This window comes from Erpetoichthys calabaricus, chromosome 4 (assembly GCF_900747795.2).
Source record: "Erpetoichthys calabaricus chromosome 4, fErpCal1.3, whole genome shotgun sequence".
NCBI classification, from domain to species: Eukaryota; Metazoa; Chordata; class Cladistia; order Polypteriformes; family Polypteridae; genus Erpetoichthys; species Erpetoichthys calabaricus.
This window is the reverse complement of record NC_041397.2, coordinates 107,812,831-107,884,919: the sequence shown is the minus strand read 5'-3', so window position 1 is coordinate 107,884,919 and position 72,089 is coordinate 107,812,831. Positions and strand designations below refer to the sequence as shown.

The window sequence follows — 72,089 nt, the reverse complement described above, 5'->3', positions numbered from 1 at the left end:
GCTATGTACAGTCATTAAGAACAGTGTATTTTACTTAGGCTCAGAGTCTGTCACTGACCATTACAATGTCAGTGTGAGAGAGCCACCGAGTGCAATGTGGTCTTCCTTTCCTCTTATGTGTAGTGTTCCAGCGTTTGCCACCGGGCTCAGGATCAAACTGCTCAAGTGAGGGGTCTTCTGTGCTGGTCCCGACTAAATCCTCCCAAGGATGAGAAACGGAGGATGTTTTGAACTTTTGATTTTATTCTGCTCTGGACCACGTTCATCTGAACTACTGAAATAGGCAGAGCAAGCATGATATCAGCAAGATGATGAATATAGTGAAAAACTGTCCAGTAAGACTTCCCAGAAACTGTTGTATGTCTGAACTGGCCTTTAATCAGGTTTTTTTTAGCAATCTCCATTCCGTTTCTACAGTCTTGACATCAACAAGACTTATTGATACTACTTAATTAAAGTGTTAATCTCATTTTCTCCAAAAGTGTTTAAATCATCTGGCCATAAATCATGATAGAAAATTGGGAAGCAATGCATGACCTCAGACGCATGTGAGCTTCCTTGCTGTATATTATCCCACATATTTTCAAACCGGCTTTCTTCTTCCTTGACTGTAACCTCCACTGTTTGCTTGACATGTAATTGAAAGTCATCTCTAAAGTTGGCAAGACTTCTGAAAGGTATTGTCTGTATTAGTACTACTCACTGATTTTCCCTGCATTTTAGTTTTCAGTCTGTCTGAGATCTGTGTATTATCCTGGGGCTCCACATTTTTACTATGAACAAGTATTTCGAGCACATTGTGCTGCAGAAAGTCCTGCATCTTTCCTTTCTTAGTAGTCTGTCTAACATCCCGTTGCTTGTGAGAACACAGCTGTCAACAGTTGCTACAGTTTAAGGCAAAAATCAAAGAATTCTTCTTACATGTAACACTTTCATGAAACACTGACTTTATGCGACCGGCCATACGAGTCATTACTGAAATTCGGGCAGCCACCAAAAACGTTTGACAACCCTTGACACAGATTGATTTGATCGATGGTCGAAGGGAAATACTCTAAATGTCACTTCCATTTTCTTTTCTTTATATTGGCACTTTTGGTTCTTTTCTGCCTTGGAAATATATGCACTTTCATTTCCACTGTGTAGCAGCTACCAGCTTAGTGCACATGTCATGTGAGTTGTTTTTAATCACAAAGTAATCTACCTATTTTCTAAGATGAATAAAGTAATTAGTTTGTGCTGGTAATCAACAAGAGAAAACATGAGGATGAATAATCATCATCTGTTCCTGCAGAAAAATCAAGAAATTAAACCAACATTGCCAGTACTGATAATGTAGATAAAGTGGAAAACAGTTCCTGGGCCTGATTGTTGGACAGCAACTCAGAAAAATAATTTCTTCCAGAGAAATGAGTGGCCTTACAAGAAAGATAAAATGTTAGGTTAAAACACACCTTTAACACCATTGATATATCACCAGTGAATGTGAAAGAGGATTTTCTCTTGATAGTCCTCCATTAAGATCATCTTTGTTAATACAGACAACGTCTGCCCTGATGTTCCTGAAAATTGTAGGACCTCCACTTCAAGTCCAACTCAGATAGATATGTGGATCTATGCCTGCTGCGAGGACATGACTCTGCAGTGGATACTAAGAGAGCAAGCAGTGATCAAGAGAAGCAGAACGAGCCTTGAAAGACATGTAGAAAGTATAAAAGTTCATGTGTTAGTACCGCCACCTTTTTTCTTAGGAAAAAAAGGACTGATCAGCAATGTCTATTATTGGTCACATTTGTGACCATTTAAGTTGCAGTCTGGAGCCCTGTGTTAGCTTTTCCAATTATTTTTGGAGAAAGAGGCTTTACCATATTCACATTCTTTTTCCCTGATATTTTGGGAATTAATTAACTTGTACTTTCAACAGTTTGTATGTCACAACTTTGTGTCACATTACTTTAGTGATATTTTACCCTTTTCACTTTTTTTTTAGTATAAAAGTTTTGGGTTTTTTTGCTTACTTTGGTACAAGTTTTTGTAGGCAGCAAACAAAACAAGTCATTGAGGGTTGTACAACTTAACAAGGCATGTTAATTATTGGCTATCTAAGCCAATGATTTCCAAACATTAGGCCCATGGCCCCATCAAGGCTGACATTATTAAAAACAAACTATTACAATTTTTACCATTGTCTTTAAATTGGTTAATTTTGACATATAGGTAACTGAAATGTTCTTCAATAGTTACATAAAGTAATCACCTACCATTGTTATTATACACAAGAGAAGCAGTCTTCAACCTGAGCTGTAGGCAAACAGCGGTCAGGTGGTACACAATGAAACTAATAAGCAAAAAAGGGTAAAAAGTGGGACTTTTGGTAACATTCATCCTTCCATTAAATAGCTGAACATAGGCTGAAGTTTGAAGCAGGACTGTGCCTAAAGTTATCAAAATTAGAACCTGACATTGGCTACCCATAGTTACCCAGTAAAACACAAAGTGACTCAATCTTCAATTGAATTAGAATTTTTGTCTCTCAGTATTTCCATCAGAAGTCATATGTACAGTGCAAGTTATATGACAGCTTGCGGTATAAGGTTGAGTTAGTTAGCATTCTCATACTGACAATATCGGTTTCTTTGCTTGCATTGCAATAACTTTTCCATCCACATGATGGAGTAGGGAGCTATGTGACAAGTGTGACTTACATCACCTATTTGAGTGCATCTATAAAAATATGGAGTAATATACAGTATGGAGTAGTATGTGGAAGCAACCTGCTTTGTCTGTTTTTTTGCAGTGTTATAATAAAACATTATAACAAAATAGTTGTCAGATTAAGAAAAAGCAGAAAAAGGAAATATTTTCATAGTCAGGCTAAGATAAATTATATGGAAGCCCAGAGCCTAAAAATATTGGGGATTCCTTACTGTACATACATGAAACTCTCTTATATGTACAAGATAATGGTCTAGTGTCTAGAATGTATTTTACCAGAAAGAAGGAAGGGACACCAATGAAAAGAGTTTGCAAGGCTCTTCCCAGCTTTCTTGAAATGAGTGACATTTGCGAATGTGCATGAGAATCGTTGTATTGTCTCACTGCCTCAGGAAATGGCAAGTACCTTTAGAGAGGTTGACTCTGTACAGTCCTCAGTGTGTTGGAAAACTACAATTTTGCTACTAGCCATCTGCTCAAGACATCAAAATATCAAACAAAGACACACCACAAATGCGAATGAAAGGCAAAGAACTATTTAAAATATATTTACAAGTACGAACAAAGAAAATAGTAAAGGTTAATTTAAAAAAAAAAAGACATGCACATACCAACCTTCTTCTAAAAAGGTAAACCAGTCAGCAGTCCACCCTGTCCCATTCTTTTTACTGTATGATAGAAGATACACAAGGAATGAGTACTTTATGTAAGTCGCTCAGTTGTCAGTCTTTGCAGTGCCCCAACAGTCAAAGAACAATAGTGTAGACTCATACTTTACTGAAAAAGTATTAATTCAAATAATTTATGCAGTGATTAAACATTAGCAGGTTTAATATTTGAATGATCTTTATATTTTAAGGTTGCACCCAGCTTTTCCTTAACAGTGGTGTATTCCAAATTGTGCTAAACTGTGTGAGGGATGTATGAGGATAGAGGAGATAGAAAATGAAAAAAAGAGCTTTTTTTGGGTTGTAAGGCTAATATGTGGTTGCAATAATAAACTGCTAAAATGACTTTTAGCTCGCTTTTTTCTGTACTTACAACCTGAATCAAACAGTATATATAACTATATAAAACATGGCCCTCTGTCAAAGAATGTTTTCATAAAGAGTAAAACAGTGTTAAAACAATTTATGTGTAAATATGGGTCAGCTCTTAAAACAGTTACTTTAACACTATGAGTTAATTTAACCTTCTGACTGAGGCTAAAATGAGAAACGCTGGTGATTCAGTCATGCTCAGTCATTTGTGCATTTCTCATTTAATAAATTCCAAAGTGTTACATATTTTTTGTTATTTTCAGCACAAATTCAACTACAACCATATGCAAACAATAAGTGGGTCAGGATCATATTCAGCTTCAAAACTCCTCCCAAAGTACAAAAACAGTAAACAGTGGTTTGCAACATGTACAGGAATTTTGTGAAAACACATACCACACTACTGTTGAAAAGCTTTTTAGTTACTGAAGTGTAGAGCTGCACAAAATATCTTTTCAGCATCATCTTCTCAGTGTGTGCAAGCACAATAGTCACAGCACAGGACGTGCAATGTTATTTATTTTTTGCAAAGTCAGATCGCAGGAATAACTTGTACAAACAAGTGACACAAATACAAAACATTTGGTGGATTAGATATATGAAGGAATAAAAAGCAAGCCACATACAGATACTTATATCAGGATGTGTGTGGTCAAGTAAAGCAAATTAAAAGAAAAAAAAAAGCTCAGGTCATGCCACAACCTTTTTGCTCCTGGATAGAACTGTTCTCATTTCCCAACTTATCAACAAGACAAGTTTGTGTGATGTCACGCACATGCACATGGGAGATGGCTAAAAGGACCAAAAGATGGTAATTCCACGCAAAGCCACAGGGTGGCCGGGTGCAGTAAACCGATTTTTTTTATTCCTGTAGACCAAACATGGGAAGTTCTGCCTGGACCCAATGACGTCATATTCAGCTCTGGCCCCGAAAACGTTGCATCCAGTTCCGGCCCGATGACATCACTTCCGCTAACCTGCCTTAAATGCCAGTCAGCTTCCACTTGTGCACTCAGTTCTGTTTTGGACTCAACCTGTACACAACAGTACTACCAATTTTCAATTCTTTGTAGCCTTATACAAGTATACAGGGTGACTGCCCCAAACCTCTTCCTGTGTCAAGGCGTTTCCCTTCACAGTGATATACCATAACTTACTATGATTATGGGTTTTTTTGCATACATGGAGCTAGGTAATGAGTGTCATGCAGGTTGTGCATGAACAGAGAACCAACCACCACTCACAAAAGTTACTGAATAAAAAAGCAGGCCCCGCTAGTTGTCAATCACAATGGACCTGAAAATGAGCAACGAACAAGAGAAAAAATACCAGAAAGGAAGATTTGGTTGCAAAAGGAAATGCATTGTTAGTCATAAAGAATTATTTTGGCTACAGAAAGGATGATGTAGACCAAAAACAGGTACTTTTTCAATAATGTCTTACAATTGTTGCCAGAACACGAGGCAACACAAACTAAATTGTTTGATCATATAAATCAGCACCACAAAACCCTGTATCATGAGTACAAAGCCAGATCTGAATGCTGTCCAAAGCAAAAAATTATTCTGGACACGTTTGCCAGTGTTACACCATATAATAGGGGTTCCAAATCATTGATGCAGTAACATTTCACCTCACAAAAAGACATGTTAACAATTAGCACAATTAACAAAAGAGGTTTTTAAAAAGACGATCTAGTCGCTTGACAAGCGGTATGTAATCATTTTTTCTCATGTCGCCATCTCAGAGCTGTATGAGAAATGCAAGATGCAAGGCACACGTTCATTCAGAGATATCAAAAGTGGAATATTTTTCAACAACAGATTGGTGGGCCCACCAAACAATGGAGCCCTACATTAAGTCTGACCGTGCACTTTATTAATGAGGACTTCCAAATAAAAAGTTGCAGTTTGCAAACAGCATTTTTTGTACAGGATTATACAACTGAGAACATCACAACAGGTTTGAGAGAAGCATTGGCTGCTTGGGGTATAACAGACAACACAGCGAACATGGTGAAAGTTGCATCGCTTAATATGTGGGCCAGGGTGCAGCGCTTTAGCCATAGAATGCATCTCACAGTTGGTAAGTTTGGTATATTTACTAAGCTGTTTTACTAAACAACTTGTTCTAAAATTAAACATAATAAAATTGTTGTATCGGATTCAAACCACCATTGTTTATGTATGTGCAGTATTACACTTCTACTACTGCAAATTGCACATACTCAAACCACCTACACCTGAACACCAGCAAAACCAAGGAGCTGGTGGTGGATTTTAGGAGACCCAGGCCCCTCCTGGACCCCATGATCATCAGAGGTGACTGTGTGCAGAGGGTGCAGACTTCTAAATACCTGGGAGTGCAGCTGGATGATAAATTAGACTGGACTGCCAATACTGATGCTCTGTGTAAGAAAGGACAAAGGCTACTATACTTCCTTAGAAGGCTGGCATCCTTCAACATCTGCAATAAGATGCTGCAGATGTTCTATCAGATGGTTGTCGCGAGTGCCCTCTTCTATGCAGTGGTGTGCTGGGGAGTCAGCATAAAGAAGAAGGACGCCTCACGCCTGGACAAACTGGATGAGGAAGGCAGGCTCTATTGTTGGCACGGAGCTGGACAGTTTGACATCCGTGGCAGAGCGACAGGCGCTGGGCAGGCTCCTATCAATCATGGAGAATCCACTGCATCCACTAAAGACTATCATCTCCAGACAGAGGAGCAGCTTCAGCGACAGACTGCTGTCACTGTCCTGCTCCACTGACAGACTGAGGAGATCGTTCCTCCCCCACACTATGCGACTCTTCAATTCCACCCGGGAGGGGGGGGGGGGGGGGGTAAACGTTAACATTATACAAAGTTACTGTCTGTTATACCTGCATTTTTATCACTCTTTAATTTAATATTGTTATTTATCAATATGCTGCTGCTGGAGTATATGAATTTCCCCTTGGGATTAATAAAGTATCTATCTATCTATTATCTTAGCCATGCTGTGAAAAAGAAAAAAATACGTTTTCATAATGGCAATCTTCTAGCTTACTATTTACTAGCTAAATTTTAATATAACTCCCTTTATTGTTTCTCCTCTCTTAATTAGCGCAATCTGGAACAAAAATGAAAACCACACAAAACCCATATTTCATCACTTAATAAAATCTCCCAGTGCTATATAAGGGGGATGAGTAGGTGTTAAGAAAATAACTGAGGATAACAATGCTGAAAGCCATCATTTAGAAAGGTCTGGCAATTCTTACACATTACCTTGTAATTGAACAATTGTGTCATGAATCAAGGATTTATATAAAAAGACACAAGCCTTCGCAGTTTGATCAGCTATGGAGCTACAGAAGAGTCACATTCAAGTGACATTTTGAGATTGATCGCAAAACAAAATATTCATTTGACAGCCCTATTAAGTCAGTTATTCATTTTTAATAGCTACGTGCAAAAGGTTTATGACAAGATAATTTTGAAAATTGATTCAAGAATCTATAATACCTTATGGGAAAAAATTAATTTTATGCTTAAGTATTAGAAAATGTTCATAGCTGTGATTTTGAGACTGGTTGCTTTCTGTTTTGAGTTGTTAATATTCTTCCTCAATCCTTTTTTTTGTTTCAAAATTGAGTTTGTGTAGTAGAAAGTTTATATCAGGTGATTACATTATGCACGGTTTATGTACCTTTTATTACTTATGTTCTTAGATAATTTTAGTTTATATTGCTTGATTCGAGATCTTACAATGAGTCAGGCATTTAATGCTAGTGAGTTTTGCACATTTTGCACATTTCTTTCCATGTTTGACCTTGTTTACTTAGAAGCATGTTTATTTTTTAAATTATTTATTTTATTTAGTTATGCAAGCTGTCATTGTGGGTAGCAAATATTTATACTGCCCGCAGCCTTAAAAACCTATATAAACTATCTTCAGTCACTTGTTCTGACCCTGGGATATCCCACAACTTACAGTTTTGTTTCTCTACTTGTTCAGATAGTTCAACCTTAGCAACCGATGATGGTTTTAACCTACGGATATGATTAATGAATAGTCTAATTCAGGCTTTTCCCTTTAAGATGCAAAAATTTACATTGGGTGTTAAGGTGCTAAGATTTGCATTGGGTGTGACGAGGATGGATAGGATTAGGAACAAGTACATTAGAGTGTCAGCTCAGGTTGGACAGTTTGGACACAGTCAGAGAGGCAAGATTGCATTGGTCTGGACATTTGCAGAGGAGAGATGCTGGATATATTAGGAAAAGGATGCTAAGGATAGAGCTGCCAGGCAAGAGGAAAAGAGGAAGGCCTAAGAGAAGGTTTATGGATGGACACAGTATGCTTTGGGCATGGTGCATGTTACAAACAGGTTAGCAATATTTGAGCATTGAATCTCTTATGCCTATAAAGAAAATAAAAATAAGTTTTCTTTCTATTTTTCCTCCAAGTCCAGAGAAAAGCCAAGCAAAATGACACCTTTTATTGGCTAACTAGAAAGATTACAATATGCAAGCTTTCGAGGCAACTCAGGCCCCTTCTTCAGGCAAGAAGTACACCAAGACATGAAAGCACAAAATTCAGTCCTATCCAAAAGAAACATAATGAAACAAACTAAGGCTTTTAAATAAAATAAAAAACATATCAAAAAACACAAAATCAAAGTTGTACTGTCTAAAACAAAACAAGATTTCTGGCTAGAACTATACAAAACATTCTCACAGTTTATCATTTGCTATAGTTTATACAAAAACTTTAAAGAAGGTTGCTTTGTGTCAATATACTAAATGTGACTTACTTTTTACTTGATGGCTAACCAAAAACCTACATAGTCAACTCCTTGAGATAGCATCACAAACTGATGATGAAGCAGCAAATAAAAGGCAGCATAAGAATAAAACAAAACACAATACATTTATTAATTAACTCATAAACAAAATATCTACAGAAGCCAAAAATAACTTCTAGTAAGGGAGCAATGAGAAATTAGGACACTGATTAGCTTTTGTGCTTTAAACACTATTGTTGTGGTCCAGCACACACACAAATGTGATTTTTAAGGAAAGCCACCTGAACTTAGCATCTGGGAATTCAGGAGTAAAACCCTGAAAAAAATGTAGGAATCTTAAAGTAAGAGAAACCTGAACATAAACTCAAAGAAAACGCAAGGGCTACAAACAAAACATCTTGAACAGAAGAATGAAAATCACCATTATACTCAAAAAATCAAACTGGAGAAAAAAAAAAAAAAAAAAACGCAAGGCAGCTCACACTTAGCGACAAGAAAGAAATACAACCAGTTGCACAGATGAGCTGAGAATGAATCAACTGTTGCGTACTATTTAGTTGTTAATTATTGTAACACCACTAAAATGGGAATATTTTTAATAAATCACACTTTCAAAGGTCTCTTTCTTCAACATTGGCTCTCAAATTCAGAATAAATTATTAAAAATGATATTTTCAGGACTACAGTTTAACTTTTGATTCTTTTCAATACACTGCCTTTTTCCCCTAAGTACAGTAAATAATGTAACAACTTTCATAACATATTATTCATTTCACATTTTCTGTAATTTAGCTTCACCACGTTTTCATATTGTAAAGTTATGTTGTCACTTAAGGATTAAATTTGAGGGGGAAATGTTCGTTATCTTAGAATGGGGATGGAAATATACCTACATTTAGACTTGCACTGTTCATTTCCCTGACAAGTTGTAATGTGTTAGAAAGTAGTGTTTATAAAGTTTAGTATTCAAGATATGGGAGGATATGCCAGAGGTGGCAAGGTTATTATTGTTTTGATTTGGCCCTGCCATGTGCTAGCAGCTGCAGAGAATAGTTTGGGGTTTTTTTTGAAACCGTAATCTGCCTCCATCCAGTTCTTTTTGTTCCTAAAAAGGAAACCATCTGTCTTAGAAAAGAAGCCTTGTTACATTTGGTGACCAGCCGTGTGGCAATTTTTCTTCTTCTCTTTTTTTGGTGGATGATTTGCACCTAGGGATTAGTTTCTCTACAAACTAACATCTCTTGCAGATTGCATTCCTACCGAGTCCTGTGATTTGTGAAGACTGGTAAGAAGCAATATGATTTTCTTTTCTATTCTATTACCTGCCACTTATGGACTTTCAAAATTGTTTTTTTTCCCCTGCTTTGTGAAGCTTTGTTTAGATACCTTGTGCTCGTTAAGATGTCTATAAGAGCTGATTCATTAAACAGGGGATATTTTAAGCGACTTCTGGAGAATGACAAGAGGCTCAGCCACCAAACAGTTCCCATTTGTTTCCTATTACTTTGCCTCCTGTTTTTAAAGGTGATGGGTCTGAATCTTTTTCAAGTTGGGCACAATGGTTTAAATTGGCTGTTGCAGCACTCCACCCTTTACCTGCATCCGAGTTACAACCAGTGTTAGCAGCTCTGCTTCCCACACATTTATCAGAAACATCATTTTTGAATTGGGATAGTCTCCCCAAAGCTTTACAAAAAGATTACCCTACAGTTTCATCTAAGCTCTGTTTCGACTATAGAGGACTATCATCAATATCCACTGCATTGTTTACCTGAAGGACAGCACCAACACTGCTCTAGGAGTCCACAACGTTACCATACCGTCTCTTTACAATTATATACAGGTTATGATAATGAGGAATTTTCAATTAGTCCCTACGCTTGCTTTGTATCACCAAAATAAAAACAGTGGCTTGAAGAGCTAAACGGTCAAGCCATGGTGATAATAGGTACTGTATTCCTAGCCCAGTGATGGGAAGGCGTAGGGGAGTTACTCCTATAAGACCCCAGTCACGTTCTGTTCATTTTTTTATCTCCCACACAAAGATTACCTTCCCCTACTTCTCATTCTCCGAGGCTGGGAAACGATCAGTAGCTAGTGTTGAGAGGCACACATTAGCTTTGACAGTAGCAGCCACGCATATTGCACACAAGCCATATAGCAGTAATAATAATATACATGAAGCTATGACACTATCCCTCACAGCTAATGTGCTGACTGAAATGGAAGGACTTGAAGTGTTGGATCTAGAGGACACTGCTTCATCAATTTCTTAATTTGTGAGGATTTTTGCATGTCTCACACATCTATGAAATAGCAACCTTTAAAATCATCTTTTATGCTAGCTCAAGCTATTAATGGACAAAGTTTGGACATTTTGTGAAGTCTGCTGCTTGCCATTTGCGTTGGAAAAGAACTTTTACAGCATGACTTCCATTTAGTATGAGGCAGCCACCAGCCACTTATTATAAGTTGGAACTTTCTACAAAGGCATCATATTGTTGTGGACCTTGCAGAGGGTAAATTGCCACTGTGGAACTGGTAAGTTCAATTTTGTCAAAAACAACAGGAAGTCGTTACTTGCTGCAATGTTTCAGTACTCAATACAATGGTTGTTCCAGCAGGGAGTAAAATTATGACTGCCAGAGTGAGCACACCCATATTACGTTCTTCAGTTCCTGACAATTACTTTGGTGTGCTGGAATCCCAGACTAATTGAGATGTTGTTGTAGCTTGCACTTTCAGTCAGGTACAGAATGGACTTACTATTGTACAAGCGCTTAACCCCTGAAATGAAGACTTGGAATTACATGCAGGTCAACATTTACAAGAATTCTTATCTGTGCCTGCTACAGAACCGTTACCACTGATGTCTTCCTGTTGCACCACTTTGCTTGCTCCTGAAATACAGCAGCAGGTTAACAAAATATTAGAGAAGGATGTTATTGAAGAAAGTTTCAGGCCATGGACTGCACCAGTGTTACTCGTGTGGAAAAAAGATGGGTCATGGCGTTTCTGCCTTGATTGCCCACACACAATTAAGGACACAATTAAGGTATTATTAATGAAGATGGCGCCAACTGGTGTGGCTGGCCGTCTGCTCGTCTCTCTAGTCTATGTTTTAACTTTGTTTTTATGTTTTAGTTTATCCCAACGGCCGCTGTCCTATGATCGTGAGTCTTTACTAAACATATTTTCTGGCTTGCTTTCCTATCAATTTTCATCTCCGGATTGGATTTTTTGTGAACCTCCACCTTTGTTTTATCCATCTCCTGACTTCTTCACCTGGACGCCGGTGTTCACCTGTATCAGTGAGTTGAATGCCCCGCCATCGTGGGAAAAGAGCCAGAATTGCTGTTAAACAACGCCGACTCAAGTCCCAGAGCTTTGATTCCTGATGCCTGCGAGTTGTCTATGACCCATCTTCTCCTGCTCAGGACTCCATCACTGGTTCATGGGCGCTGGACACTGGATTTAATTTCTCCATTTCAAGACAGCATCACTCTTCCTCAGCCTGCAATCGAGTAGTAAACACTGCTAATCTTCGCACGCTCACCCATGCTCATCCTGCAACGAGCTCTTCTACCTCTATCAAGGCTGCTCTCTTGAACGTGAGATCAGTGTCTAATAAAACTTTTATTCTGCAAGACTTTATTACCTCAAATAATCTGGATTTCTTCTTCATCACTGAGACTTGGATTTTAAGTGGTGACTCTTCTTGTTTTACTGACATGACTCCACCAGGTTATTCATTTTTAAACTCTTCTCGCCTGACTCGTCGGGGGGGAGGCATTGCCACTATTTTTAAAAGTATGTTCTTGTGTCGGAGCCTTACAAGGGGTCCGTTTAGAAGCTTTGAACTTCAACTTTTCAAAGTGTGCAGCTCCCCTTCTCTGCTGTTTGCCATGGTTTATAGACCTCCTGTAATTAATGATACTTTCATCTCTGAATTCTCTGATCTCTTGGCTGATATCACCCTCTCTCATGACAAAGTATTTATTGTTGGTGATTTCAACATTCACGTTTGTTGTCAATCGAAACCTCTGGTCAATGACTTTTTATCACTATTGAACTCATTTGATTTTATACAGCCTATTAATACGCCAACCCACTCTCTCGGTCACACCCTTGATCTCGTTCTTACTCGTGATATTTCAGTGAATAATATTGATTTATGTGATGTTTCTTTTACTGATCACTTTTCTGTAATGATGGATCTGAATATTACTGCTGATGTCCCAACTAATAGCTGTCCCCCATGCTGCTCGCACTTTTTAAATTCTTCTATTATATCTGATTTTAAAACCATTTTTCTCTAGTCTTTATGTGCATGACCAAAATAATGGTATCGAAGATTCTGTCGTAAAATTTAATTCTTCCTGTAAACTGGCTTTAGACTCAATTGCTCCGCCCAAGGTACGCAGTAATAAGGGTAGACCTGGGGCCTCATGTATAAACGGTGCGTACACACAGAAATGTTGCGTACGAACGTTTCCACGCTCAAATCGAGATGTATAAAACCTAAACTTGGCGTAAAGCCACGCACATTTCCACGGTACCTCATACCCTGGCGTACGCAATTTCTCCACTCGGTTTTGCAGACTGGCAGCACCCAGCGTCAAAGCAGTGCTACTGTTCCTATGTGATCACCCTTTCTTTCTTAGATCCACATTCCTGACGCGGCTTTATAAATACACTGAAACTAACTGCATATTGTTTATTAGTGTAATTCATCTGATTGTAATTAACCTGCTGCAATATAATGGTCCAGGGAATAGCCATAGTATTCCAAATACCATAACTGCTTTAGCGTTGTTACTCTCAATGCATCTTCTTCTTCTTTCAGCTGCTCCCGTTAAGGGTTGCCACAGCAGATCATCTTTTTCCATATTACTCTCACTGCACCACTCGGAGTATTTATATCACTGTATCTGAGTGGGGAATCACAGCAGCAGCTGATCGGAAAGAGAAATATCGGTATACAGCATGATGCACACACTGCCTGAGCCACGGCAAAACGTTTCAGAGACTTTCCTGTACGGACTTCGCGGTTTAGAAAAAATTTCATCCCAAGAACTATAAACGCACTCAATCAGTCCATCAAGTGCTCCTTGTAGAACTGTCTGTACAATTACCTCACTGTAAACTTGCACTACAGTTATAATACTGCACAACCTGTGCCACTTTATAAAGCACATATTTACATATGATGATGATATCATTTTTAAGATGAAATGCAGCAAAATATGTTGATTATATTATACAGATAAAACTTTAACTTCATTTAAATAATCTGTATTGTTAATAATTAAACATGTGAGGACACGGTGCCGCAGCGCTAGCTAGTTCAGGGATTGTTCCTGCATTGCGTTGTATTCTTGCTGGTGCTGACACGACACTGGAAGGGTGGACAGATAGAATAATTAAACATGTACTACGAAGATATTTCAATGTTCCTTAAAAGTTTTGGAGAATCTGCGTTCTAAGCTTACAAATGGCTTCACGTCTATTACAGAGCTGATTGTGTGACAATTGGGTATTTGGAGAAAGAAAAGTAAGGACAGGAATTGGAGGTTAGTACTTTTGAAAAGAGATAGTACTTCTGTAATAAATTATTTCATCGAAGGTCGCGCATGGTGCAGCAAGCCTCTTGCGTGAGACATGAACAAGCACTGCGCCACCGTGTTCCCATGTTTAATAGCAAGCTTTCATTCCTATCATCATGAAAAAGATATCACATATACATCTCAGTATTTTAGTTATTCAGAGAGCTGTAATATCACGAATGTAATGGATTATGTGTCCTGTCGGAGAAAGAGAAAGCCCATTTAAGAAGCAGTTAGTGATTCACACACAGAGCACAAAGAAGATCAAATACAGAACAAAGCATTTAACGTCCTACTTTAGTTACAATGGGATTTGAGAAACTAGTAAATTAAACGGTTTTAAGATGAAGTTTATGATGTTCTACTTTAATGGCAAAATAAACTACGTGATTAAAGTGGAAATTGAGATTAAAGTTGACATTTCGTACTTTTTTCCCCACTGTGTGCCTATTTTTTTGTCTGTACCCTAATAAGCTTTCATATGACACTCAGACGGTGGGCTACAACTCGCCTTTTCACGGCGACTTTGATATGTGATTTCTTTTTTATTTCGGGCACTGTGCGACTTTGTGAACTTGAGTTTGAGTTTCTCCGACACTCTGTCACTCGATCAACTTCCTTTTGTTGATTATACCACTGTTTAAACCAACAAATAGTACGTTTTTCCTTTGCCTCCACTTGGTATTTGCTGAAATTCTTATATTTTCCCCCGTGCTTTTCCCATTGTCTTTTCACAGAAGGCTATTTATATTAATTTGCATATTCAAAGAGGCATAATTCTGGGAGGAGTTGGGGCGGGACAGAAGGCGCGTGCACGTGCGTTACTTTTCATGCTGATCGGGATTTATGTAGCGGAAGAACGTGAAAGTTTGCGTACGTACAGATTCCTGCATCTGGATTTTTCTGTGCGTACGCACATTCCCGCTTTTGTGCTTACGCCATGTTATAGTGTGAGTTCTACGCACGGCGTTATACATGAGGCCCCTGCTCCCTGGCTAAATGAACATACACGATCACTGCGCCGCACCTGTCAAACTGCTGAACGGCATTGGAAAAAAGATGGACTGATTGTCTCCAAACAGATTTTTAGGACTTTTCAATTTCCAGGCTGAAGTTAAGATAATGAAACAAAACTTCTTTGCCGATTTAGTATCCCGTCACTCAAAGAATCCTAGGGTCTTATTTAATTCAATTAATGCGGCCATTTACCCTCACTCTGCGATGGGATTAAATAGCATTGTTCATTCATGTGACCAGTTTCTATCATTCTTTGTCAGCAAAATCGATACTATCCGCCGTGGCATTGTTCAAACGGGCTATGAACTTCTTACTGTTAATCATGACATTGTCTTAGAATCCTTTGAACTAGTCTCACTTTCACAGCTAAAAAGAACTATTGACACCCTTAAACCAGCCCCCAGTCCTCTGGATATTGTACCACCATGTCTCTTAGTGGAAGCCTTTGATGTGTTGGGCCCACCCTTACTAGCCATTATCAATGATTCTATTAGTTCGGGGGTTGTGCCCTCATTTTTTAAACATGCTGCAGTCCGTCCCCATCTAAAAAAGGCAGAATTAGATCCTGGAGTTTTAGCCAATTTTTCGTCCAATTTCCCAACTGCCATTTCTGGCTAAAATTCTAGAAGGAATTATTTATAATCAATTGGTTGATCACCTTAACTCCAATAATTTATTTGCGATCTACCAATCTGGCTTTAGGTGTTATCATAGTGTTGAAACGGCACTCCTCAAAGTGTTCAATGACATCTCTCTTATTACTGACTAAGGTGATGCGGCAGTCCTTCTCTTCCTTGACCTGTCCGCTGCCTTTGACACTATTGACCATGAGATATTGCTGTTGCGGCTTGAACATCTTGTTGGGCTTAAAGGGGCTGCTCTTAACTGGTTCAAGTCATATTTAACTGGTAGACACTTTTCAGTGACTTAATTCCTCTTCTTCATCTACTGCTTCTCTTAAATATGGTGTTCCTCAGGGATCCATTTTGGGTCCTATTTTATTCTCTATATACCTTCACCCTATTGGAGCGATTTTTAGGAAATTTAACATTTCTTTTCACTGCTATGCTGATGATACTCAGGTTTATATTCCTGTCTGCAACTCTACAACAAATCAACTCCACAACTGTCTGTCTGAACTAAGATCCCGGATGGCTAATAATTTTCTTGATCTAAATCAAAATAAAATGGAGGTGCTTATAGTGGATCCATCAGCTAAAGCCCAAATTGGTCTTGGACTTCTTGGCTCTTTCTCTTTCTTTTCCAAACTTCAAGTCCGCAGTCTTGGTGTTACCTTTGATAGTAATATAAATAAAATGTATTATTATTTTTATTATTATTATTATTACCTCTCTTTTGAGAAACAAGTAAATTCTGTAGTCAAGAGTTGCTTTTTCCAATTTGTCTATTAGGTAAGATAAAGCCTTTTTATCTTCTAGGGATCTTGAGATAGCTACACATGCGTTTATTTTTTCTTGCCTCGATTACTGCAACTCGCTGTATTCTGGGATTAACAAATCCCTGATACACAGGTGTTGTGATGTGAGATTTTACAAATAACTTGATGAATATTTTGTATGTCTTTATTTGTAATTTAGGCATAGCAATGTAATTTAGTGTTTAGCCCCCCCCCCCCCTCCCTTAGGAATGGGTCTGTTTGAATTTTATGACAGGATTTGGGGGATGTGTCTTAAATCAGTTTGCCGAGTTATGTACTTTAACATATGGTTTGGGGGCAGGTATTAAGATGTTCTATTCCCCCATTGGTCTGAAGTATGGCTGTTTGGAATTGGCTTGGTTCAGAAGCCTTTAAGTACTACGACACCCTATTGGCTGTAGGGGTTGGACAGAAAATCTATATATTTACTTGTTTAACCTCACAGTCTCTCTCTTACTAACCAACATCTGAAAAAAGCATCTCTCTTGTTAACCTGTGATGATGAAGACAACACAATGAAGAGCACAGCTCAGCAGCCATTTTGAACAGACATGTGGCTGAAAGCTGAGCACCAATGATGCCTTAACTAGAGACATTTAAGTAACCACAAGTCTGTGTGCCGCCTGAACTACATATCACCATTTAATCAGGTTGTATGGTTGCCAATATTCAAATGTACTTTGCATTTTGTTATTATTTCTGAATATTATCAATATTATTTTATGTGTAACTTAACTTCTGCTTGTCTTTTTACTACATCTAATTGCCTGAGGTTATAGATATAGAAGGGAAAGTGGGGATAAGTTATATTCAATAATACCTTATAAACAGTGGTAAGTCTGTGAGATTAAGCATTCTAAGACTACATATTAATAATACAATAGGGGAAAGTAGAGCAATATATATTACTCTACTGAGACAAAACAACAGGTTACAGTTGGTCCAAAATGCTGCCGCTCGCTTTCTGGTTGGGGCAAGAAAGTATGACTATGTTTCAAAACTATGTTTCTCCTATTTCAGCTTCTTTACACTGGCTGCCTGTCAGTTTTCGAATTGATTTTAAAATCTTGCTGCTAGTTTTTAAATCTTTACATGGGCTTGCTCCTGCCTATTTATCTGAATTGTGTGTTTTACACCAGCCATCTAGAGTGCTTAGATCTTCTGGTCAGCTGTCTCTGGTTGTCCCTCATACCAAGTGTAAAACTAAGGGGGACAGGGCTTTTGCAGCTGCTGCTCCTCGCCTGTGGAACTCTTTACCTCATCACATAAAGGAGTCGTCTACAATTGAACTGTTCAAAACAAGACTAAAGACTCATTTCTATTCACTTGCATTCCATGACCTTCAGTAATACTGATGGTTTCCTCTTTGTGATTATATAACATTACTTCTATTTTTTATGTATATAACATTACTTCTATTTATTATGTATTTTATTTTATGTTCATATATTTTATTTCTATTTATGTTTTATGTTAATTGTTTTGTTTTTCTTTTATTCTATTATTGTAAAGCACTTTGGCCACAGCATTACTATGTTGTTTTAAATGTGCTATATAAATAAATTGACATTGACATTGACTCCCATCCTTTACCCAGAGTTGATGATGCTTAAGATGCCTTAGAAGGTTTAGCATGGTTCTCCATCCAGGACATACAGAAATGTTATTGGCAGGTAAAAGTGGAGGAATTTGACCAGGACAAAACTGCATTTACAACATGATGTGGGCTATATCATATGAAAGAGATGTCCATGGGAATGACCAATGCTTCTGCAACATTTCAGAGGTTGATGGAGATGGTGCTGTGTGGTCTTCCATAAGAGACCTACTTAGTGTACTTGGATGATGTTTTATTTTTCAATCGTTCCTTTGACGACCACCTGAAACACTTGGAGATCCTATCTCAATTCTACAAGAGTGGTCTTAAGTTAAACCCTTCCAAATGCAATTTTGCTAGAGATCAAGTTGCATTTTTGGGCCATGCTATATACCGACAGGGCATTGAGCCTGACCCAAGAAACATCCAGAGTGTAAGAGGCTAGCCTACTCCTGGTTCACAGACTGAGGTACGTGCATTTCTTGGGCTCTATTCCTATTATAAGAAGTTTATACAAAACTTTGCATACCACGCAGCACCTCTCCATGCTCTTACTGAAAAACATGCCGTGTTCGCATGGACACCTGCCTGTGAGGAAGCTTTTTGTTATTTGAAGAATACCTTGTCTAATCCTCCTGTTATTGCATTCCCAGATTTTTCAGACCCTTTTCTGCTTTACACAGACACCTCTGGGACTGCACTTGGTGCAGTGCTAGCACAGGTCAGTAATAAGCAAGAGCCTGTTTTGGCCTATGCCGGCCATGTGTTAGCAAAAACTGAGGAAAAAGTGGTCTGCTTATGACAGAGGGCGAAGGCATTGTCTGGGCTGTACGACAGTTCCATCACTACCTTTACAAACTGCCATTTATCATCATAACAGACCACGAACCTCTACTTGGCTTGAGGCAAATACCCATTGATAGGGATAGAACAGGCCAGCATGCTCAATGGGCTCTTGAACTTGACACTTTTAACTGGTGTCACACAAGTGCGCATGGGAGGCAGGTAAAGGGCCTGAATGAGAGTAATTCCATGCCAGACCGGGGGGTTGGCGGCGAGCACTGACTCTTTGTCTCACTTCTCTGCAGGCCAGTTACAGGAAATTCTGCCTGGCTCTGATGATGTTACTGTCCATTTCTGGCCCTGATGAAGTCACTTCTGGCCCCGCCCCCTTGATGATGTTGTTTCCTCTGTTTGCCTTTAAAACTGCCATTTTGACCATCTATAATCAATTCTGTTCAGGACCCCAATCTGTACCATTCATCCAATTTTGCTGACAGGAAATAATATAAGGTTGGCTGCCCCAAACCTTTCTGTGGCTTTTGTCTAGTTTGTGACATTGGCGTAGTGGCAGGATTATGGACTTCCTGAAGAATCAGTACCTGGACCTAACACATGTAACCGTGGCCGAGTTTCCGAATGGGGATTGTGTCCAGTGGTTTGGAAAGACCCAGTGCAGGCTCCACTCCCAGTACACTTAACCGGGCAAACTGAGCAAAACAGGAAGTGTGCGGGAGGTGTTTACAAGATTGGGCTGGTCCAGACAGGGGAGGCAAAAGGGGTTTATTATGCTCTCTCAGAGGATAGTACCCTCCTCCCCACTAAGGCAGAGCCCTTAGATAAAAATGGGGGTGCCCCAGACTGGCAGGTAAGAAAAGTAAGACCGTGGAAATTTGACCCAGAGTGACCAACCCACAAACAGGGTTTATCCCTGTGGACAAAAATAGGGCAATGGCTACGGCCAAATGAATAAACAGTGCCCTACAAATAGTGGAGCAGGTGGCCTGCTGCCTCCTCCTAAATAGCCTACCTGACAGCTTCACCCAGCCGGTCTAGGAACAACAATTCAAAAATATGAAAGAGCTCATAGAGCTTGTGGAAACACATAGGATGACCTTGCAATCTGGGAAGGCATCACTGTCCCTTAGTCAAACCCAAACAGATTACGTCCCAAAAATTAGGCCCACTCCCCCCTCCCACTACAATCCGGCGCCTGTATCAACATCCCTGGATTTGCAGGCGTGCAATCTGCTTGGGGACGAGGAGGAATGCAGATAGAGGGGGAACGGTGGTGTGCTCCAACAAATCCTCTGGTGATTCCACAATACAGGAGTGGTGATTATAAATGGATTTAAAACTGAGGCCTTCTTCAATTCCGGCAGCAGCATTTCCATTGCTGCCCACCGATATGTGCTACCGCAACAGTGGCTAAAAAGTAAGACCAGTATAACCTGCATCCACGGGGAAACCCGCTGGTACAGATCCACCGCATGTGTCATCAACTGCAAAAGACTGAAAAAAAAAATTAGCTGTAGCGGTCCTTCCGAATCCACCATTCCCGGTGATACTGGGGTGGGACTGGTCTAAAATTAAAAGCAGTTTGGCATTTCCCACTCATTAGTCAAAATTGGCCCTAGTTATAGACGGAGATAATATGGCTCCAGCTGCCTCCATGCCGTTTAACCACCCAGCGCAGAGAGACAATATGTCCATTCAATGTGACGTAGCAGTTCCCAGGCCATCACGGGCCAAAATATCATCAACCAACACTGCAATGGAACAGGAGGAAACCACCCTTGAGGTCAGTCCTGACCCGCTCTCCATCTTACAGTATCAGTTTAGAGAAACACCAGCTTCTTTTAAAAGGGAACAGTGGAATGGTGATTCCCTTAAATATGCAAAAAACGCAGTTCTTGTCATTGGCCAGGGCACTCAGACTATGCCACAGGGTCCTCACTTTGTTTTAGAGAATGATCTTTTGTATCAGGTAGTGGAACATGAGGGGGAAGTTGCGTAAGCTGCTGATAATCTCACAGACCTTCCAGCGGCAGGTTTGTGAATTAGCACATGGCCACGTCCTAGGAGGTCATTTGGGCACTGAAAAAATCTTTGGAACGGATTAAGCTTCGCTTTTATTGGCTGGGAATCAATGAGGAGGTTTGTTGCTTTTGCACTTCCTGCCCGGAGTGTCAATTGTGACAAATTTCCTAAGAGGGACTGTGCTCCTCTCATTCCCATTCCCCTGATTGATATCCCATTTAAAATAATTGGAGTTGACTTAGTAGGACCCCTGGAACCCTTAGTTAAAGGACAGAAATATATTTTAGTCCTTGTAGATCATGCTACCCGATATCCTGAACCTGATCCATTGTGCTCAGCTATTTCTAAAGCCATCACATGGGAATTGGTAGAGGTCTTTGCACAAGTTGGCATCCCTAAGGAAGTCCTGACGGACAAAGGGATGCCTTTCACCTCAGAGATGTTCAGGGAAATGGCCAAGTTACTTAAAATAAAGCATTTAAAGACCACAGTGTATCATCCTCAAACCGATGGTCTAGTAGAGAGATTTAATCAGACCCTCAAACAAATGCTTCGCAAGGTAGTCAGCGAGGATGGAAGGAACTTGGATCAGCTCCTCCCCCACGTCCTTTTTGTAAATCGGGAAGTCCCACAAACCTCTATTGGGTTCTCACCTTTTGCATTATTGTACGGACAACAACCCTGGGGCATACTGGATATTTTAAAAGAAGAGTGGGAAGAAGAGGCTCTTCCCTATACAAACATATTAGAATATATTACGCAATTACAACAGATTTGGGATAAGTTAAGGAGAGAAAAGGACTCACCGACTATTTGGTGAAACTACCCAATCGTCAACTGAGTGAGCGGGTCTATCATGTAAATCTGCTGAAGCCGTGGAAGGACAGGGATCCTCATCCCTCCTCCGGTCAGCACTGCTCACTCTTTGCTCTCAAGAATAACCTTAACTTTGGTGTGGATTTAAGTCCCAGACAGCGACAGGAGGAAAAAACAGTTGTCCTGTCTGTCCCGGAAGTAGTGAGTGAAAAACTCGGGAGGACCTCTCTGATTGCACACAATATTGTGAAAGAACCTGGAGTTATAGTTTGAGAACGCCAATATCGTCTTTCCGACACAAAAAGAACTGAAGTGGAACTTGAGAATTTGAGCGCATGCTGGAACTAGGAGTAATAGAGGAAAGTCATAGTCCCTGGTCCTGTTCCATCGTCTTCATCAGTAAGCCTGATGGGAGTTGGAAGTTTTGCAATGACTTCCATCGACTTAATCAAGTCTCCCCATTTGATGCCTATCCCATGCCACGAGTGGACGACCTCGAGAGGATAGGACAGGCTAAATACTTGACCACACTTGACATGAGAAAGGGGTATTGGCAGGTTCCTTTAATGGACTTCGCAAAGGTTAAGACTGCGTTTAGTACCAAGAGAGGTCAATGGCAGTATCGTGTCCCTCCACTTGGGTTACACAGGGCTCCTGCGACTTTCCAGCGCCTGGTGGATAAAGTGCTCCGGCCTCATAACTCATAAAGTGCTGCCTACCTGGATGAAGTGGTCATCTATTCCAGCAAGTGGAAAGAACTCCTACAGCAGGTCCGAAAAGGTATTACAGACACTTGGTGAGGCCAGACTTCAGATTAATCCCAAGAAATGCTTCTATGGATTAAACAAAGCCAAATATTTATGCTACATGGTGAGTCGGGGTATCGTAAAGCCACAGTGCTCCAAAGTAGATGCCATATTAAAATGGCCCTGTCCGCAACCCAAGTGGCAGGTCCAAGCCTTTCTCTGCTTAGCAGGGTTCTACCACTGATTTGTGCCCCGATTCTCAGAGAGAGAGGCTTCCTTGACTGATTTGACAAATAAGATGGCCCCGAACAATATCGTATGGACTAATAAGACAGATGCTGCATTTAGTGACTTGAAGCAGGCCCTTACGTCAGCACCAGTTTTGAAAGCACCTAACTTTTCTCTACCTTTCATTCTCCAGATGGACACTTCGGACACAGACCTGGATGCCGTGCTGAGCCAGAGCGTTGATGGTATTGAACACCTCATCATTTTCCTGAGTCAGAAACTGTTAGAGCGACAGACCAGGTATGTTGTGGTGGAGCAGGAGTCCATGGCAATCAAATGGGAAGTTACGCAGCAGAGGTACTAACTTTTGGGCCGGGAATTCACCCATGTCATGGGTCATGCACCTTTACAGTGGATGGCCCTACACAAGGAGTCAAATTCGTGGGTCACCAGATGGTTTCTTGACCTACAGCCTTACAAGTTTTTGCTCGTTCATTGTCAAGGTTTTCTTCACCCTAACACCGATGCTCTTTCTCGGGTTCACGACCTCTTGGTCAGGAACACCCGACCAGGTGGGTCGGGTTCTAATGACATTATTTCCAGTTCCGGGCCCATTGATGACGTGACTTCCTCTGTTTGCCTTTAAAACCGTCATTTTGACCATCTCTAATCAGTTCTGTTATGGACTCCAGTCTGTACACATCAGTAGAATAATTCTTCCAATTTTGCAGCCAGAAAATATACGGGTGGCTTCCCCAAACCTGTGTGGCTTTTGTAGAGTTTGTGACACTGGGTTGTAATACACAGAGAGGGTAACACTCATAAGAATGCTGGTGCACTTTCTCAGTGGCCAGTCACTTGTATATCTACAGATATGGAGAATTTAGGTGCCTTGCCATCATCTGCTATTGACCCCTCTCACCATAATACAGAGAATGTCTTACATCATTCAATTTGTGGATGTAGTTACCATCTTCCTTTGACGAATCCTGGCCCTTCTACAACTCTGTCACCTGGGTTACAGTCTGACTCATTTTCAAAGTTTTCTTTTACTCTCGCCAGTAAGGAGCACACTATTTATGGACATCAGCAAAGTGACTCTATGCTATCAGAGGTTATTAAATGTATAACTGTTGGTCATCAGCCTCCTTACTGTCAAATCAAATAAGCTATACCTGTACTAAAGAAACTGTGGCAAGAATTTCAATGCCTCACTATACATAACAACCTGTAAAGAACACATTTCTCTCCCCTCACTGGAACGGACCATTTGAAATTGTGCAGCACATGGATTCTTCTTGGGATGGCTTGGGTGTCACTTATCATATAAGGTGTCCTGTTCAACATACCAAGTTACAACTTGTCCATTATAACCGTCTGAAGAGATGCACTGCTTCGCTCCCCAATATCTTACCCAGGGCCGGATTAAGAGCTTTGGGGGCCCGTAGCACATTTCAAATTTGGGGGCCCTTTTGGTCTGCATCATCTGAAGTTTAGATTCTGAACAGTTCAAACCGGACTAAATAATTATTTTACTCTCGATTATAATAAGAATCTTATAATGTTTATGTGAATTTTATGTGTTGGGCCCCTAAAGTTTTGTTGTGTAAGAAATTTACAGGTTAAAAACGTAAAGATAATATTTTTAAAGACCAGTTTTTCAATGCTACACTTTTTCATTAAATATTGGGTCCACCATTTGGGGGCCCCCGAAATTGCGGGGCCCGTAGCATATGCTACATGTGCCTATTGGTTAATCCAGCACTGATCTTACCCACAATGCCACTCATTCCAAGATCTCCTAATGGAATGTTACCTGAGCTGACTGCGCTATCTGGCTCACACCCCTTTGTGCCAGCCACTCAGATGCAACAAGAAACTGAGGTTCATTTGGGTAAAGAGAACTTGACTCGGTTTGGGCAAAACTCAAACACCAATCCTGTTGTTCAGTCAGAATCTGGGACAAATCAGGAAGCACTTTATCCTGTTCAAGATGTTCCACATGTGGCAACTCAGCAACGACTTCGTCATTCTACTACCCTACCAAAGCATTTTGAAGATTTTGTAAAGGGTTACAAAATCTTGCCTGAAGAAGGGGCCCCGAGTTGCCTCGAAAGCTTGCATATTTTAATCTTTTTAGTTAGCCAATAAAAGGTGTCATTGTGCTTGGCTTTTCTCTACATTCACAATGGCTAACACGGTACAACACCCTAGTATTAAAGTCTGAAGGAGTGAGTAATGTAAAGTTATGTTTTCACTTAAGGATTAAATTAGAAGAGTAAGTGTTCATCATATTAGAATGGGGAAACGCACTACATTTACACTTGCAATTGTTACCGGCCTCATGGTCTAGGGGAACCTGGGCCAGGTACAAGCAACTGTTGCTACAGGGTGTAGCCACAGCGATATGGTGAAAAGCATAAAACAGGCAGCAGTCCCGAGTCTCAGACCATACATTTCTCTCTCTTTTTTTCTCCTTTTCCCAGAAATATATATGCTTCAATTTCTGCATAGATCAACATGGCAATCAGTGAAAACAATGGTGCAAGCCAATTTCATCTGCATAACAAATAGTGTAAACACATTTATTTTGAGTACTTGATTAGAAACCAATGTCCCCAGAACTCCTTAATTTTCCAAGGAAGCAGACAGTTCTGTATCCCCACATTGTGTTTAGATGAGATACTAAATCAAAGCAGTCTGACTATTCAAAGCAGGTGACTCTTTAGCATGATAGGTAAATATCTATGTCCTGTAGATAGGCATCAGAAATAACCTGTAGCAGATTTTTCCAGAAATTCTGCCTTTTCTTTAAAACATTGGTTTATAGCCCATTACACTAAGCAACACACCGAAATGTCATTTTCTTTAGAATACTGAATTCTAGCCCGTTACACAATGTTCCTTTCCTGTAAAGTTGTAATGTGTTAAGAAAATAGTATTTATAAATTTAAGTGTTCAGAATCTGTGAGGATATATGAGAGGAAGCAAGGTTGTTATAGTTTTGATTTCGCCCTGCCATGTGCTAGCAGCTGCAAAGAATACAGCTTTTTTTTATCAGAAATCTGCCTACATTCAGTTCTTTTTGTTCCTAAAAAGGATTGCATCCAACTTTGAAAAGAAACCATTGCTTTTCCACTTCTAATATTTCCTTTTTTCAAATAAACTACATCAACTTACTTGTCAATATTCAAATGGAAAGCAGTGCCCATAACAGAATACTGCATTTCTTATTTTGTTTAACATGTTTTCCTATAAAATGAATACAGGAAAACTTCATTAACATGAAATATGAAATAGCAGTGAGCCAAGAAAAAATGTAAAATACCTAATACAATAAAGTCACAATGCGTGCTAGTGTAAAACTCCCAAAACAATAAAACTACATAAGCACCAGTATAAAAGTGCCTGAAACTATAAACTTCAAGAGAGCTTTGCCAACAGATATCGCGTGCTAACAGGCTAGGAACAGAGAAAGCATTACCCAATGGCATCTACCAGACATTACGAATCAAATACCTGGGGCCTCATGCATAACACTGTGCGTAGAATTCACACTAAAACATGGCATAAGAACAAAAGCGGAAATGTGCGTATGCACAAAAAAAAAAAATCGAGATGCATAAATCTGTGCGTTTGCCAACTTCCACATTCTTCCGCTCCATAAATCCTGGTCAGCGTAAAAAGTAACGCATGTGCACGCGTCTGCTGCCCCACCCCAACTCCTCCCAGAATTACGCCTCTTTGAATATGCAAATCAATATAAATAGCCCTTAAGCTCAGATTATTTAAATGATGTTAACATTTTATCTGTATAATGTAATAAACATATTTTGCTGCATTTCATCTTAAAAATGATATCGTCATCATATGTAAATACATGCTTTATAAAGTGGCTCAGGTTGTGCAGTATTATAATTGTATCGCAAGTGTACAGTGAGGTGATTGTACTTATAATGTACAAACAGTTCTACAAGGAGCACTTGATGAACTGATTGAATGTGTTTATAGTTCTTGGGATGAAACTATTTCTGAACCACAATGTCCCTACAGGAAAGGCTCCGAAACGTTTGCCGTATGAGAGCAGTTCAAATAGGCAGAATGGCTGAGGCAGCATGTGCTTGATACTGTATACAGATAATTCTCTTTCCAATCAGCTGCTGTAGAGCTGTGATTCCACACATTCCAGATACAGTGATATAAATGCTGTACAGTGATCCCTCGCTATATCGCGCTTCGCCTTTCGCGGCTTCACTCCATCGCGGATTTTATATGTAAGCATATTTAAATATATATTGCGGATTTTTCACTGCTTCGCGGGTTTCTGCGGACAATGGGTCTTTTAATTTCTGGTACATGCTTCCTCAGTTGGTTTGCCCAGTTGATTTCATACAAGGGACGCTATTGGCAGATGGCTGAGAAACTACCCAACTTACTTTCTCTCTCTCTCTCTCTCTTGCGCTGACGTAGAGGGGTGTGAGCAGGGGGCTGTTCGCACACCTAGACGATACGGACGCTCGTCTAAAAATGCTGAAAGATTATCTTCACGTTGCTATCTTTTGTGCAGCTGCAGCTGCTTCCTGAAACGACATGCTGAACGGTGCTTCGCATACTTAAAAGCACGAAGGGCACGTATTGATTTTTTTATCTGTCTCTCTCTATCTCTTTCTCTCTCTCTCTGCTCCTGACGGAGGGGGTGTGAGCTGCCGCCTTCAACAGCTTTGTGCCGCGGTGCTTCGCATACTTAAAAGCCAAACAGCCCTATTGATTTGTTTGCTCCTTTGAAGAGGAAGATATGTTTGCATTCTTTTAATTGTGAGAAGGAACTGTCATCTCTGTCTTGTCATGGAGCACAGTTTAAACTTTTGAAAAAGAGACAAATGTTTGTTTGCAGTGTTTGAATAACGTTCCTGTCTCTCTACAACCTCCTGTGTTTCTGCGCAAATCTGTGACCCAAGCATGACAATATAAAAATAACCATATAAACATATGGTTTCTACTTCGCGGATTTTCTTATTTCGCGGGTGGCTCTGGAACGCAACCCCCGCGATGGAGGAGGGATTACTGTACTCCAAGTGGTGCAGTGAGAGTAATATGGAAAAAGACGATCCGCTGTGGCAACCCCTAACAGAGGCAGCTGAAAGAAGAAGAAGGTGCAGTGAGAGGAATAACGCTAAAGCAGCTATGGTATTTGGAATAGTTTGGCCATTCCGTGGACCATTATATTATTACAGGTCAATTACAATCAGATGCCTTAAACTAATAAAACAATATGCGGTTAATTTCAGTGTATTTATAAAGCCGCATCAGGGATGTGCATCTAAAAAAGAAAGGGAAACCACACTTGAACAAAAGCACTGCTTTGATAGCACATATCTGTCTGTCTGCAACTCAACCTCCCGAGGACCGATTTTGTTGAGATAGAGCACACTTTGTCTTAAAATAAATTTCTCGATCCCATTCCGTTTTCATTCAGATATTTCGAACAGATCGCACTATAGGATGTTTTAAAATCTCTCATGGAAAAGCACGGGCGAATTTGCGAACTTGTCCATCTGAAAACGGAGAAACATTCCATGCGACTTCAACTAGGAAATACGTTAAGGTTTCAATTTTACCTTAAAAGCATTTGCTTGAACTTGAGTATTTTTTATGTTTTTCTCTTATTCGTCTGACATGCATTCAGATGCCCCGAGTCAAACGCCGGGCAGAGTGCTGCCGATTTTTTATTATTGTAAAGAATCGATGTTATCAATCAGCTACTAAATGGTTGTTTGAACTAAGCAGTAACACAGGAAATGTGCAGCTGCCCTAACAAATACAAACATTGGATGTGTGTAGAAATGGATGGTGGAGTCAAGAGGTGGGGGGCTTCAGTGGCTTAAGCCTCTGATCTTAGCGTGGCCAGCCCCATCTTTCGGTCCCAACGATCAATCGCAGCTGGAATAGGTGTTTTTCTTGCCCGTCATATACCATTCTTATTCTCGTTTTACAATAAATCTGTTCACTTCCAAGTTCTTATTTAAATAATATTATCAAATTATTGCGTATTAACTAACATTACTAGCTGTATGGGGAACTTCTTTCAATTCCTTTTGATACTGATTTTATGCTAGTTTTGGTAATTTTGTATTAGATATTTTTCAATTGATTATTATTGGGTATGTTTTCAAAAATGTTATGTGTAAGAAAGTTGAACAAAAATTAGTCACAGACCCTCCATCACTACATACATCAATCAATGCCATTTTCACATCACTGATTGCAGCCTGCTGTGTATGAAAGCTATTGAGCCACCACAAGCCTATTTGTGCTCCGTTTTTAACTCCACTGTAAAGTGTTGCTAAAAAGTACATACTGTATTTAATACACTCTACTAACACATGTAATTGCATTCTATTATTGCTTCTATTTTTCAATATGAGTCATTGCTAGAAAACTGTTTCATGAAAAAAAATGTAATACTGTAACTGCCTCTTTGATAAGTTAATAAAAGATGTGAAATTCTCTATCATAATCAGCTATGTCACTGAACGCACCTGAATGTTATGCCTTACGTAAATTGTCTACCTTGTTTTTACTTGGGTCAAGCATTTTGTTATCTCAGTTCTCTATAAAACACGAGGTACTCGGCCATTACTACAAACAAAGTAAGTATAAAAAATATAATTTTTGGGTGAAGTATTATTTTAACCTCTCCTTTCACTTGCAGTTTCTTTTCTCCTAGTCATGTTCACCTTCACCTTTTGCTGAGCATCACTCATTGGGCTGTAGATCATGGAAGAATCACGAGCAATAACAGGTCAGGTTAGAACGTTTTCACTGGAACGTTATGTATTTATGGCCAGTGCGGGAACCACTAGTTGAGTACTGTACTTCCAAATTTTTTATTTATGTGTTTAGTGTTTGATCTACTGTACTACCCAATTGTTATGTTTTTATTCTGTGTGTGCCTCTAACCTTGGACATCTATGCTTGATTTTGTTCCCTGTGTAGCACAAGTCCAGCATTTAAGATAAATGCTCATGACTTTATAGAGTCATATAAATAATATGTATTACAAACAACAGGTAATTAAATGCAATACAACTCATTAAAGCTTCCATTAGACCGTGAATAAAGATGAACTTCGTAATGTGCAATAAAACCCCACAAACCTCCCAAAAGCTAGTGAAATAATAATAAACAAACAAAAGAAGTCTATAAACAAACAGTGCAGCAACAATACATGGCAAATTAATCTAATAATACAATATTGTGAAAAGAGTAAAGAAAAATGTACAGGCCACATTGTATCTAAAAATTAAAAGTTACAATTAATTAAAACACATTGACTCTTAAAAATATACATATATATATAAATACTTAAAATTCCCACAAAAATCCCTTTAAAATAATTAAAACCTACCACATAAAAGTGAACATTTGAGGCTCAGATTTCACTTCTTACTGCAACACCCAGTTAGCTATTGCTCTCCTCACACACCTAGCTTGTGACCGTTTAGGCCAATTTATACAGGTGGGTGAAATAGTCTCTTAAAGAGACAACACCCACCTTATTCACAAACCACATGTACTGTTTAGGCCATCCATATTATCAATCCTTCACCTGCTTTGTGAGTTAGCCACCTATCTTTTTTGGAATCAGGCATTTTGGATTATTGTTTGCAATAAAATATAAAATTTCTTTTCTTATGTTCAACCATGATTCATTCATTGCCTCCTTGACTGAATCAATTGCACATGCTTTCTGCTAAGTATGACTGTGCTCTATGATCCTACAGATCCTCTTAATTTTGGCTCTGAGTGAGTAACCACCTCTGAAGGTTAAGGTGGAGAGCATGCATATGACATTTTGTACCCAACCACCTAGACAAACGCAATATAATTATGACTATGCTGTCAGACCTTCTTAAAGGTAAAGAGCAGACACTGTTTGGATACACTAAGGGTTTTTACAAGTCAGAAAGCCACTATTCAGGTTCTCAGGACAAATAGAAGAAGTCTTTGAGAAATTGGCTACTTTTTTAAACAAAACATCAGTAAGAGTGCTGTGTTTCTGAAATGGCCCCAAACATGTTATGCACAAGCATTTTAAAATTAAAATGGTATGTTCTGATTAATTTACGGATATACTGCATAAATTCCAAAATGCAAACAAATAAGAGAAAAATTATAAAAAAGAAAATATTCTAAAAATGATGGAAAGTTTCAACTCATTTCATCTTCTCAATCGCCTTCTTCTTCATGTCTACAAGCAGGCCAAGCAGGTCAATCTAGTCTTCCCTGACCCCAAATCTCCACCTCTTCCTGAGGAATTTCCAGGCATTCCCAAGCCAGCTGAGGGATTTAATCCCCATAGTTTGTCTTATATCTGCTACAGGGTCTCTTCCTAGTGGGATGTGTCTGGAGCAGATTTAGGGGGCATCCTTACAACATTCTCCAACGACCTTAACTGGCTTCTCTCGATTTAGAGGAGCAGCAACTCTACTCTGAAGCTCTCCCAAATCTCTGAGCTGCTCACTCTATCACAGAGTGTCAACCCAGCCACCCTGCAAATGAACCTCATTTCTGCTATTGCACTCGCTATCTCATTTTTTCAGTCATTACCAAAGCTCATGACCATAGGTGAGGACATGAGTTTTGTCTTCAGGTCTTCAGGTTTTTGTCTCCCATTTCACCACAAAGTCATACAACACTTGCAGAACATGTCAGTCCTTTTTCCGTCAGTTAAGAACAAGATCCTGAGATTCTTTAACTGCTCCACTAAGGGCAGTTGCCCACCACCCAACCCCCCTATCGTGTTGATCCTCTCCCAGCATCTTTCACACTTGGCAGTGCATGGCAAAGGTAACAGTCAGATGAGGAAAAGAGAACAACATCATCTGCGTAAAGCAGCAATGCTATCCTTAGTTGATTGACAGGTTGATTTAAAACAAATAATACAAACAATAATTGAGCAAAATCAAACCTATACAACACAGGGTGGAAAAATGCAATAGTTTAATGGTACAGATTTAAATATTCAGTTCAGGGTGAACTTTATTATACCTACATTGAAATTTCAATTGGTCAAAACTAAAAAGTCAGAGACAAAATTAAACAGTAAAATGAAAAGTGTAATATCAATTCAGATCTTTCAATAAAATTAAAGCAATCTATTTGGCAAAATGTATTTCAAGTGGCTGATATTTCCTTTGGGGTCAATGGTAAAAAACAGGGTCACATGAAGTGCAGTTTGTTTCACAGGAGAGTCAAAAACAGGTGTTGAAACTATACTAAACTGTTGGAATGGGTTGGAAAGTCAAAACCTGGAAGTCTCTTAAATTAAATTGTTCATAATTATGTTGTTTAGGGTAAAAATCTTTGATTTATTTATAAACAAAGAATTCTGTCTAATGTATAGTGTGACCTTGGGATATGCATCTGGAAATGATGTAGCAGCATAGCACAGAAGGGAGAAGCCAGAGCTGTCATTAGAAAACAACCCTTGGCAAGATGTTGTAATAATAATAAAAATACTTTTTAAGCACAAAACGACAACAAACAATATTTTGTACTCAGATTCTGACAAACAGAAATGTCAACATAAACATAATTCTTTGTAAAGTACTTTTTTATTATTGAACAGCCTAACTCCTGAAGGAAGCAATGGTCTCTCACACCCCATTGTTTTTATCCTATGCTACAATATTGTATGTTAAACTGCTAAAACAAAATGAGTGATTATATTTAGTGATAAGGATACATTGATATTTTTACGTTTTGATTTAAAAATGCCAATTTTAAATGAAAACGATCTTGGTCCACACTAGAGTTTTTACACTGTTTATGAAAGTCTCTTTGCCCGCAGTAAAATGATGACAATGCACATAACATAAGTATTCTCCTGCATTGACCATGCCCGCATCATTGACCATGCCCGCATCAGCGGAAACAGGAAGAGGAAGTGTATTCAATGCTAGACATTTATTTGCAGCTTGCATTCACATACAGAGAACAGAGGTTATGAATGCAAAAAAACATTTTTTTGTTTGATTTGATGATGTGATTGAGTTGTTATTGAGAGTAACACACAAGTGTATGGCAAGCAAAGTGGCTGAGAATACAGATTGGGAGTCATGTTAGTGCAAGTACAATGATTTTACTGCACTACAGAGAGCACCCTCCATCACTTTCGAATCAGAGAAGGAGGAACCAATCATAGCACGATAAGTGTCTGCATTTTGAAAACTCTTTGCTTCCCTCCATCCATGTCACAACACTGAGCTGGCATTTTTAGAAATTAACAAGTTTGGAGAGCATTTTCAAATGTCTACATTTCTGGATTTAAAAATGCAGAGGTAAAGGCAAGACTAATCTCGGTATGTTTAAATAAAAATGCAATAGTATATACGTAGCCTAAGGATTTGACTAATCCTTTTATAAGGCAAAGTCTGGATACAGCTGTTCCAAAGATATTTGAGCACTGTGAACAACAGTCACAGACCCTTCACCACTACATACTGTGTATGCATTGCAGCTTAACTATATCTTGTGCATTAATGTTCCTAAAATAAAAACTTTTGTGATTTTGTGAGGACTCATGAAACACAAAGAAAGCCTGGCAAGGAGCAGGCTTGGACCTGCAACCTCAATAAGTCAGGCCTATAGATCTTAAGACAGGGAGAGGGGATCTGTCGAAACACCTGCATTAAACATAAAAGCATTAGTAATAATGATAAAGATTACTAACCTCCCTCCCAATTCTATTCCTGAAGAAATATTAATCAGTCTTGAAGACTCAGAAAACATCCAGAGTACAGGGGGTGTGGGGGGTGGATCTTTCACTTGAAATCTCAGAAAAGGAGTGTAAAGCAGCCAAGCATAGAATACATTCTAGCTCCATATGCGCAAAGCATTCAATCATTTGATTTAAAGTCTTCTTTTGAGTGCATTTATCTCGGTTAAAATTGTCCAAAATGTATCCAGACCAAGATTCAATCTGCGAACATTGCAATCAAGCTCCAGCTTCACTGGGCCACATGTTTTGGGTGTGCACCAGATTAACATCATTCCGAACAAAAATCTAAGTTTGACTCGATTGTATGTAATGTTATTTTCTTTGTTGTTAAAGTTAGTCTTGATTGTATGGAATGCTATCTTCCTTATATAAAATCTATAAAAAAAGATGATTTACAATAGATTAAAAAGGAGCAACTCAGAAAATAACAAAGTTCAAGTAACAAAACTTTAAGCAAGAGCAGAAGATGCAGAAACAGAAAAATCAAATAAAAATCCAAGAATGCGAGTCAAACACTATTTGACCATTGTTTTTTCAATGACTATCTCCTTTTCACTTTCTCATATACGAATCATCCAAAGATTCGATGTTGAGATTTTGATGAATCTTGATGATTTAGACCTCCTTGACTTTCTCTTATACAAAATGTAGAGAAAGTATTGTAATCCTCCAAACATTCCATTTCAAGATTTTGATGAATCTCGACATTTTAGAGTTCCCTCAGTCCGAAAATACCATTTTTGGAATTATGTCTGTGTGTGTGTATGTAAACACGATAATTTGAGTATGCTTTCACTTAGGTCAACCAAATTTTGCATACAAGTATTTGGTACAAAAGATAGATTTCTATCAACTTTTGGGCTATTTCCATACCAGAAGTGGTTCTTTACCTTTTATTTTGCTCATATTCATCTCGTGAAAGTTACCAAAGAATTATAAAAAAATGATGTCTAATTGTTAAAAAACCCACCAATTAACCCAAATTAATATCATCAGCATATTTGAAAAATATATAAGTTGAGGATGACCGTCGTCACTTTTTTATTTACAAAAAATACAAAGTAAAACTGGGGAGAGAATACAACCTCACAGTGTGTCTGCTTTTTTTTAAATAATAGATTAGAACCTAATTTCACTTGTTTTCTGTGATTCAAAGGCACATTATTAAACTGCAAAATTAGTTTTGAATGAACCCAAACTTCTCTCAACTTTTTTTGTAAGTGGCTATTACAGAGTACTGATAAAATCTATAGACAAATCCTGGGCTGATTTTGAGGTTGACTCAGATTCAAAGACATACTTATAAGTCATCCTCAGCACCATGTGCTTCTCAATATACTGTATTTATATTGCTTGAGACCTAAGAAGACTAACATCTTGGTGAAGGTGTAGTAAGACAATCTGCTCAAAACACTTAATTGATACTAAAGTTAGAGAAAGTTTAATGAGATCATTCATTTTCTTCAGTTTATTATTCCTGGACACTGAGGGAATACATTACTGGTATTTTCCAAAAGTCAATGAATACTTCTTAATCTATTGATTTTTGAAACAGATTCTAACTGCATTTTACATACTCATCAAAAATTGAGTTGTTTTTAGCTATTGCTGAAACCATGGCAATGTGAAAAGAAAACAGAATTTGTGAAGATCTTTTTCCTGTCCACTGGCTCCAAAGTAAATACCATTTAAAGCAAATGCATGCTTAGAATAAAGCAACCAGACACACAATATTTGCAGATTAATTTATGATTTCTGTTAAAAGTTTTGAAATTACTTCATGAAAATGAGAAGGAGATAACTGGAAACATTTAAAAACACAAAATAAGCAATTCCAACAGGTAGAATATAAGAAGCATGGGGTACATAGAAGGAAACAATATCTTTGAAGACCCATGAAAACATTCAAACTCCACACAGAATGCAACCCAGTCAGAAAACTAACCAGCATCAATCCGCTGCACCATGTCTCACTCCTCTTATGTGGTACAGAGGACAAAATGCTTACATATTCAAGATGCTACTTTACCCATGAATAAATGAGGATTTTTTAATCTCAGATAGTAACTTTGCATTAGCTTTAAGACCATGGAAAATCAGGGCAGACTAAACGTTTTTTTTCACTTAAAGTGCTGGTACAAATAGGTTAAGTAATTTATAATGAAGTTTAATGCCCAATGCCCTAGTGGCTACAACACAATGTTTGTTAAAAATGTTGTCATGTGAAGACTGAAAGAATGTGGCAGTTAACCTTTTTTTACCCTGCATTTTTAACACCAATACATGCAGATGAGATTTTCTTTTTACATACCAATGATATGTGCATTTGTACAAATGACAAATAAGACTATAGTGATTTATTCAATTTCATTTAATTGCAAAAAATAAATAACAATTTTAAAAGGCAAAATAACATAACAGTCAACATAATGGCAGAAGCATGAAATTCAAGCAGCCAGAAAGTTTTCTTACTCTATGGAAGTCACTCAACTTTATCAGCTGCAGTATTTGTCTTAACAAGCCACCCACTTAAGTTCAGCTGTTATTAATTAATTCATATTTTTATACTTTTATCAATCTTTGTAATACCTTATAATAAATAAATTACAAAACAATATTTAATAAGCTGCAGTTATGAAAGACAATCAAACCATTTTGTCAAAATTCTAAGGAGGAAACGATGATCAGTACCAGGCCTTCGCTAAAAATACTGCGCCAGACAGTCAAAAGAATTTCAAGGTCATGCCATTCCAGTTTACAGTTCAAAAACTGGAAAAGCATTTTTGTAATTTACATTGTCAATCAAATCAGTGCAAGTATAAAACGCAGTAGAAAGAGCATTACAATTATATCCTCCATATAAATTACATTTGATATGAACAGGGTATTTACAATTTTTAAAACATGTTTTCAGCATTTAACCATGATGACGGTAGGTAATGACTGTCTGACTTTCCAGTTGTGTCAGTCACTTAAAACTTTAACTAAGAAAGCTTAGAAGTTTTGGTTTCTCATAACAGACATAACACCAGATCAGGATATTCTAAAGATAGGAGGTGAATTTAGCAGCAAGATGAACTAGCCACACATATTTTGATGTAAAGTAAACTCCACCATATATCATTTTTACTGCCTATATTTCTCAGCTTTTCAATTTCCACCTGCATATTTAAATTTGGTAAAGAGCACACATGTATAAATACAGTCATTTCTCAAAATGGCTTTTACTCAGTTATAATAAAGAGAGATAGTTAATCCAAAACCCATTTTTAACATGGATGTATTTTCCTTTATCTTTGAAAGTGCCCTTTACCAGAAATATAAATATTTGGACTATATGAATATCAATAACATAATTAATTATGCACTTGCATAACCATGTACCCAAATAAATATATGTGTATGTTAGAGTATCTCACACCCTGTACATACATTATCTTTCATCCTTAGAAAAGCTGTAAATATTCATCTACTAAAGCCACTCATTCAAGCAGAGGGCTGTGGGGAGCTCAAACCTATCCTTGCAGCACTTGGCAAGACCCAAGACTGGATGGCACATCTGTCCATTGCAGGCCATTCAAGCACACAAGCAAATCTTATTTTAAGCTGTCAGTTAACCTAACGTGTGTGCTTGAATGCGGGTGTTGAACCAGAGTGCCTGAGGAAAATTCCAAACAAGACATAGGAGGAAGGTGTAAACTCCACAGAGGGTTGTTGGAAGCTGTGAGGCAGCACCACTAACTACTGCACCATCGTACCAAATGCTATAAACAAATTGCATACATTTGCTTTGTTTTTAATTATTTTATATAATTATTTAAGATTACTTTAAGGCAATTTGTATCATATTTGAAACTTAAGCAAACACTATAAGAAACCATATTTAATTGTAATTTTACATTACAAGACAAAAATGTGCTCTTTATCAAGTTCTTATAAAAAGCAGTCTATTTATCAATAGATGGAAAATGCAGAAAACACTTGTTGTTTTTTTAATTTTTCCTGATGCACTATATTTGGTTCTTTTTCTTTGCCAGTTACAAGATACACATTAAAAATAAGACAAAACTATTTATTTGCATGTTAAACTTTCTGAATTGGAAAGCAGTAACCAGCTGCAAATCCACTTCAGAGGTAAAATCAGTGCTTCATCTAGATATTTATCAAGTACATTATTCTATCTGTAAAAGAAAAAAAAAACTACCATAAAAAGGCAATACCCTTGCCATTGTTATATTTCTGTTTTTGCAAAAAGAAAAATCTTAAGATGAGGACCAGCAGTATAGAAGTAGAATATAGTTTAACACCTACATAATTAAAGAAAAAGGGTAATGAGATTAACTGGACTTTCTTACTAATCATAGCATGCCCTGTTATTTGTATGTTTAGATATAGTTAATTGTTCACTGTTCATTTTTAAGAAATGCAGAAAAAATAGTATGCTTGGTGATTTAAATGGGACTTAAATGTAAACATATACCCAGCTACGTATTGTATTTGTCAGAAATTAGAAAACCATTTTAAGGGACATTTGGAGAGTGCATGTCACTATGTTTGCATTTTATTTTGTAAAGTGCCTTACAAAGTGTGAGGCTAAAATAAGACATGACAGAAAAACTATTGACATGCTTTCAGTATCAGTTTTATATTAAAAGAGCCTTACAAATCACATAAACAGCATTTCAGAAACATTTCACACTGCATCATGAATGGATTATTATTGTACTATGGAGAGTACAGCAAAATTATAGCACCCCAAACAGTGCATTGTACATAGGAGTTTTGTTATCTAGAGTGATGATGCATGGAGTTTTCAAACCATTGTTAAATGGTACAGATGAAAGGCTGTAGGGGAATAGCTGATGGACAGGTTATAATGTGCTAAGCAGGTACTAGAGATTAGATGTCAGAAAAATTATGAAGTGTGATGGTGGTTGGGGGTGTATGTTGGTTCTGGAAAACTAAAAAATTAAAACGTAAGATCCACAAACAGAAAGAACTGGTAATTAAGCCAAAGAAAGAGGTAGTGATCAGGACTAGGGGAAAGATGATGGAAGAGCTCATATATTATATTAGCTTAGAAAAAGATCAAATACAAATAACAATAAATAAATAAATAAACCTAACAAAGAAAAAGGTAGGGAAAAATAACTCTAAATTTCCAGAATGTGTGTAACCTTGAGAACAAAATGCTAGAGAGGTGGAAAAGAAGGCTAATGCTTTAACCTAGACTAGCCGAAAAGCTTTAGTAAATGGCTAGTACAGTGCCAATTCTGGAAGAAGCTGTATTTGTTTGCTTTGGTTATTCATGTAACAAAAGAGTAATTAAAGAAGCAGTCTATTTTAAAGACTCTTCAAGAAACAATTCCTGGCTTATCAATTAATAGGACTGATTCTACAAGAGCTCCTAATGTGCTAATAATGCACCCTTTTGAAAATCTGGCTTATAGACTTTTAGCTGAGTTAACAAATCTGGAAACTCCAAATGAGCCTCCAATTTTTAAAAAATTCACACAATTAAGATAATAAACAATAATTATTGTTTGTTTTATCAAATATATAAACCTAAAATAGCACATTAAAAAACATGAAACATCTTTTGTAAAAATTGTAACCAATACAATGTAATAAACAATCAAATACACAGCATTTTATTGTGAGCAATGATCACTTTGAAAATGTTCATTTCATTAAGGCAAAATTTCTTACACCAAATGTTCTCTTCTATATAACTTACTCTAAATCCCTAAGTTTAAATGCTCCAAAATAACTGGCCTCTGGGGCTTTATCCAGTAATGAAGCATAATTAACTTCCACAAACAGTTCATCGTGTTGGTGTAAGTGGAAGAGCCCTCCTTGCTGGATGCAGAAAAAACGAAAATGTATTTCTTTATTCCAGTGCTTCACACTGCCACTTTTCATGATTAAAGTTTTCATTTGCCGTGCGTACTTGAAGTGGTGAATATTCTGTAGGAGCACTATCCCATCGTCTATTTTCTCCAGTTCATCAGATACCTGAAGGTTGTGCCTGAAGCATGTCTTTGCATACACGTAGTATAATCCCTTTTGGATGACTTTTATTTTTCCATCCAGGTACGTCAAGTTATGTATGTGTGCTACACCAAACTTACTCATCCAATGCAGCCGAGTCATTGTCTCATCATCAACTAAATTAGAAAATGAAAAAGTAAGATAGCATTAGGTGTCATCTAAAGCACATGTAAATAATCATTATAGTAGACCAGATACAGTATGTTATTAATGCATTCATTTATCTATCTTCTTTTTCATACATCCATCCCATTTGTTTATGATAAAGTTGTAATCTCTAAACCGAATGCCATCATCATGGAAATCTTTGGGATGTAAAGGGAAATCTGAATATTCATGTTGACAGTGAGAAGATCAGACTGTGAGGAAGAATTGCTAATTATTGCACCACCATACCGACTGTACTTCAGCAGTGTATGTACTGAAGTTGAATGAGTACAGTATTACAGTACTGAATATATGGATCTGTAAGAGATTAAGCCTTTTCCTTCATTTTTTACATTTGTTAGAAACTTCATCCACAACCTTCTAAGGACAGACTGTGGTTCCTAGTGTTGACTAGAAGAACAGCAGGCATTTTGGAAGGTATGTTGCCACTGGCTAATATTTAGACTAGGGCATACAAATAGGGTGAAACAAGGAGCACAATGAAGATGATGGGGATCAGCTAATCAAATTAAATTGTCATTTGCCAACATAATGATCTTCTTATAATGCAGCAGACCTAGAACATTGGAATTTGAACATCTTGAATGTACTGTATGTATATAATATATATGTAATTTTGTATATATGTTTATGTTTTAACTTTATATTTTCTACTTATTTTGCATTTCATTTTTTTACACTATATTTGTAATTACCAAATAGCATATTAGACTCACAACAGGAAGTTCACTTAATTAAAATAACCTGAATTCAATTAAATTTCAAATCATTACACAAAAGACTATTCAAGGTAAATATGAAGAAATGTAATGCACTACAGTCAAAATGCTTACTAACCTTTTGTAGAATTTTTCTCAATTAGGATTGGCAGGTGGGCAGACGGTAGCTCCACTTTGTTTTTGCATTCACATTTTGGCCTTTGTGGTGGTTTTTTGGTATAAGTTCGAGCACGTGCAATATAATTTTCAGACTTTATTTCCTAAAAAATAAAAAAAAAGACAGTATACCGATTATAATTATTACTTAAAGTCCCATTCATTCATTTTACTATTTCAACCAGGATCAATAATTTAAAGCTTACAAATGTTTTAATTTCATAAACTCTAGGAAGTTAATGTAACTGAAATGATGATTATGTTTTTCCTTTTGGAATAGTCCTCATCTCCTTATGACCCTGAATTAGATAAAGCAGCATCTGGAAAATGAAGGATGGTTGTTCTTTTTCTTCTGCTAATGAGCTAATGATTCAAGTTAGTGCTGAAACTTGTTGTTTGCTACCTCTTTGTGCATAACATCACTGTAATTAAATATTCTGACAAAAAGAGCCTTTAGTGAGGAGAATGCGAAAGATACTCTGGGAAACATAGCATAAGTCACCCAGTATGTCCTGGAGTCTCTTTAGCTAAAGCTTTCAGATGCTGTGTGTGTTAGTGTATTCGAAGGTGTAGGATGGTGGTGCCTACAACAGAAAAAAGATAAATTGAACTTAATGGGAAACAATAGTTTGGTGTATAAGTGAACTCTGACTTAAAATCTGAGGCTTTAAAAGCTTTCATTTTGTGGGTTTTCATCAAAATAATAGCTTATGTATTTCTGCAGCATGCTATCATTGTGGCTTACTTGCAGAGCATTGGCAAGTGAGGAGTCAGGATGTTGGTGGTAAACATTGCAAACAAAAAGGCTGACAATGACAAGGAGACAAACTTTTTCATGTATAGTAAAACAATACTATGCATTTAACAGTATTTAAAATGGTTTGTGCAAAAGTCACGAATTGACGTAATGAAAAAGAAACTTAACTTAGGAGACCCCCTACTATCATTGCCTTCACCACCACCACCTACATTTACCCACCACAAAAACAAAGCAAAGGTCTTTGTTGTGGCGATATTCTAGTAATTTTACAAATACTAGAAATCATCAATATTGGCACATACATATTTTAGTAAACTAAAATAAATATTAACCAACACATGGCACTACTTTTGGAATATTTCAGCAGTTTTGAAAATTGTTATGTAATACACATTTTAGAAATAGATACTGCACACTTGGCCTTAACACGCATGGCCAGAATATTCAGAATCTGAAACATGTCATGAAAGTACAGAAATAATGTATATGCAATCAGTCACAGATCACATATTCAGACAAATAGTCACATACTGTGCTTTGCAGATACCCAATAATATTTTTTTGTTGTTTTGTTTTTTATTGTTTTTGGGCAAACACCAAAGAACATGGCTTGATCACTCCAGAACATACATTTATGCAGTTTCTGAACTTTGTTAATCTATTATAGGGCACTGTGGGACAGTTAACATTTTTCAGGTACAAGCCAGGAATCATCCCATAAAGCATATTCACAAATGATGCCACACTTGGTTTTGGATCTGTTATCTGAGTATTTTTACTTCATTAAAGTGGTCCCTCTTCAGACAGCATTGGGCTCAAGCCATAAACCAGCCTTGGATGGATTGCTAAATTACATCAAACTCAGAGTTTACCCTGGTATGAATGTTTTTGCATGACACACTCCAGGCGTCAACTATACAGTACATAAAATATACACCAAATTGTACTTGGGAAAGCATTGTTTTTATAGGATATGCATACACCAATGGCAAAAGAATGAATTCTTGGGTTCTAAGTATGACTCATGCAAACAGCTTTGCAATTTAAAATACAAAGCTGCGTACTAGTGAAATTCTACATGACCTCAATTCTCAAATGCTGACCTTGCACCCTTTCTTAAGACCACAACATTTCTAATTTAAAATTAGCAGCAAGTGTGGGCCGTTATTCGTAACCTACTTACATATTACCTCAAACAACAACTGAATGTGCTGCAGCAAAAGCAAACTTTCGTCATGGAAAAATAGCCAGATTAAAAGAAAATCCTTATACAGCAAGTTTTGAAACAAATTAAAATTATATATATATATATATATATATATATATATATATATATATATATATATATATATATATATATATATATATATATATATATATATATTATATATATATATATAAACAATGCTGGCAATGACTGCAGTTTTACTGCCAAACTTATATGCTTTGCAGACTTAGCTTTTCAGAAAGAGCTTTTGTTGTGACTTATAGCTTTTTTATTTTCATCTGAGTTTGTCATATGGATTAAAGCCAGAAAAGAAACCATTCCAGTTGTCAAATGCTTGGCATAACCTGGTGAACTAGCCTTATTTTAGTTGACATGTTAAGGGACCACCCTGTTTGGAGTTTCTCATGCTGCTGCCAAATAATATTGTCAATGTAAATGCTTCTTTGGCTAGACAGCCTCCTACATTTAAAATACTTGGCTGTATGCTGGCAGCTGGAAATCATTGAACATTGCACAGTGTGAGTGAGACTCTTGCCTGATTGATTTCTCTCTGAGTGAAACATTCTGTCTAGTGAAAGGAAACCCTCTGAAAAGTTCACAGTGTTTCAAGAATAAAAAGCATTTGAATGACACCGAATCTGTCAATCAATCAAGAAACTAGGTCAAAGCAGTATGGCAAATGTAAATTAGTCTAAACGGCACGGGTGTAAGTCTTTTTTCTTTTACATTGTAAGTACACTCTTTATTTAATCACTGTATCATTTTTAGATCATTCGATTGACTTCACTTCTTAAATCTTTTGCCTATGTTGTCATTATGAGATCAAAAAATAATTTAGTTTTCTATCTTATTCAGGTCCATTGCATACTTTTCATACACATTTTGGCTGATAAGAAAGAGAAAAAATTAACATGACGACATTACTCAGAGACTCAGAGTTTTCTGAAAGGTTAGCCATAGTTCATGTATTCAATTAATTCAGGACAATATTGGTAAGGGTCATCCAGAATGTGAAAAAAATGTAATGGCAATTTTAAATTAAATTTAATTTTAATGAAAACAGCTCATTCTTTTCTCTGTGTTATAAGTGGGTTAATATGCTTCCTCTTTAGAAGGAAAAGATGTCGTTTTAGGGGTGCAGTGTAAGATATCACAATTGTCAGGTGCTGTAAGTGAATCAGGGTTTTTGTGATTTCAAGACTGACTCATAAGGCAAGTGTCATTGTCAAAACTCGTCGCCCATGGAAGAATTTCACTCAGAAACATTCCGGGTAGTGCAACTCAAGAAAAATGTATGCAATGCAAAATTTGGAGTTAAGTTAAACAACATAATGATAATTTTATTAATCTGCTTCTGTTGACACTGACATCTATAAAAATGCAGATAAAAAAATACATCACTTTGTGGAGGCTCCATGTGATTTTCGTATTCTCAGTCCTGTCTTAAACTACAGGACCTGATGTGCTGCAGTGGCACACACGCTAAAGGGAAGAAGATTCCAGAGACATGATATTTAAAGGAGAGAAGAGCTGACAGAAGAATAGAAAAAATAAAAAGGTTGAAGCTGCAGCATTGTATACTGTATCCATTTTTGTATTACAATATTCTTGGCAATTCACTATTGGATTACAACATTTTTCAAACAAACTTCTTATGCTGTAAGACAAAAGCTGTTCAAAAGTATTCATGTGTTGCGGAAATATTCAGAGTTTCTACTTGTGATGTTTTAACTTCCCACTTAGTTCACATAAGCATGTTATCAGCTGGAGGAAATACTTGGTCACTGTTAATTTGTTGCTTGGCCTACACGAAAACAATTCAAGATAAACTCTATTCTTGTGAAAATAACATGCAAATTTACACTTTAAGAGTGTACACTGTCATATCACTCCAAATACACTTTGATCACAAAAATGCCATTTCTTGTTATGCTGATTATGTCTTTTTTAATTTATGTTACTGAAGGACATGAAAGGTCAATGTTACTTCACATCTTGACTAATTCAAGAGCTCACTGGGAGCTCCCACTTTGAAGAGCGTTCAAGATGAAGTTTCCCACTTTCCTTCCATCATAACAATTATTTTATTACATTTAAGATGGAGGATTGCTAAAAGAACTTTCTGCAACTTTGCTAGCCTTCTTTTATTAACTACTGTAATACTGTGATACCTTTTAGCTGTGATTAAGATTTTGGAATAATCTCCATTTATGCTAGTGCACCTGTACATAATCTGAAACATCATTAGAAATGGGACCTCTCAGTATGATTTTAAAAGATAGCCTTTGATATTATACAATCTTTTTAAATATGTGTGAATCTTGATTTAACTCAGAATTATACATTGCACATGTCGATTGTATTCAGAATATATAGGTCAAAACCTTTATTGTGAGCAATGCCGTGTTGCTTTACTGGGTCACATGTTTCGTCGATAGTCATGGATTAACAATAAACCCTAATCCTCAAACAACTCAATTTGAAGTAACAGTTGATGAGACATTAATGATTAATAAACTCTAAGCTATTGTGTACAACTTACACTACACTGATAGCACATAACCCTGTTTTGCTCATCTGGAAGAATCCTAGCCCATATACTATAACACAATGTGAAAGAGATGTCTCAATTTATTTAAAATTAGAAAAAAAAAAATTCCTTGTTCAAAAGTTATTTATCATCTCTTCAGCATTTATTACTGTCCTGATTTAATTGAGCCAGTTCTAACCTTTTGGATATATTTCATGATTTTTGAGTGATTATTTCAATTTCAATCTTTTTTCCTTTCTGAGCTTTCTAGGTAGGTCATTTAAATGCAATACTTAAAATCAGTAACATTTATATAAAACATAAGGCATAAGGCATTACCAAAATATATGATATTGCAAAATCCCTAAGTAGGAAAAAGAAGTAAGAAACAAAGAGTTCATTGGCAAAGCGTAGTCTAAATGTGAGTCATTAAAACGATTTAACATAAGACATTCATTCATGACTTGCATTCCTCTCATCCGGTTTTCATTTGCTTGCATCAGAGGCTTATCTTGGTAGTATTCAGCCTAAGTCTAGATATGGAACCAGCACATCACAAGGCATACTCAGGCACATAATAAATTTGGTAGCCATTCCCTTAACTTCAAATTTAATCAGTTCTATAGCAAGGTTCAAACACAGACAGGTACATCTTTCTGACAGAATAAAAATGTAAGGATATAGAATGAATCAGTACTGTATACCTTTGGCCAAGTACAATACTAGAGGTCCATTTCTATAATTATTCAAACCTTTTAATCTGGTCAATAGTCAGGGAGCTGTGCCCAATGGGAACAAAATATTCCAAAACAGGGTGTACATAGACTTTATAAAAGGAGACCAATTCAGCAACACAGACACTGGATTTTTCATGCACCACAAGAACAAAGGTTTCCTACAAGCTGACATTATAATTTGGTCCACCAGGCTGTTCCATCATAAATTATCCTGGATGATGAGCCCCAACATCCATACTGTACTATAGACTTCTATAATATTTTGTTCAATAAAAACAGTTGGCAAGGACAGTGGATACAGTATTTCATATGGCTGACATGCAGAATTTCTTTGGACTGAGTTTCATTTTATGCTCCCCAACGCAACCAAGATTAATCAAAGACCCTTGTAAAGTACAAGATATATGAGATGACCACATGTGGGTCAACTTCATTTACACATTTCCAGTGGTAATATGCATGTATGAGAACACCAAAAGAAAATCTAGAGATACAATGACCAGGACTAAGAATCAAGCCACAGTCTTCTAAATCTTTGAGGCAGCAGTGCCAACCACTATGTGGTCATAAAACTCTTAATGTAAGTTATGAACATCCGTTTTAATTGGCTTATATTTTTGCTAATACTTGCATCAGTACCTTTCATTTTAATCTTAAAAAAGCAGAATACAGCCAGTATTACTTCCACAAAGAAACGCAACTGTTAGAATGCATTGCACAATGTAAGACAGCTTGTGCAGATCTCTAAATGTGAGCAGAGAAACTTCAACCATTTTTACCTTCTGCTCTGAACACCCTTTGCACTCTGGCAACTGGGCTCAACTGACTGACATTCAAAACAAATGATTTCCAAAATAAACATTGTAATAGGGCTGGATTGTTTCTCTTGCCAGCCACTGGTTTTCAATGATTACTTAAAATAGTACAGATCATTTGAAATTGTCTATCACTAAGGGAAAGTTTACAATTTTTAATGTATTATTACACTTAGGTGAATGAAGCCTTCAGTGGAAAATTAATAATCAGTGCACTCAAGTTTCAAAAGCACATAACAAGCAAATGCATTTTAAGTGTGATTATACTGAACTTCTTAAGACAACCAGAGATTTCTAAAATGACCCAATAACCATTTCAAGCAATTTATATTTTGTATCTTTATTCTCAGATCCTTGCTTTTAAGTGATCTTTAGTCTACTGCTGTAGTATCCTTATCACATATTGTTCTATAGTTGACAGAACATCTAAAAAGCAACATGGGATGTTTCAAAGGCCATTTCTTTGCCTCTTCATGAATATGGCATCAAGGAGCTATGTACGACAGGACAAAGTTACAATTATATACTGTGCATAGGAACTAACTAATACATTCCATTCAGTTATTTATTACAGATAGAACAGCATCTGCTTCAGTGTAGGTGAATGTTTAGTTCTATACTCCCACCACCATCTCTCATTTTCAAGGGCAACCCTTTGATGGTATCTCTTGGTAAACCACTAGTGACCTTAAACAGATGCTATCATTTCTTTAAAGAAAAACAATTTTCCTTTTATAAGTGGTGTTATATTTTTGCACTTCCTTAGCTAGAATTACTCTGCCATCATATATGTCTTTATTTCAGGTGAACGGTAAGGATAAGCTATGAAAGTGGGTGTCAAGTTTCAATATTTATAAATGAGTAGCTATTTAACGTGAGCAAGATAAAAAGTGTAGTCAGTTTTTATATACTGTAAGGGAGCAATGAACAACAAAATTAATCTTTTGAATTAATACTTGTTGCTCTGCATGATAAATGTAAAATGAGACCATTTCTGCTGCATCTATGTTTTAATCAAATCAATGTGAATTATTATTGGATTACAGATTATAAACATTATTCTTTCTCAGTCATGCAGATGCCAACCACCAGGCAAATCACTGTAACACAACATCACACCCCGTTCTGGAAGTTTTTGAAAAGGGTACATAAAGTGGCAGCAGTAACAGATGCCAGGCAGCAGCTCACCATGAATGCCAATCACAAAGCATGTGTATGTTCTCTTTTCTTTCAGTCCAAATTGGTGTGACCAACCCACAAGCTTGTCTGGAAATCTTTGCATTGTAGGTAGAAGCAGCATGTAATTCCCCTGAGAGAAATCAAATTGGCCACTTCTCAAAAGTTGAAAATGCCCAACAATAAGCGTACACTTAAGGATACTCTATAATTAGTGGACACAAGCAGAGTAATTAGGCTTTATGTACCCTTCACATATTTTATAATTACCTCCACATGGTAACAGTTTATCAAAATATTATGTCTCTGCTTGAGCGTTGTTGAACATGATTAACAGGCTAAATAGTTCACCATATAAGAATATAGAAATGGCTCTTTGGTATTCTTAGTTAGGGATTCCCAAATCGACAAATTAGATTTGTTAATAAAAGAAAATTCATGAAATTGAAACAAATGTAGCTAAATATGTAAACAACCTAAAAGGGGAAATCGTTGCATGTAGGACTCTGCATAACACATATTAGCATACTTCAGTTATGCATTTGATTAAGTAATTGTTTTTAATAAGGAATATCTTGGAATATACAGTAAATGCACATAGGCTCTCCTAACATCTTATTAGGGAAAAGTCAATCAGATTTTATGGATTATTCAAACATTCGTACCTGGGAAATTCTAAATGTCCATCAATTGTTCCATTATAGAATTCACATAAAGTTGTCAAGTAAGAATCCTTTACCCTAATGTATGTAATTGTGACGTCTTGGGAAATTTCAACAATTTGTTATTGTGAAAGATTCCATTATCAGTGAAACCCACTCAGATGCCTTTTTTCACTATGTGGCATTAGATCACAGATTCAGTCCCCACAACTGACTCAATACGAGACTCTGTGCAAGAAGCATCAGCAGCCGGGGTTCTAGTTGTGGCTTTTGCAAGTAACTTTGGATTAACATTTTAGTTAAATACATAAATGCATTTACTGTATAATGTAAGCTTATGCTTTTATAGTCAGGTTGTCTGTACCCTCACACAAGCTAGTAGCATATTGTTTTGCATGCTTAAGGTAATTTCAATCTGTTCAATTGGGAGGTAAATTATACATATTTGCTGTCATTATCACAGCCTCTGTATATTCACGTTTTTGAATTAATTATATAAATAAGAATTATACCACAATGTCTAATTTCAAAAGAAAAATTAAGATAAGATCAGCTTTTTTAAACAAAATAACCAACAGAATGTTTTCATATCTTGAAAATTAATTACATTTCCAAACACTTAACATTTCTGCAAACGTTTTTGCAATACTTGGAAAACTAACATCCTTCAACCAATGCAAACATTTTCATTATCCGTTACATAGTACTAGAAAGCAGAAAGCAGTCTCATCATCACTGACCACAGGTTGACTGCAGGTTCACACCATTGGACCCATATCTGTTGTAGCATATGCACTTGCACACTTCTATGCATGCTCAAGCCTGGCTGTCTTAGAATAAAAGCTTAACTGGCACATCTTGGGATATGGGAAAAAACTGGAGGCATGGAGAAAAAACATGCAGACATGGGGAGAACACATAGAAACTACAGAAACGGGAGAAGCCTATTTTGAGAAAACAACGATGCTCACTTTGTGCTAGCCAAATTAAAAAAAATTTAAGATTATGCTCTTCTAATCAAATTTCTACAAATAAAGTCACCAGGCTGAAATTCAAAGAAAATGCATTCATATATCAAGGAGCTCTTCACTTCAGATTCAATTCCTTATCTCCACATAAATTAAAGTATATCTAAGCATGAGACCTTTTTTGGAAAAGATTTGATATAACAGGCATTGTGAAAGCACTGCCTGCTAAGTTAGGGGTGTCATAAACCCATATTAATGATGTGTCTTTGGAAATCAAGAAATATATAACATTATTGTTTATTCATAGAAATAATAGGCATGCCTACCTCAACAAACAAATAAAGGTCTGAGCACTATTACAGAAACAAATGTGACAATGAACCACTCAAAAGAAAAAAATGAAAAGCACCCATTTTCTACACTTTCTCTCTTGGTCAGGTTCACAGGAAGCTATAGTTCATTTCATTAAAAGTTACTAATATTTAATAATTATGTTCTGTATTTAGAATGATACAACCAAAGAGCCACTTTATCTGTCAGTTAAAAGGCTAAGGGAGCAGAGTACAACATGCAAATGGAGGTGTAGTGTGGGAGTGGCCAGGGCCTCCTGTGCTTCATGCAACCTATCACAAATGTGTTGCCAGCCAATCAGATTAGACAATATTGTTCAAACCCTGATGATGGTAATTTGATGGTGTACCTAGAAAATGAATTGTAATGTTGGATCCTTCATGAGCACCTTGTAAATTAATTGTATCTGTAAGCAACTGAGTAACTAAGAAGTTGTTATAAGGTAGCAGAAAAGTTTATACAGTATTTCTGTAAGCCTGTGGGAAAGTTATAATAAAATATACCGAACTTCAAAATTAAGAATATTTTTTTCTTTGGATGCATTTATGTATGTATGTATGTATGTATGTATGTATGTATGTATGTATGTATGTATGTATGAATTTCCCACCCCTGGGGCAACCAACATATAACTATCTTATTATTTATTAAAAAGGTATAGAATTCTCAAGTCATTCTAACTGTATTTACAGTCTGGACTTGAGATTACAATGTTTAATGTATTTCAGGTATGTAATGATTTAAACTGCAATGCAAGTATTAGCATGATAAATACAATGGGAATAAAATGTTTTGTCCAATAGCTTCTCATATTAACATAATGACCTTAATAACAGTACAATTATTTATAATTATTAATCCTATTTCATTACAAAGTAGTGGGGAGTTTAGATTTTAAAAGTGTATGACTTATACAGTATATATGTGCATGACATGTTAATGCAACTTTTAAAGTGTTCCAAAAGTTTGCAAGGTAGTGAATGGTTCTTCTTGTTATCTACCACAGTATCAGTGGATTTATATTCCCATCAAATCCCATTTTTATGGTATTTTATTATTTTTGTGCAGTGTATTGAACGATACTAAATTGACTTCTCCTACAGTTTGTGCCTTATATTCTAGTGTAAGCCTCTGTTGCTTGCAGCATTTGTATCTTTCCTGCAATAGACAAATAAGTGTATGTTAGAACAAATTAGAAATGTAGAGAAAAGACTTGAATAAGTTCCAGTGGCATGGATAATTTAAACACTACCCCTCTCAGAGAGACCGTTATTGTGGTTGAGTAAGTGCTCTTTCATGGTAAGAGGAGTGGCATATGTCCTCCTCATAAAGGAAGAAATGCATTTAACTTAATTATCATCTCTAAACAAATGAAAATTTGCCTCTGTAGGAGATATGTGAGCTGTAATAATATAAAAGAATATCAGTTTGAATGAAAAAGAAAGTATTTCTCTGAAATACATAAATGGTTGCATTTACCTGTATGCCTCATAGATACTTGAACATTCTTTAGTTTATAACCTCTTAAATACATCTTTTGCTTCTCTTGCTGTTTGCTTCTTCATATTGTAAATTAATCTTTCCACATCCATTATAGTTATGTCCCTTGATCTTTTGAATCTGTACAGTATCTCTCTATATCCCTGTCTATATCCCTGATGTGTGACTGATGCATGAGAACAACAGGACTGATGGAATTTAGGAAGCATCAGCATGAATTGAGCATTATTAACAATCACAGGCATAGCTGCTTTTACCCTAATCCACTTGTTGTATGCATTCCCATGCATGTATTTATATAGCTATGCGCTTTTCTGTTGTGAAGAGGTCTACATAAAAAATATATAAAAATAAACCTCTGTTGAAACAATTTTTTGCTGCACTAATCATGTAAATAGACAGCATATCACTGGAAAAGTCTCAACCCATATCTGTGTTCACCTAGCACTGCTTTAAACATCGGATAACTATCAGATACTTAAACTGACTTGCATTTGAAATTGAAAACTCAAGATAGCCTTCACAAATTTTCTGAAATGTCAATAAACATTGAGTCCATTAAGAATAGCTTTGCTGACCTGCTTCACATTTTACCAGTAGATGGTAGAACGGTCACATATAAGCACTTTTCATGTGCATCAAAATTTCCATTAATAGGTTCATGTCTAAATCTGCTTGAAGTCATATTGAAAACACCTTACGTTGAAATACTATCTCTGTCCAAGCCCCATCAGTCGCACTAAATGTTTACTTCAAATAAAACCTTTCTCCATAAATAATTTTACTAAAATATAAAAAATTAACAGCACATTAAAGAAAACAAAAAATACACATTACACAGTGTAAAGATACAAAAAGGTTTAATGTGTGCAAATACAGCTTTGTGATTTCACTACTGGTTTGGCCTGCTGGAGATGATCCACTGGCCTTTGATTTTCACCAAGTCTACTACAGAAATAAAAAATCATAGGCATTGTCCAGTGTATTTCATTTCATAGTTTTTTTTTCTTTCCAATACATTGTGACATCCTTACATTTTTTATCCATTTTTATCACTTGAGGCTGTCACAGAAAGGATATATTACTTTATTATGAAGTTGATTTAAGAATTGGGATGCATAGTAACACATTATCACTAGAATCTCACAGATTCAGTATTCTGAATTTGAATCTTATAACTGGGAAGCACAGTACGGCAACACAGTATGTAATTATTTTTCTTTCATCTAAATGGAGCATTATCCACAACCACATGTATAGCTACATCTGCTCTAATCCAATAGTTTATGCATTTCCTCAGATTTATTTATTTAGTCTATGAGCTCTGGTCTTGTGAAGAGTGCTATATAAAAATAAACCTCTGTTAATCTGTGTCGTGTTAATGCGGTACGTAGGCAGTATAACAAAGGACACTACAAAATCTTTTCTTTATAATAATAATATGCAGATAATGCAGCAATGGTTGCTTTTAATATAACAGAAATCTTCAGTATATGTTTATTCACTGTAGGAGCAGACTTAGGAGGGCTCCCTGGGCTTGAACAATTTCTTGCACCCTACATAGTTGTTTTGAGGGAATCGCAGACATCCTAGTATGTAATGTCAAGGTTTAGGAGTTGTCTAGGCACAAGAACAGCAAGTAATGTGATATCACGTAACAGGTGAATAGATAGACATAAAAACTACACAAAGAGCTTCAGAGATTATGATAGATAATGAGAGAGACGGAGTAATGAGGTCAAAGCATAAAATTATCCTTGATAACTGTCAGAGTATAGTACCCCATGTCAAATATTAAAAGCAAAAAGAGTCTGATCCCTTTCAGCTATGTATTTTGACAGATAAAAATAGTGTTCTAGTACCTACTGTAGTTATTTACACAACATCAGGCATTTTCAGCTTTTAAGAAAAAACTAAGAAAATAAATAAATAAATGGGTTTAGGATTTCACCAGTTTGCAGACTGTGGGTGCTTGTGTCAAGCTACCAATAAACTTATCTGCTATTCAGTAGAGATATGGCCTAGGCACAGTTTGTATTGCTGTGTTGTCAAATGACTTTTCCCAATCATGTAATTTGTCAACAATAAAATTCTGCTCAGGTATTTATAGACAACAATTTTATTTTTAAAAGGATGTCTCACTACTGTGTGAAATTTTTGTCAAGAAATTCAAACATTTGACAAGTATGTTTTTCATTTGTGATCTGCTGTCCATAAGGCATTTAAAACAAAGGTTTTGTTCATCAGTACATTTCAACGTTAGGCTTTTAAATTATTATATGCAATAAGTGTAAAGAAAGTTAGCAGCTCATTTTAACTGAGATCAGAACACATAAGCATCCTGTAATTTGGTTTCAGTCAGTGCTTAACTTCTAAATAACAAGGTGCCACATTTCATAGTGTCTTTGCTGCGTGATCCTTGTCAGTGCTGTGCTGCTGCTCCCTCAGCTTGCCTTCTGCTGTCTTTTGCCACTTCAAATGGAAAATGCATTAGTCTTTCTGGCACAAGACTTTAGATGCTGTCCCAAGACGTTCCCTTAATGAAGTAATGGCTTCTAAGCCTTGTCAGACTATTGGCACACAGCCTTGGCTTGAAAGACTGGGTCTCATCTTCAGGTTCAAAAAGAGAACAATTTTTCATCTTTTCAGTTCCTTGTGGAGAGACTGGCTCATAACTTATTAGGTTTCAGGAGGCCATTTTGCAAATTTCCCCATCCCTGAGAGACTCCTGGATAAGGTGCCCCATGAGAATCCCCAAGGAGTTCAGTGAGTGTTTAGTGAGTATCCCAGAGAGTGTTTCAGGATGGTGCAGAGCATTTTAAAGGAATGTTGAACCTTCTCTTTAAATAGGTGGGACCATCTGTCCTTCTTAGTTTTCATCCCTTGAATTAGGTCTCTGTTCTTGCTTCAGTCTATTTCACGCTTTCTGGCTCAAGAGGTCTGCAGAGGGGACTCTGGAGAGATGTTGGTGCAACTCTGATTTACACCTTTGTTATCATATAAAGTCCAGGCAGATCCTGGTACAAGCTGAAGTTCAATCACTTAGTTTGGAACATAAGAGGGGGAAGGTGCAGCTGGATACATACATCCCTATTAAATTTGCATTCTTAAGAGGCCTGGTGTGCCTAGCAGAAAAGCCAATGACCATAGTGAGTAAGTGGCTGAGATGGAATCTTGTGGTTTACAGCTCAGCGCCTTAACCACTAAGTTCCACAGTTTTTACAGTATTTGTTTTGTAAAGGTCTTTAAGGGCACTGTATGAAATAATTTTCATGCATCATGAAGATTTAGTTTCTTTCAGAATAAAAAAACACTCATTAATAAATTAAAGTTACTGTTTCATGAAAAAATACTTTTATACTTTACACCATGTGATGGACTGGCACCCTGTCCAGGGTTTGTTCTTGCCTTGCGCCCAATATTAGCTGCTGGGATAAGATCCAGCAGACCCCTGTGACACTGTTCAGTAATAAACAGGTTAGCAACTGATTGAGTTTATTCTACAGTATGTTGTTTCCATTTGTGGTGTTTTAAAGGGAGACTAGAAAATACATTGAAATTGCTACTTTTTTATTTTCATTTGTAGGGAAATTGACTCTTGGATTGGTCCCTCACATTTTTCTATTGCGGAACCCATTAACATATTCAAATTTCCTTCAGCTTGAAATTTTTCAACTGAAAATGGGCATGCCTTTAATAATTCATTCACTATACTCTACCAAAGTTCTGGTTTTATCTTAACTGTATGTTTTTAAAACTTTACTGCAACAGGCTAGGATAAAAAGGGCCATCGACCATAGAGGAGAGATAATGATAAAGGGAGTGAATAAAGTGCTACACCACTACAGGGTCACGCTCTGCAGTAATTTGTTACTGTTAAAATGGGCAAAAGAATTGCTCCTAAAATATCAGTAAGGCACATATTCCTTCATCCTGGTATTTTGAATAGACCTTGTCTGGAAGAGCTAGAACAATTTACACTTATTAAGGTGAATAAATGCAAATATTTTCTTTACTCAAAAACAAACACAAATATTACTTTTTATCCTATATACTGTAAGTAATTAAATTACCCATGACAGAAACAATGCTTATGTAAAATACAAAAAAAAATAAATTCAGTTTATTCTTGTATTTCACTTGAGTACATGCTCAGATCACATACTTTATGATAATGCAATATTACTAAATTATGAATATTTTGGGGGATTTTATTGATTTTAATAACAAATAATATTCCATACAAATAAGTCAAGTTTTACAAGACTTGGTTCAAAACAAATCAACCCCCATCCATGAGAAAGAGACCTAGGCCAACAGAGTAAAACTTTAAACTAGTAAAAATAAGTAAATAGATAAATGAATAAATAATAAAAAATAAATAGAGTAAAAAAAGAAAAACAAGGAAAAAAAGAGGAGAGAGAATCTGCTTCCTGAATTAAAATGCTTAATCTAAAATGTTACTGGTTAGTTCCTTCCAGGTTTTGAAAATGTTTTGAACAGATCCTCTAAGTAAGAATTAGATTTTTTCCAATTTCAAATAGTATGTAACATCAGTTACCCACTGATTAAGAATAGGAGAGTAAGGATTCTTCCATGCTGAGCAAGATAAGTCAACGTGCCAATAGTGTAGTAAAGGCAATTACAGTTTGTTTGTCCTTCTCCACTTTAAGCCCATCTGGGAGTACACCAAACACAGCTGTTAATCGATTGGTAGTGATTGTGACACCAAGGCTGTCTGGAAGGCATTTAAAGATTTTGGTCCAGAATGATGTTAATGTGGTGCAGGCCCAAAACATGTGACTCAGTGAGGCTGGGACTTGATTGCAACGTTCGCAGGTTGCATCTTGCCCTGGAAACATTTTGGACAATTTTAAATGAGACAGATGTACTCGATAAAAGATTTTATGTTGAATAATTGTATCTTTGTGCATATGGAGCTCGAGTAAATTCTGTGCATTGCTACCTTCCACTCCTTTTCTGAGATGTTGAGTGAGAGATCCTTTTCCCACTGTACTCTTGAATCTTCGAAAGGAGGGACTGTAAAATGGTTTTATATATTGCAGAGATGCTGTCTGAGTCCTCAAGACTGATCAATATTTTTCCGGCATAGAGGTAGGTGGGAGGTGAGGAAAATTGAGCAGGTTTTTTTAAAAAAGCCTTCTAATTTGAAGGTAGTGAAAGAAATGTGCTGCTGGGAAGTTAAATTTGGAGTGTAATTGTTCGTAGGAAACAAAGATGTTGTCTATGTACAGATCTCTAAGTGATTTAATCCCAAATGTTTTCCAGATGTTAAAAACTGCGTACGTTTGAGTGGGTGGAAAAGGTGGTTCTCGTGCAGAGGCGCCAAAGATAAAAGCTTCTCTATCTTAAAATATTTCCTAATATTACTAAATTATTAATCCTTATATTTACATACATACAAATCACATATTGAGTTAAACAGTATAAAATGTTTTAGAAGGCCACTTACTTCTTTCTTTGGGAATGATTCTTTTTGACAAGACATAATGCTCAGGCAGTGACTTTTGTTATCCTGAGGTGCAAGGTTGGATGCCAGCTGGAATACACAAATTAAAATGTCAGTTACATACATAAGTTGATGTAATGTATATTTTTAACTTTAATAAATCAGACAATATCTATAAATTACATACTCCAATAGTGAGTACATTCTTACAGATAAAACACCAATGTAACCAGTGTTACTGTAAAAATATAAATATTAAAAATACTTGACTCCTTCATTTCTAGTAATCTGTTATTCTTTATCCATTGTCCGCACGGTGGCACAGTGGTAGACCTGGGTTCGCTTCCCAGGTCATCCCTGTGTGGAGTTTGCATGTTCTCCCCGTGTCTACGTGGGTTTCCTCCCACAGTCCAAAGTCATGCAGGTTAGGTGCATTGGTGATCCTAAATTGTCCCTAGTGTGTGTTTGGTGTGTGGGTGTGTGTGTGCCCTGCGGTGGGTTGGCACCCTGCCTGGGATTTGTTCCTGACTTGTGGCCTGGGATTGGCTCCAGCAGACCCCTGTGTTAAGATATAGTGGGTTGGATAATGGATGGATGTTATTCTTTATTCAAATGCCCTAAATCATGCCACAGTGGTTCCATTGTAATAAACTATTCATGTAACATGTTTTAAGTCAGAGCTCACCATGAAAAGACATTGAAAATTCAAGGCCAATAAATACACAGAAGGATTTTTCCCAATGCACACTGTATTCATCCATTTTCTCAATTTTGTTTTTATTACAATGAGTGGGGAGTTTAGTCTTCAACTCAAACATTATGGTAGGAACTATTTCAGCATTAAACACCAGTTCATTGCAGAACTTCTGCACACACTAGTTCAGTTCAGAGTTGCCATATATTATAACATGGACATGTTCGATGTGGGAGAACAGTGAAGCACCTGGAGAAATCCTACACAAACACAGGGTAAACACAAAAACTCCACACAAGTACTGATTTGGGCAAAACTCAAACCTAGCTGTGAGGCAGCATTACTAATTGTAATGTCACAGTGATGCCCTGTGGGAATTAGGTTTAGACTGGTTACTATTTTAACTAGGGGTAGTACAAATACAACCACCTAAAAAATGTAATTTACTGTATGATTACACATCTCAATAAAATACGGTATGGTTTTATCATACATTCACTACATGATCTCTTCAAACAAGTCCACTTATTGTCTTAAGTCTGATGTGCAGTTCACGGATGATGAAGGTGATATGAGGGATATATTAGAAATCATATTCATATAATGAACTGTGTGAATAAATCTGATCATAAAAGGTCCCAAACTGGATACACGCATTGAATAAAATATGTTAAATAATATGTTTTATTCTGCAAGAATATAACTATGCACAATTTCAATTTTAATTTTCTTAGGATCTGGTGTGAAGAAGCGGTGATATATGGCACAGCTCTTAGTAGTTACATGTTTATAAAAGAGTGTGGTAAGCACTAGTACATTCATTATTCTCAGCAAGCCACAAAATTTGAATAGTGTTTCATAAAGACACGCATAAATACATACTATACAAGCAACTGATGAATGAACTGTGTATAACAAAGCTTAACAATTTTAGAGCAGTCATTAATCCCTCCAGAAACAAAGCTGGAATTTTAAATTAATATAATCACATTGGCATTATATAGAAACCACATAAATAAAAAGTTTCATTTGGTATTTTTTTAAAGCCGTTTTTTGATTGCTTTATCTGAAGTGACTAATAAATCACAGAAGTATGAGTGAGCATTGCCAGGTTAACTAATGTACTCAGGATTTCAAAGTGGGTCCGTAGTGGGAATTAAGCATACAGCTATGCATGTTGAAAGTAAAAATTACATTACAGTATGTTTCTTTCTTAAATGAGCAACTTTTGTGAATATTACAATTTTCGATAATCCCGAACAATCAAGAGAGTTCACATCATTCAAACTTGCAAAAGATTCCTCACATTCACAAACTATATAATAAAACATTAATATCTGTGTGTGTGTGTGTGTGTGTACGTTTCTGTGTCAGGTCGTAACAAACAATCCGATTGGTCAATTTCGGTGTGGTTGCTCAGTCAAACTCGATCGAGACACGAAACGCAGGGCAAGTGAGGCGGACACACACACAGGAGGATACCCATGAAGGGCGTATAGGAGGAGCACTAAGGGTACATGTAAGGCAAGTTATATTAAATATCAAGTGTATGTAAATGTATTCTCTTATTGTAACTAGTGGTAAGTAAAATATAATTAACGCGGACATTTAAGCATACCCGGCATATCGGCGAAGAAAAATAGTTCAGGTGTTTTCTATAGGAATAGGCTGCTATATGCTATAAAAATCCTTCATAAATATACTGTACTTCCATTGATGAAATGATAAGGAAATTATATGCGGTAACTTTTGACGGTAGGATCTCCTCTTTAGTCGGTTAGGGAAGGCAACATCCCCTGCTGTTTGTTTCCAGCTACACATCAGCTCCATTACATTTTATTTTATCTTTGCCCAAATACAAATCTTATCAATTAATACACTCAAAAGATGACATCATTTACTCATTTTACTTCTAACAAAAGAAAAAACTGTAATTTTTCTAGACGAAGACACAGTGCCCATCCACACCGAATTCGTCGACCCCAACACTGTGCCAGCCTGTACGCTTTTTGCCTGCCATTTGCTTATAGATTCATTGACGGTCCCTTTATTGGTGAATTAGGGCGCACACGTGAGTACGGACAGTTAGAGCCATACTGTTCAAAAGATTCAAGTCAAGTTTAGTGTTACGTGTACAGTACTCAGGACAATGAAATTCCTATTTGCATGTCTTCACAGAAGAGCAGACAAAAACAAAGGGCTGAAAAACAAAATATAAAGCATCAGTTATTAAAAAGTGTAAATCTGGTGTTGTCCGTATTCACCACTGATAACCCACTTCCAAGTCTCAAAGAAATGTTTGAAGAATAATGCAGTGTAACGGACTGGCGCCCCGTCCAGTTTTGGTGAGTGCCTTGTGCCAGATTCGACCACGCGACGTTAAACGGGATGTAACGAGTATGAAATAGGCAAAATGCTGCTTTAGGGAATCCACATAGAAATTAGTTTCTTTTTTCCATCTTGGTAAACTTAAAAGTGGTTATAACGGGTCCAAAGCATTCCGGTCTTCTGGCTTGTTTGAAGAAAACAAATTCAAGGAGAACGTGCAAACGCCATACAGACATGGGATTCGAACCCAGGACTCTGGATCATTGAGGCAGCGGAAATGCATGCGTTTTTTTAAATTAGCATCCAAGGTCTTGTGAGTAAATATTTAGGACCACGTGAGAGTTGGCTGCGAACTGTTTTATTCAAATACACATTTTGTTTTCTCAAACCCCGATGTGTTCTCTGTGCGTTTATAGCAGCGATTCTTCAACTTTAATAACGCATTTACTGTGTCCGCATAATGTCTCATGGAGCCTATGCATTTCTAAAGTCAGGTCGGGAACATAACCTGTACATCAACGTGTCAAAGGCACCATAATGCTTGGCATAAAAAAGTACTGTATCACCTACTTGAACCAATAAAAAGCAAGCGGCATACTAAAACAAGGCGCAATGAAGTCATGAATGCTGACAATAGAACACAATACCTCTTAAGTTATAGGAGAAGCGATCGCGCATTAGTTATAAAGCATACATGCACCAATTTATTTTAAGTTTGCAAAAACCCTATTACAAGTAACATTATAGGACTCACATATAGATTCAAAAACAGTTTCTACCCACAGGTCTTAAGGATGCTTAACAGTCAATCATTAGAACAAGTACTGTACATGCACACATGCGTGTGTGTGAGTATGCATGTTGCATATTATGTGCAATTTTGTATGTGTGTGTGTGTGTATCTTTTGTTGGTATTGTTTTATTGTCAGCTGCCCCGAGGATTCATGCAAGTAAGACTGAAATTGTATTGAGTATGGTAATAAACTTTATTTGTACATTTCGTATATTAATTGTGGTTCCAATTCTATTTTATTCCTATACCATATATTAAATAATTTGTGTGTATCAAAACACAAAAGTCTACCTTAAGTTTATAAGAATGCACGGTCATATACTGTATTTAGTATGTAATACAACATACCATTAAAAGTGCAAAAACGAGAATGTAAAACGTGGATCGGATAGCATTGTCAACCAAAGAAAACCGCCTCAAGTTCGTGATTACGAGTTTAAAGTTAAAGCACAATGGGACTTTTTAATATGTTATGGCGAACATTTCAGATTTGTGGAAAAAGTTGCAAACGGGGAAATTCTTGTATCATGCAATTCCTCGCTTTAAACCCAGATACTGATCTTTTTCTTTCTTTCTTTTTTCTTCTGACATCTAGTAAGCCACTGCGCACAGCTGGCATTACAAAAGAAGTATTTCAGGAAAACCGCTAAGTGCGTCTTAAAGTTTTAAAGAGTCATTGTTTAACAAACTAGACAACTGCATGATTCGTTCAAACAGTTTCAAAAGCATGCACAAAGTTTTTCTAGTTGCAGACAGTCCATCACTAACGAGCTCAACAATGTAAACTATATATGATCTTAGATAACTGCATCTCTGCAAGGCACCGCTTACTTACTGAAGAAAAAAAGACACAAGTCGAATTTTGCTCGATGGTGTCTCTTTTTCGTTGCACTTTTTGCAAATATGCCCATTTGATCTAAACGTTATCATGTCTATAAAAAAGAAAAGTTACTTATTAAAAGAAAAAAAAATCAACAAGACTTACCTGTTCGACCTGAGACTTGCAGTAAAAAAGTATTCCAAGATTGGATACGACTTGAAAAAGTCCCATTATGATGAGCGCGCAGAAGACGATGGGCTTGCCTCCGTCAGTTCGGTTGTGCGCGGCTTCTAAACGGAGCTGACCACTCTCCATTCGGATTGGATTTTTCTTATATTCCTGGTTAAAACTACTTGCTGCCATGACCGCTGGGACTAGCGTATGCGAGTGTGTAAGTGTACATGTGACTGAGTGGGGAGCAGTTGTGACCCAGACTTCATATAGACAGTGGGAGGGTAGAAGTCTCCGACAGTAATATTTTTTTCTGCTTTGTCAGTGCAGCCAATCAGACTGCAGATCGTTTATCATTTAGTAAACATGTCTTCCTGCAGGTCTAGTCCTTCTCCCACACTCTTAACTCTCGCCCCTGTCTCCGTAACAAGCTGGAGGGCACACTACGTGGCTATTGTTAAGCTAAACCTGTGCTCGCGTGTTGAGATATCCTGAAATGAAGCCTGTTCACGTCACAGCTAAGTTACAACGCAAGTCCTAGAAATCGGTGAGAACATTTTTCAGTGACCAACTTGCACATCGTAAACATGTGCAAGTTATAGTTGTTCGTTGGGCTTCACAGTGGTTTCAAACATGAACTTAACATTAAATGAAACGAGTATAATGTAAATGAATAAATGACTGAATGAAAATTTAAGAGTTAGCAAATACAGGCGGTTAAAAAAAATCAAATGACAGTTCAAAGGACAAAGAAGCTGTTGTTTTCATCTGTAAGGGTAGCTAAAACTGGAATGCCCGGTGTGCAACAATGCAGTGATTAATGTTACATTGCATAAGAAGGAAAGAAAGCAACAGAGGTGTGTCAAGGTGATAGTACCGTTTCTTCGACGGTAATGCTGAGTATGTAAACGTTTTGTAGCAAACCTTATTCTTGTGAGTCCCATTTTAAAGTTCTCCTCGTGAGCGAGGTGCCACCGTAAATCATGCAGATTGGTGGGCTGACTTCTGAGAGCTTTCAGGTTCAACGCCGTGGTTGCGGCGGCTGTGGCGGCTGAAGCGCGAGAGTTGCCTGGGCGTATAGGAGCTGTCCAGCGTCCTTCTCTGGTGCAGGTGAATACGACGCGATTCGAGTACAACCCAAAGATAACGGAGTAGATATTAACATGAATCGTGCGCCTTCTTTCCTGCGTCGTACTTTGCAAGTACCTGACTTGAGCAGTAATACCGTAAAGCCTCAGTGTCATACTTGAGTGTTACGTGCGTTTGTCTAATCACCTTTTGCACAAGGTGTTAAGAAAACAAACCTCCTACATTTATCAATTTGTTCATTCATGTTTTGAGTTTGCTCTTTAATATACATTTCACTTGCTGAGCATTTAAAACTTGAATGATATATATAGCAAAAAGCTGTGGTCTTGGAAGAGGAAGACAGAAGGTCGCCAACTCTATGTAGTGACTATAAACCAGTAACGGTGCAATACACGATAACGTGCAGTGAATACACTTGACTTGAGCATTCATAGTTTTCATCCTTTTTCTCTGTACGTTTAATATTTGTTTGCTCAGAGGTTGATTCGCTTGCTGCCTCCTGAGCAGCTCTTCTTTTCTCCACCCTAGTGCCCGGCTTCTTCTCTTCTTCCGTCGGCATCTTTTCACGTTAGAACTGATTAAGTCAGTGTTTGTGTTGCAATTACTTAGTACGTTTTTTATAATTTTTCACTTAAGCTGACAGTTAAGTCTTCTATCTTCCTCAAGAATGATTTAAGATGTGAAGAGGTAGGGGAAGTGAAGGCGAAGGTGGTACGGAATGAGAATGGCCCTGTTAGCCACTGCCAAGAGTTGATCCTACAACAAAATAAAATACAAATAAAAAAAGGAATAACCTTGGAGGTCAATCATCACAATGAAAGCAGATAGTAGACGTCATGTAGTATATCTGTACCAAATTTCAGGTCAATCAGTCAAACGGTTTGCGAGCTACAGGTGATTTAAAATCCTGGACTAACAAACGAATAGCCATGGTAGTGTATTATATATAAAGACTGCTGTCTAAAATCATCTATTAATTTACTCAGATGGCCCCTATAGATTATAATAATAGTCATAAATGTTTTCAAGCATGCATTAATACTGCTAATTTAAAAATAACCTGAAAATACTCCACTTACTGTAGAACATAAACAACAAACATTTCTTTGAAGACCATCTGAAAGACAGTGAGATCCAAAGTAGATGTTTCACGCTGAGTCTCCTAATTTAATGTTAGTTTGATCAAATATTTCACATCTCATCATTGCTGCAAAAAATGCATACATTCAGTATTCATCTTTGACTTCCACATTATGACTTTGTATTTTATTTGGTGACTATTTAGCATTACAAACTGCTGTCTAAAATCATTTAATTTACCAAAACTTCTCCTGCCATCGGCAGTCAGTGCCAGGATGCTAGCACCCACAAGAACAAGGCATAAACCAAAATGAACTCTCTGTGCCCTTGCTGAGATAAGGATGTTTTTAAGAAAATGGATTCACACATAAAATATTCTGTCCTGAACGCAAACTTGCTATGTGCAAATATTTTCTTCTCCAAAAGAGACTTTTACTTGTGGTGACAATCAGAAAAAAATATGCAGTGCAGTTTAGTAGATAAATTCTTTCACTTCTGGTCATCCAGACCAATAAAATAACATGCTTCATATGTTATTTGGCAGTGTTAAATGAACCTTTAAAGTGTATCTGTTGAAACACTGTTCCAAAGATAATTTTTAGAATACCTTTAAATCTTTTGGGGTCTGTTGGCAACACATTTTACTGTGTTGATTTCAAGTTTTGTAGTTATTTGTAAAACTGTTCCACACCAACTTTGTTACACATTGTTCCCTTGTCTGCAGGTTGAATAACACACTGTCGTTTTGGTTATGACTTTGTGAGTGTGAACCAAATTCAAGGGCTAGCCCTAACCCAGTGCAGAGTTTAACCACATTTGAAAATATGAAGTATTCTAAAAAGCATATTTCTTTGAATGTGGACAGATATATATTTTTTATTTTTGTGAAAACTTTCATAAGTGCTATTCATATACAGTGATGGCTTTGGTGAATAGCATTTGAATGTGCACACTATGACAATCCTAAGACCTTGATGGACAAGCTGTGTAATCCTTCATTGCACTTTTGACAATAAACCATCCTAGCAAACTCAGTAGGCACCTAATGGTCCAATGGTCCATTCCCCTGGGGGACTGATTCAGTGGAATAATGACCAAACAGTCAAGTATCCAACTCTTTTTTATTAGTTTGTTATATTATTTTTAATGTTAGTGTTGAGGTTTAGTGCAAACAAACTCCACTCTGGTGGCACTCCAGTTTGGTCCCAAGTTGATGAAAATGATCTGTTTATCACCTTCATTCCAAATTCCATGTGAAGAACAATACACACAAAAAACATCCCTATGGTCTCCTTAGTAAAAAATACTTTTATCATCAATTATTTTTATGCCTGTGAGCAAACCAGGGGATTGCCAGGGTTTCCCCAGAATGTAACAAGAGGTAGGAGTTAATTTGCCTTATGGTGTCTGCTTGCATTCTGTGTAGGTGCTGTTTAGTAAACCACATGTTAGAACTGCTCCAGACTGGAAAGAGATTTCTAGGTGTGACTAAAACTTTTGGCAATTGTCTAGAAGCATATGTCTGACACAATAAGGAGTTCATTTAAAGGATAGAAATGGCTGATATGATAAATTGTAGACATTACAATCAATTTTACAGAGATTCTTAAATATTGTGCATTATGTCCTGCTGGTCTAGGTTACTTTCTTATGTGATCTCTATCAATGGTATCCATCAATGGCCCCACAGGTTGACCTCTTCTCTCCCACTGCACAGGGTCTGTTGTTTGGCATGTCACTCTCCACATGCTCCAGTCGAGAAGGTCTCTTCAAGTGGCATTCACTTGTTTCAGCTTCTTTTAGTTGAATGAGCCTGCATTTCTTTTTCCATCCACATGGTCGTATACCACTTGGATTAAGGCAGAGGGTCACTTTTGCCACTGTCTGGCCATTGTTGCAGACCATATAATTGCCCATATAATTGGAGGCATGCTTCATGCACCCACCTTGGTAATTGGTGCTATTCCCATGATCCTCCGTACATCTTCATTCTTTTGATGGTAGAGCCAGGTCAGGCCACATGTCCAGCAGAATATCCACATTTCCATAATGTGGAGTGCTTGTTTGTGTTTTGTTTTTGCTGGCCAGCACTTTATACTGTGTAGACCATCTAATCTGGTGACAGTTTTGCAAATCATCACTTTGAGGCATCTTGGCATCTTGCAGCTGCAGAGCACCCTAGTTACCTGGTGCCATTTGAGCCGTGTCGAGTTGACTCATGGTTGAGCACTAGGAAAGATGTCACTGTTGAAGTAAACAAGCAAGCCCAGGTGTTTGAAATCAGTGAGTTTATTGAGGTATTGTCCATCAAAACATATGGTGCCATTTGTCTGTGTGCTGTATTCCATGTATTTAGTCTTCTTGATGTTTAGCCTAACTCCATTCTCATCCAAGCACATCTTCCATTGTTCCATGCACAGGATGAGGTCTTGGAGTGTTTCCTTCATTAGGAGGACATCATCGACATACAGAAGTGTCCAGGGATGTGGCAATTAGAAGTCTGATGTGACCATGTCCATGTAGAGGATCAAAGGGAGAGGGCTGATCTCGATGCAACCCAACTTGGACAGTGAATGGTGGTGAGGTGCCAACAGGACATCTGTGATGCACATTATGTTGTCATAGAGGAGCTGGACTCACTGCACGGTTTTGAACTGAAAAGGAAAAAAGTAGTGTCACTCAGTCTCTATCTGAAATTGAGATAAATCTCTGTCTTTGTTTTCTTATCTGATGATCCTCAGTTTGTAACATCATAAGTCATCAAGTTTTATTCATCCTGCAAGAAAATATTGTGGTTTTGAATGGCAGTTGAGTACTGATGGGTTTCAGTACATTCCAAATCATGAAATTCTAACTTCCTAGACTAATTCTCACTTGTATTATACTGTACATAAAGTATAATGGAGTGACTTTCTTGTTAATATTTTGGTGGTTTATATAAAGGGAAGTCTATTGTTTTGAATTTAGCTTTGTTTGTCATTGTCATAATTTTATAATGTTCTGTTTATGAATGGTACAGTACAGCTACATTACTCCTTTGCATGAAAGTAATATTGAATTTTGACTTTCAAAGAATGACACATAACCTAGTTTTGTCGATCTATGATATCATGCTTTTGCACAGAAATATTTTTAAATTGAAGCACTCCAAAATTCTGAGTAGGCTAGCATTCCAGTGCAAAATGTTATGATTTCATCTTCTTTTTAATTCTTTTTTCATCTCTGTGATGTCCTTTTGCCATGTTTTTAAATTTTTAAATGTAAAAGTAATTTTTTATATTAGTTTAAGGATTTAGTTTCATTTAGAATACTGTATGTTGATTAATGTGATCATCTTATTTGTCATTATTATGACATCATTTTTTTCAGAGCTGCTTTTGAGATAACTTGGCAGCCAACACATTCCATTAACATGAGGTTTCCTCCCGGGATAAATATGTGGGCAAGTGAACAGTTTGTATTCTTTTAGTGAATAAAAAAAGCTATGTTAAAAAGAACTCTAATGCAGGCAAACTTCAGAGAGGATATTGTTTGTTTCATTTCAGGTTTTGACTTTAGGTGTTATTTTTGACCTCTTATTGTAAGAAGTTTTTGGGGTTAGCATTTTTCTCTATTAAGTCTAATGCAAAGCCCTTTTTACAAAACATCTTCTGTTTCGTTTCTTCCCTTTCAGAATAATACTTGGGTGTTTTGTACATACTTTTATCACAACTGACAAAATGTCCAGGAATCTATCCACTAAATATGGCTTAATGCAAATTTGCATCTAAAGGGGAAACATAAATAAGGTCTTAGCATTGTGTCACCTAGATTTATCATTCGTAAGAAGTGCTTACAACATAATCTGTGCTGGTGAAGGTGATGAGTGGAACACTATATTTAATAATGACATGAGGTCATTATAAGTACTTGGTGATGCCTAATGGTTTAGCTACTGATCCTGAGTTCTTTCGATCATTCGTGAATGAGATCGTCTGGGATTTATTGGTTCATTCATCATTGGTCTATATTTATAATTTATTGATTTTGTTCTTCTGGCATGGAATTATACATTCAGCATATGAGGGATATGATGTTCTATCTCAATTAAGGGAAAACAAAATATATTATAAATTAAAAAAAGTGAATTATCACATTAGCTATTCTGGTGTTGCAGTGGACCGTGATGAAATTGTTGCTATCTCAATTTAGAAACTATGTGAAAGTATCAAACAGGTACAAATATTTTTTGGTTTTGCTAACTACAATAGATGGTTTATTAAAAATTTTAGCTCATTAATCAGTACAATTACTCACATGAGAAAGAAGTATAATAAGAAGTTTGCATGGAATGACTAGGCTCTTCTGTATCATCCAGATATCACAATACCTTTTCAAGTAGAAGCGGATGCATCCAGTGTTGGCATTGGGGAAGTTTTGTCACAACAATTTCCTGATTCCAGCAAATTACATGTACTGTATGTGCTTACACTTTCAAAGAATTATCATCCACTGAACACAAATTTGACATTGGGGATCATGAGATGCTATCCATATAATTGGAATTATAAGAATGTTGTCATTGGCTGGAGGGAGCTTACCATCCTTTGACCATATTTAGAGACCATAAAAATCTCTTTTATTTATTGAAAGACAGCTAAGAGGCTAAATGTTTTATTTTTAATTGTTTCAATTTCTTCATTACATATCATTTGCATAAATAAACCTTAAATGTTAATGCACTGTCAAGAATATTTCAACCTGAAAATTCTTACCAGAAAATATTATTACTGTAGATATATCTAGTTTACCAGAAATGCTTCAGGGTGCCAGGGCTATGTGTCGACCGCCTGAGGATGCTCCAGAGGAGAAATTATTTGTGTCTGATCAAGTCTGGGAGGGAGGTCTTATATTGGGGAGGGGTCATCCTGATGTCACCAAAACCATTTAATTTTGGGTGGCTTACAATGAATAAGGTATACAAACTTAGATTTAGCCTGTGAGATATGTAACAGGGTTAAGTCTAAGTGTTGGGGAACAAATGGATTTATTGTGCCCTATTCCTCCACCTACCAATCCTTGTGAAGGGGATCTTCCATTCTTAAAAGGCCATACTACTATTTTGACTCTAGTAGATCATTTTTCAAAGAACACTCAGTTCATACCTGTAAGAAAACCTCTCATCCAGCCTTCTGTCTAAGAGTGCCATCACTCAAGCTTGGTCCTTTGTACACTGAGCCTTATATTATCATGAAACAGATTAGCCTTGTTACCTATCACCTTTGTTTTCACTCCATTTACCCTTTTATCAGGTGTCATGCCTGAAACTGGTATGTTCTATTATGTATACCTGTTATGGTGGATGGTTAGAAATTAATATGAGATTCAAGATGTTCTTCCAAATGGGGTCTCAGAGTGGACAACCTTATTCATTGGTGAGGTTACAGTCCGGAGGATCGATCCTGGTTACCAACAGGTGATGTTAATGCTCCTCGACGGGAATGTATAGAGTTCATGCCTTTGGGAAAGGGTTGCGTTGTGATTCTATTTTCTTTTCAATTTTTTTTTTTTGTCTCTGTGGTGTGCTTTTGCAGAGTTTTTTCTGCTTGTTAGAGGTTTTCTGAGTAACGTCTTATTGTGCCTTATGCGTCAAAAGGCTTGCCCTGAAAAGGACAAAAGGTAGATGAACCAAGGGAAATCTTTTTTTTTGTTGTTTTGTTTTGTTTTTAAAGTGTTTCTACATAGCTTTATCAAGGGCAATAACACCAACCAATTGGAATGTAAAGAATGTTCTGTACATCATAAATACTTTGCACATTCTTGGTTCACTCACTTAGACTTGAAGTTAAACTTAAAATGATGATTATTTTTGCATTGAGAAATGTTCACAATTGAGATACAAATTGTTGTCCATGGTTCCAAACTCCAGACCATGTACTATAAATGTAAAGTTGTGTGTAAGGGATAAGTGTGCACTTTTGGAAAAATGAGCTACACTTCCTAAATGAGTTGTAAAGCTCTGTGAGGGTGGAAATAAAATAAAATGTGATATTGTTTTCTCTAGGTCTGTTAGGAAATGGTAGGAGATGTAAGAGACCAATAGCGTAAGCTGTGGAGAATGTATCCCTATTAAAACATTCACAGGCATTAATATACAGTATTACTTCTTCTTCTTCTTCTTCTTTGGCTACTCCCGTTAGGGGTTGCCACAGCGGATCATATGTCCGCATATTGATTTGGCAAAATTTTACACCGGATGCCCTTCCTGACGTAACCCTCCCCATTTATCCGGGCTTGGGACCAGCACGAAGAAACACACTGGTTTGTGCATCCCCTGTGGCTAGTTTAATATACAGTATTACTGAATACCTTTATTAATGGTTGGCCTCCAGAAATATTGTTTAGATAGTTCAGTGATTCTCATAGTATCAGGATGCCCAACTAAGAATGAATCATCAAACCACTGTAATGCCTTACTTAAAATTGCCTCTGGTGCAAATATGTATCCATCTTGTATGTTTACATTTTTTGGCATCTTCCAGGCTAGTTAAAGCTAAAAATGTGTCCTACCTTTAATAAATGACAATGCCAAATCTACTAAATGTTGTTTTTCACCTGAGTTTAAATTGATCTTATTTTAGGGCCTGGTGAGGAATAGAATCAGTGTCAGTGAAAAAATAAAGCATTTGAAATTCTAAGAAGGAGACAGTGACATTTTAATTATAACCACTCAAGTGAAACTTTATTTTCACTTAAGTGTCACTAAACACTGAAGCAAAAGCCTATACTGACCACTGAAATTTGGAATTATAAAATTTGTCAGATTCTTTATTTAACTAATTAATATTTCATTATGCTATTAATAATCTCCAATCAAACAAATGTAGCATGGCTTCATCTTTGACCTTCCTAACATATTCACAGATGTTCAAGACAACATATTTTTTAAATGCAATACTATTTGTAATTAAGAAGCCCAATTCACTTACTAAACAAACAATACCGCCTCAAAATGAAAATAACATCATCAGAAATGCACTTTACCCCATAACTGACACATTCAATTTAAGAAACTACATATCTGCAAAGCACTGTTCAAAAACAATGATCCCTGCAGTTTTTACTTTCAGTTATAGCATCTAAATACAGAACAGGCTTTGATTTGGTGTGAATTTTGTGAATGAGTGCTTATAATGCAGCAACATGTCGTTTTTGGTGTGAATAAGGGGTTAGCGGTTTGTGTAGTTATTTGAGTTATTTGGTAAGTTCAGTTTTTTTTAGAGTGTAAGTTAAGTAAGTGAAAAGTGTTCAAAAACCCTTTCTTACAAATCTGAGGGTGCAGGACAATTCAAATGAGGAATCAGTTCCTCCTTTTGGTCCTCCACATGACGCCATTCCTGGTGAGTACTAGGATATTGCTGTGTGCTAAGTGTCTCTTGCACTTCTGGATTAAGCATGTTATGCTCCTGGCTATGCAGCACAGACCGGGGAGTGACAGGAACAGCCCATGAGTATATAACACTGATCCCTAACATCACAGGCTCTGTGGTTGTTATTTAGTCATAATGATAGGAGCTAAGGGGATGCAAGGAGAGGTAAAGGATTTGCAGTATAATTTTATGTCAGGGGGGTGTAGTGGCACAGTGGTTAGTACTGCTGCTTCACAGCTCAGATCACAAGACACTTCTCTAGCCCTAAAGAACATTTAAAGACCACTGCACCAGTATAATGCACTCAAAACTAGTTCAGTTTCTCCTTAATGATTGACTTTAATGCATTTTGTCAAGTTTGTTGAAATTCCCGAATATTTTTGCTCAACTCAAGAGAAAGCGAATTCAATGGGGTTCGCTCATTACTAATTGTTACCAACTGCTGGAAGCAGGCCTAGGCCAAGATACTTGATAATCTTAGCCCAGTTGGGCTCAGCTCAAAGAAGTAGCATGGAGTGACCAAGTGAACAGACCAGGACCTGCGGGGAATGAGGCATGGGTGGGAATGAGCCAGATGATTGGCATTTTAATTTTACAACTAAAAATTTATTGTGAAAAGTGTTAGAAATCTGTTAAATGTATTTATGACATTCAGGAAAAAGGTAACTAATTAATATTTCTTCACCATTTTTTTCTTTTCCCCAGTATTTTAAAGTTTAAACCCACTTTATGGGAGGCAATTATTTTAATGTAAACTGAATTATTAATTTAAAAAAAGCAGTCTACTTTCATACTTGAAATTACAATATGGGACTGATTCT

General features: G+C 37.1%; 1 protein-coding gene across 1 annotated transcript; it reads right to left on the bottom strand.

Annotated features, from left to right (window-relative positions):
• Positions 1 to 38,873: 38,873 nt before the first annotated feature.
• On the bottom strand, positions 38,874 to 61,996 carry tnfsf11 (TNF superfamily member 11). Its single transcript, XM_028801266.2, has 4 exons — positions 61,685 to 61,996; positions 56,888 to 56,974; positions 40,650 to 40,791; positions 38,874 to 39,760 (listed from the first exon to the last, which is right to left on the bottom strand). The coding sequence occupies exons 1-4, from the start codon at positions 61,880 to 61,882 to the stop codon at positions 39,327 to 39,329; spliced, it is 861 nt and encodes a 286-aa protein (XP_028657099.1). The 5' UTR covers positions 61,883 to 61,996; the 3' UTR covers positions 38,874 to 39,326.
• Between the last annotated feature and the right edge of the window lie 10,093 nt (positions 61,997 to 72,089).

What these genes read in the sequence shown, in the direction of transcription:
- tnfsf11 (XM_028801266.2), bottom strand. Translation starts at nt 61,882, where the DNA reads ATGGCAGCAAGTAGTTTTAACCAGGAATATAAGAAAAATCCAATCCGA. An exon ending in GCAAGTCTCAGGTCGAACAG is followed by an intron (nt 56,975 to 61,684) that starts GTAAGTCTTGTT and finishes TGTGTATTCCAG; the next exon opens with CTGGCATCCAACCTTGCACC. An exon ending in AATCATTCCCAAAGAAAGAA is followed by an intron (nt 40,792 to 56,887) that starts GTAAGTGGCCTT and finishes TTTATTTTTTAG; the next exon opens with GAAATAAAGTCTGAAAATTA.